Source organism: Beta vulgaris, chromosome 9 (assembly GCF_026745355.1).
Source record: "Beta vulgaris subsp. vulgaris cultivar EL10 chromosome 9, EL10.2, whole genome shotgun sequence".
Taxonomy (NCBI): Eukaryota; Viridiplantae; Streptophyta; class Magnoliopsida; order Caryophyllales; family Amaranthaceae; genus Beta; species Beta vulgaris.
Window position 1 is genome coordinate 14,443,024 of NC_079210.1, and position 61,231 is coordinate 14,504,254.

Below are 61,231 nucleotides of genomic sequence, written 5' to 3' on the forward strand. Positions count from 1 at the left end.
AAAATCCTAGGGAGGAACCACCCTTGGGTTATCCTAGAACAAACGTTATGATGGGAGCCAAAGACCCTACGGCCTTTCAGACCGTATCAAGGAGTATCCCTCTCCAAGATGCCAATGAAGGGAACAAGAATTAGAGGAGAGAAGCAGGCCCAAGGTCAGGCTATGAGTCAGGCTATAGTCGTGTTGATCCTGGACCTTCTTTTGTTCCTTTGGCTCCTAATATCGTCCCTTTGACCACGTCAATGGGAACCGTTCCACCCACTAGAACAACCTTTGGTTCAGGGGCAAATGGTTATGCAACTAGAGGAGCATTCCCCACTAATGGCGATTTTAAAACTGCAACTAATGGATCTGTTCCTCAAAGTACATTTCCTGCTGCTCGGGAACCACCACAACCCACATACATTCCACAAACTAAGAATCAGAGTTATCCACATCAGGCTTACTCATGCCAAATGCATCCCCCTCAGAGTAATCGCTGGGGGCAAGGGTCATATGCACAAGGTAATGCCTATGGGGGGACCTCAGGCAATAGGAACACAAAACTCTAGTAATACTGGAGGTTTCCAGCCTGGAGTTGGACATAACCAGAATCCTTTAGGAGAAACCCCACATCCTGCTTATTAATAGGATAACTGTCATCTGAATGGTCAAGATCAAAACTTCCATATGGGTCAGGTTCATCATGAACCTCTCCTTAGACAAGTGGAGGAGATGATTCAAAGGGCCATGGGGCATAATGCTAGTTTTCTTAGGAGAGGGACTTGTAATCCTTATCTTGAATGGATTGATAGGATGTACCCTAATAAGTGCCAAAATGGTCACATTTAGGCACTTATTTCTTCCTTATTTTGGCCATTTTGTGTGTTTTCGATATCATTTCACTAGCCTTTTGGTTAGTTTTCCACTTTGTTTAGGTTTTGTAGAGTTTAGTTGGTTTTTAGTGGTTTTTGCTAGTTTTTAGCTTATTTTCTCTCCTTTTCTATTCTAATGCTCTCAATTACAAGAACTCTTGATGTTTTCAAGTTGCCATGGTGTGTATGTGCTAATGTTGAGCCTTAATGTATGTTGGCTTGGTTATTTTTGCAAAAGGTTAAGTTTTTAGTGCTTAAACTTATACCCTAACATCTTCTTCGAGCCATATCTTTCTGCAAACTTTTAATTTGAAGGTTAGACTTTTTGAATTGGAAAGTAGACTCCAAGAGCTTTCCAACGGTATATTACATGCTGCATTCCGAACTACGAGCGAGAAGTTATGGCCGTTCGAAGTTGGAGCAAGTGAGCAGGGGAACTGGCCGCGCATGGAGACGCGTCCGCGCTTGACTGGCCGCGCGTGGGATGAAGAAAATTCCAGAACCAAGCTAATGGTGGGCGCGGCCGCGCACAGGGGTGGCGCGTCTGCACGTGTGACCGTGCGTGAGGGCGCGTCCGCGCACCCCTGGCCGCGCGTGGGCTTCACGATTTTCCAGTAGCGGCCTTCAGGTGGGCGCAGCCGCGCGTGGGCTGACCTGACCGCCAGGCCCGGCCCTGAGCCTTGTTTGGAGGGGCAATGGCCCAGGGCCCAAGCCTAAAAGGGGCCCAATCGTAGAAAAAAATTGGAAGAAAGAGAAATTAGTGCTACTGCTGTCAAACGCAATTACCCAGACAAAGAAACGCTTCTTCATAATTTATAAAAAAAAGGACGCTTCTTCATCTTCTTCACTATTTAGTTATTCTCTCTCCTTCCAAGACCCAAATTTAATCTCCATAATTTTCTCTAACCACCATTAAAATCATGGAAAATTTTCATATTTTTCAAAATATAGCTGTTAACCTCCTCTTAAATATAGCAACTGGATTTTTTTTTCTACAATTTAAAAAGGGAAAAATTGCATTTGTATAATGCATTACTCATAAATTTCGAAATTTTTTTCGGGAATTCTTCATCTCCTACCCACTATATGCCCAAAACAATTCAGTTAACAAAAATCTAATTTTTAATTCAACGATTTTCCTTTTTTTCTCCTTGAAATTCTTGCAAATTTCCCATATTAGTCAAAAATATGTTCTTCCCCATTTATAAACTTCAAATTGAAGAAGAAAAACTTGACTAAAATAGCTCGGTTTGTTAATGGAATATGCAGTCACAAGCAACAATACTTATGGGCTTGTAATTCTAATCTTCTTCTTTCCTGTATGCTAGCTTTTATCTATTATGCTGAACTTTATTTCCTAATAATTTGAGATTCAGATTTTTGGTGTTGGGATGATAGAAGAGATAAGCTTTTTTTTTAATTATAGTTTTTGGATTTCATAGTGAATTAGTGGCCTGGATTTTGTTGTAATGTTGTTGACAAAGGAGTTTCGTACAACTTGCCTAATTGTAAAGCTTATAAATAAAAAATTAAGCAATTGTAAGGACTTGTTTAGTTTTAGTTAGATTATCTTGATTTTGTGTAGTTCATGATTGTTCTATTGGATCAGTCTTATGGTTGTTGAATTTGCTAAATAAGTTCTTTCTCCATCTCCACCCTTTGAGATCACTAGATGCTATGTGTATAGTGACTGTAGTTTGATATCTCATATTCTATTTAGCATATCTAAAAAAAAAAATTGCTATCAGCATCTAATTTTTTTTGCCAGCATACATTTCATAGTTGTGTGCCCTCCATCTTACCATGGTTTTCTTTATTTCTTCCCTCATGCGATTGCAATGTTTTTTTTTTTCTTAATTTAATGAAAACTTTTCATTACAAAAATTTTTATTGAGTAATTTTTTTAATCTCTTATGCATTAAGGGCCCATTTTTTTAAATTTCGCCCTGGGCCCAATAATATTCAGGAACGGCCCTGCTGACCGCGCCCCTGGCTACGCGTGGCTGCTGACGTGGCACGCGTGGTTGCTGACGTGGCAGTTGGTTGAAGCTTGACTTGGCCTTTGACTAAGCTTTGACCATTGACTTTCTCTTGGAATTTTTGCACATGTTGCATTAGTAATGGCAACTTTGTAATTATTTTGTTTTTGTATTGAGGTGTATATATAGGATTTTAGAAGAGAGAAAAATAAGTAGTGAGTAGTTTTAGTTGTAATTTTCAGATTTAGATGTAGATTTTCTCCCTTTTCTTTCATCTTCTTTCTTAGTTCTTCCTAGTTTAGGAGAGATAAAGTAGAAGTTCTTGAATTCAGGTAGCTCTAGATTCTTCATTTCTCAACCATTTCTTTCAAGTCTTATATGCAATTCAATCAATTTTTCGAGGTAAATCCATTTCTAGTCTTTAATTTCACTTTTATGCATGTTTGCTTTGTGTTTTTAGTAGTTGAAATAATCTAGGTTTTTGTGGGTTTTCTTAAAACTTGTGATATTGATTTCTTTTGTTAGTAGTCTTAATCTCTAGTGTTTTGTGAGTAGATTCATGTTCGTTTGATAGATTTTCATCAAGCTTTATAGATTGTATCCAATACCCTATTATTGCAAATTTCTAGTTTGATTTTCATGGCTTCCCTAGTGTTTTCCTTTGCAATTTTTGTTGATTTCTTGTTTGTTACTATGATTTGTGAGTAGTTTTGTTGCGTGGAAAATTGGGGAGCCCAACTATAATATTTTGATGCCAAGATGATATCAAACCCTCTTTTCAATCATCATTTCCTCAACAATTTGTGATTTTTCTTTTCTTGCTTTGCTTTGGATTTGGTCACCCAAGGTATTGAGAGAGAGAGAGTTGCCTTGATCAACCTTGATAAGGGATTTGAGGGGTTGCTTGGGGTATTAGCTTGATCAATTTTGACTATTGCTTGTAAGAGCTTGAAGGGGACTTTGTTTTGAGCAAGTTTTGGGAGAGTTGGATGACTTGGGAGATGATTCCAACCAACTTTGTAATAGCCCTGTTTTTGAGAACGTTTTATTAATGATAATTATATTTATTAAGTTAATTATGTTTCGGAAATATTTATTTTATTTGTGATGTGAAATGTGAATTATATTGTCGTGTTCGTAAAATATATATTTATTTAATTTTATGGTGTTATTATTTTATATTTTCGAATTTTAAGTTTAAGTTGAGTGGTATTTGGCCCAAATAAAAAGTCAAAGTCGGTCTTGCAACCCCCTCATTTTGTCGGTTTAGTTAAATAAAACCCAACCCCAAAGAAAACCCCCAAACCCATTTCCTCTCTCTCCCGTAAGAACCCCATATCCCCTCCTACCCCGTGAAAAATCTCGAAACCCCAAAACCCAGACCACCGAATTCTGTCTCACCCGCATCTCGCTGCCTCGCCGTCGTTTTGAGTCCGCCGGAGCTGCGTCGAACAACTGCAACCTTGTGTTGCTGCTGTTCTTCCGTTTGCTCTCTTCACTGTTCGCATCTCCCCTGTGTCGTTCAATTGTCCTGCCGCAGACCCGAGGTTCGTCGCCCGCATCGCCACCCCGTCTGGCCGGAGCTTTCTCCTCTCCTTCCTCTTTTGTTCGTGGCCAGTGGTGTTACGCACCGCTGCTGCCGTGCCTTGCGGCCTCGCCGGAGCATCGAGCTCCCATGCCGTGCGTGTCTTCCCTGCTCTTGAAGCAGAGGTAAAGACTAGTTTATTCTCTATTTTTTCTCTTTCAATTCTGATTTTCTTATTTGTGAATTAAAGCCCAAGTTGTTGTTGTTATTGTTGTTGGTTGGTGTTGTCGTGTTGTTGGTTGTAGTTGTTATAGGTGGTTGTTCTTCTGTTCTTATTGTTGCTGCGTGTTGTTGGTTGTTATTGGGATTGTTGGTGGTGTTGTTGTGTTGTGGTAATGGTGGTGGTGGTGGAGTTGTTGTAGTTGTGCGGGTTGCTATTGTTGCTTTTGTTTGTTGTTGTTGTGGTGTTGACGTTGGATGGGTTATGTTTGATTTTAAGTTTATGAATCATAAAAATGGGTTTTATTAGGCGTTGTTCTGGAATTTAGTTCGATCAGTGTAGTAGGTTGTTTAAAGAAAGGTTAGTTAGATTAGTTTCTTTTATTGAGATTATATGAGAATGGTTAGTAATTAGTTTTATCGTTGTTATGGAGGTTAAGGATTATTATTAATTTCAAGAGAGTTGATGGAGTTGTGAAGTTCTCAAAGTTCTTATTGTCGGAGCTAAGGAATTGGAATGCGTTCAGGTAACTTTTATGTTCAGTAAAATTATTTACTCATGCCCATGTGTGTGTGGATCTCTATTCTAATTTTGATAAATAAGTTCGTACTATGGCCATAGATATGAATGTGATGATGAAATGTCATTGTTTGATAATGAATACTCAACTGTTTTGCTGGCTTAGTTTATGAACTGAAAATAGAAAGTGGGCAAGGTATGGGTGGAGGATGGTTACTTTTTGACCTGATATGGTCGGCTACGCTCCATAACGAACCTTGGGGGTAGTATTGCTGGGCTCCATAACGAACCTTGGAGGCAGCGTTTGTCCTTTTGTCCAAAGTCTGTACTTGCCACTGATTGTTTAAGAGAATGAGCTATGCCAGCGTTGTAACAAATTGAAAATGATTTGAGAAATAAAATGTTTATAACGGGCTGAAGTAAAGGTTACGAGTTTTCCACTCATTTTGGAATTTTGTTTGTTTTGTATTTCTTCTCTGAATTTGCAGGTTTGGTATCAAGAGCTCGAAAATGGAAGTGAAGCAAGATTATGATGTCGTCCTAGATTAAGGATTGAGCTTGTATCTAGTTTGTTGATTGGAGAATAGTTATTCATCGAAGTGGAGCAAGATCAAGGTGTCATAGTGGCTTAAGGATTAAGCTTGTATTTTAGATAGTTGGTTTTTATATTTCGTTGTATATAATATTTGGGAATTTTAGTTCAATTATTGGTGTATTTAAGGATATTTTTCCGCTGCAAATTTTATTAATTAAGATTTGGATTCTAGTAAGTGTGTTTCATTAGCAGCTCGGAAGAGCGGGCTGTTACAAACTTGCTAGGCTAAGATTGCAAAAACCTAAACATTGATGAGAGAGACCCTTTGATTGACATCCTATTCATTACATATAGTTAAGCATAACCAATCTTCCCAAGTGTTTGCATATTATTGTTTTCAAGGTTTAATTTCCCTAGTTTCAATTTAGTTTTCAAATTTTCAAATCTCATACTTTTTTACCCTCCAAACTTGGTTACAAAGCCTCAATTGATACACATAGCCTCTCTTGGGTTCGACCCTCTACTTATAAATTTCATTTGTGTGGTGACCTTTTGTGATATCAACGACCACATTAGGCTCCCATCATACCCGTTCCCTCAAGGATTCAAAGTTCCTGAGTTTTCTCCCTTATTTTCTGGCGATTGGGTCAGTAACTGCTGAAGAACATTTGGTCAGGTTCAACTGCCAATGTAGGGAAGTAGCAGATAGTGATTATTTAAAGCTTAGGTTGTTCTCTAGTTCTCTTACAGGGACTGCATTTTCCTGTTTTACTCATCTTCCAGCCAACTCAATTCAAACTTGGCAAGATCTGCAAGGGCAGTTTCTTCGCCATTTTACTAGAGTAGAAGCTGGAGTCTCCATTGGAGATTTGGCCAAGATTACGCAAGACAAGGGAGAACTTGTGGAAGATTATATCGCTAGGTTTAAGAGAGCCAAAATCAGATGTCATCTTAACTTGCCCGAGTCTGAATTTATTTCTATAGTCCAGAAAGGGTTGTCTTTTCCTCTTAGGAAGAAGTTTGAAGGATAAAATTTTCCTGATTTTGTGGCTCTGGCTAGCGCTGTGGTGGCGTATGAGTGATGTTTGGCTGAACAATCGAAAAGCAAACATAAGTACTATGCCAATTACACAAAAGAGAGTCAGGATTAGGATGATGATCAAATGGATGTGGCGATGGCAGAGATTGTCCAGGGCCCACCATTTAAATGCCCTCAGCTAGTTTGCAAAAAGTCCTCGCAAAAGAAGGACTTTAAATCTGATCAAAGAAGAGAGTACACGTTTGATATTAAAAATGTGATGAAATCTTTGATTGGCTTTTGAAGTTCAAGAAGATTAAACTAGTGGGAAGGCACAGAGAAAGGGATCCTAACGAAATAAAAGGAAAAGTTTACTGTAAATGGCATGATGCCTTCACGCATAAAACTAATGATTGTGTAATTTTCAGGAATAGAATATAGGATGAAATTGACAAAGGAAATATAAATTTTTCCTGAGAAGAGTGCAAATGCTTGTGAAATTGATTCTGATTTTCTTTTAGTATTAGAACAATATGAGATGGATTGCAATATGGTCGATATTGATACTAATGTTGTTTCTCGTATTAACAAGCAGGAACTCTCTAATGTAGTTATTGCTGTAAAATTATATGAGCGTGTTGTGAAGGAAGAAGTCTTAATTACTCCAGAATGTCAAGAGCAAGATTATGACAACCTCGACATGTGTAGATGGCATTCTAGTGCTGCACACCCAACTCATCAATGTAAGGCTTTCAAAGGATTCATCAATAAAAAGATGAGGAGTGATGGATTGATAATTTTAAAACAAGAATACCAAGCTCTGGATCTTGCCAATTTTCAACCTAGAGGAAAGAAAGCTGAAAGCGATGAGGTGTAGTCTGGTGTTGTCGCTTGCAATGCCAATCATAATGAAGATGTTGGTCAGAAGGCTCAAACATATATGGAGGCTGTTCAGAAATTCCCTCTGCAAACCAAAGTGTTGGAAGGCCTGAAGAAGTTGCGCTTCTCTATGTGCCCATCTTGTGCTGATATGCTCCATTATGAAATAGTAAGGACTGAAGTTATTCCTAATAACCCAAGTTGGGTGCCTAGACACTGGAAGCCTCAGTTTGGAGGAGGATTAAGGAGGGGACCAGTCATCCTTCCTCGAATGTCTCCTACTGTTTCAGTCTTGACTAGGTTGGGCAAACCCAAAGTAGTCCAATTGCCTAGTAAGATTGAGAAGGAGCCAAGCTTAGACCAAGGTGTCCGGGAGAAAGAAAATAAACAAAGGGGTAACGACTTAAACGAAGACAAGGAATAGAAAGATGATCTGGCTCTGGAAAAAGTCAAGAGGAGAGTCAGGAAGAAGGTTAGGCTAATCTGAGAAGCAGCTGCCAGCCAGCTACAAGCAAACATAGTTCATGTGGATGAAGAGGCTTTGAAAAAGGGAATGCTCAAAGTCGTCGCTGTTGAGGAGCCTCATTTGAAGGATGACAGTAATTGGAGAGAGAATTCAGCAGAGGAAACTCATAAAGATAAGTCTTCCATGGGCCTAATTCGGACAGAGAGGTCAAAAGGATATGTTCTTGATGCCCAGCCTCATTTGACTCCCACTCGGACAAAGAAGTTGCAGGAAGGGATTCCTACAGCCCAACCTCATTTGAGTGAGAGTCAGAGAGAGAAGTTGAAAGAAGATGTCCCAGAGACCCAGGCTCATTCGGGTGGAAAACAGGAAAATGGACTTTGTGAGGGAAATCTGTTGGTGGAGCCTCATTTGATTGTTGGAGTCCTTCAGAGAGAGACAATTCGGGGATCATCCAAGGATTTGCCGTTTGTCAATATTCAAAATCAACCCTTGGTTATAGAACTTATGGAGGACCCTATTAAAGAAGAATTGGAGAATCATGAGACAGAAAGCTTTGCAGAAGATGCTTTGATGACTGAGTAGGTATCCGATGTGGAGTTAGTAGACTATGGCTCAGAAGGTTTGGATTTGGAGGTGTCCAAGTCGGATCTTGATTTTCTGGCAAATTGTTCAGAAGGAGATGGTGAATCTGGCGCTTGTTGTGCAGTCACTTTCCCCCCAACGTTCAAAGCATGTGGGACCGTGCAGAAGGATACTTGATGTGCCGATGAAGTTGACCAAGCCGACGCTGCAGGTAAGACCTCTACTACTTCAGCTGAGTTGAATAAGTTGGATAAAGGATCTGGTCTGGCACCATCTGTGAAGACTGTTACTAAGGAGCAAGAACAGTTGGTTGTAGAACACTTAATCAAGGATTTTAGTGTGGATAACTCACATAGTAAGCCCCTTTATGTAATAGTTAACATAGATGACACTAGATTGGGTAAAGTGCTAATTGATACTGGCTCTACTATAAATCTTATGCCTTGGTCAGTTTTTAAGACATTGGGCAAGGGAAGGAAGGATTTATCTAGCGTCAGGATTAGCATAACTGCATTCAATGGCAAGTCTGAGAATACTGAAGGATTGACATGTATGCACATCCAAGTAGGTACTTCCAAGACTTGGTCAACTTTCTTTATAGTAAAAGGGGAGGGTAATTCTAATGCGATTCTCGGAAGAGAATGGCTTCACAAGACTTATGATATTCCTTCTACTTTGCATCAGAAAGTAATACTTTGGAATGGTAATGAATATGAGGTAGTCTGCGCGCTGATGTTGATGCTTATTTGATTGACACTAACCGAGAATTTCCCAGGATACTTATGAAGACCTTGCCTAATGACGAGGGGATTGCTCTCAAGCTTGAAAATCAACCGACGCCTAAAGTGAAAGTTGTATCAAGCGCAATCAGATATATTGAAGAGGCTGCTGAAGATGGTGAATTACAAAACACATTTGATGAACCTCATACAGTGAAGGATCTGGCGTTCATGGGTTTTTCCAATCCTGCAGATGTCCAGGGGGCATCTCTTGGGGGCAAACCTTAATGTCATCTCTAGAATTACATGGAATTAAGACTAGCTTGCTCGATTGTATGTAGATAAATTATACGTTTATCTAGATTTTCTTTAAGTAATGGAAGTCTGATAATTTATTTTGTTGTCTACTACACCAAGTTAGTTTCTTATTCCTGTATGAGTTACTCTCCAACATATAGTGAAATTATACAAGATCATGATGAAACATTTTCTCTTTCTTCGAATAAGGAGAAGGTGTTTAAGTCATGAATAATTTCATTCACGAAGTCCTGAAAAACGAAATCATATTACCAATGTAGTATGAAGGGATTCTAGAAAATAATAGGACTTGTTCCTTATACATCAATAACCAAGTGATTAAAGACAATACATGAAATTTTGGAGTTCTACAAAATACTATTACATCATCAAACAGTCTAATGAATATAATTAAGGCATCTCTTTTCCATTCTTAATCCTCTTCTGATCAGGGGTTATCTGCCTTCCTGGCTAATATGAACTTAGCACGATCCTCCAGAGCGCTAACAAGGATTTGACCCTTGGCGGCGAGCCCAATCTTGGTGCTATAGTTATCGAGGGGCTTTTCGGCTTGCTCTCCTATCTCTTGTAATTGTGTAGCATATTGATGGGCATCCTGTTGTTCTTGCTTGCACGTTTCCAGAGATTGAAGGCATTGTTGTTCCTCTTGTTCTATGTTTGCTATTTTAGCCAGAAGGGTCATGCTTTTCCTCTACCAGTTGATGAAGGCGTTTGGTAAGACACTTTTTTTCTTTAGCGCTTTGATCTATCTTAGCCCATAAGTGAGCCCCATGCTTGAAAGAGCTCATATTGTCCTTTCGAGAGGAGGAAAGGCCCTTTTGGGAAAGATCCTTCTTGGAAAGCACAATCTTGACGAAACCTTGGTAAGGTTTAAATAAGTCACCCCATGTGGGGGGATCAACCTTAGCAAGGGTTTCTATCAAATTTCTCAAGGAGAGCATGGCGAGGGCACGAGTTTTTGGGCTAGGATCGATCTTTGCTGCAGAACACTTACCAAGAACTTCATGAAGAACCTCTGAAGTCACTATTTGTGAAGGGTCTAGCACAAAGTGATCCAAGTAAGAAAAAACATGATGTTGATATTCGAAATCACAAAGTGTATAACCAAAATTACCTGGATTATGGCCGACCAATTGATAAGTTTCCTCCTCCATAAAGGGGCGGGTCTCCGATCATATGATGCTTAGGGCCTCAATTGCTTCCTTCTCTGCGCGTTTCTCTGGCGGCAAACTGATCTCCCCAACGACAAGTGTTTCTACAAGAGGATCTGCTTATGATGAGTCTGGTATAGTCCGATCTATAAGCTGATCTGTGGATGGACTGGATTACATTTCCACCGAACATGTCTGAAAAATGTCATGTTCAAAATGAGCCTCTACACTAAACCTTTGTGGTTGGGTGTTAGACGCTTGAGAGATCACTGGATCAGATTCAGGAGGAGCAGTAAGAGCTGTATCAGAGGAGTAGACATTAGAGGCAGCATGATAGGCTTGAAGGATTGTAGTGGGCACAATCTTTGAAGTTGAAGGTTCGGAGGAAGACACTGTATCAGAAGAATAGGGACTGGTGTCATTAAGAATGGAAGAAAGGCTATTTTGTCTTTTCTTCGGAGGATTGTTGGAAGCTTGGTCATCCTGGTTTGTTTTCTGGATATCAGGATTGGAGTTTGCTGCTCTGGTGGTAGGAGTATTTTCCACTTGTTCTTCCTCATCACTGCTGATTATTGTGGGGTCAATCAGAGAGGGCTTTTCAGGATCCTTCCTTTTCTGAGCAAGAAATGCTGAGACAGTAAACTATAGAGTCAGCTTAGTAACAAAGAAAGCTTGGTCAATGACAGACTTGGTAATATTTTACCTGAGATGGGCTGGCGGTCATCTTCATCAGAGTCTGGTTCACTTGACTTTAATGCAGACCGAGTTCGAGCTGAAGGGCTAGAAGTGATGATTATTCTATGCTTGTTCCCACGTTTCCTTTCTCCAGCACGGGTTGGATGCTCGAAGGCTTCTTGAAGACTGATGATTGGCAGATGAGGGATATAGTGATGATGCTTGCCATCGGTGATGTAGATTGATTGCGTATTGAATTTAAGAGCATTCAGTTCTCCTTCATGGATGGTAATCTCTGCTTGATCACCACTCTTTCTATTAAAAGAAGAAACAACTTTCTTCTTGTGTCCTTTGCCTTCTGCATGAACCCCGGCCAAATCTCCCTCTACGTATATACATACAAAATACCGTAGAGATAGACTTGAGCGTACTACCGCCACGTAAAATATGTAAGGCTTTCCAAAACATTTACCAAAATATTGTAGCGGAAATCTTTTTCTTTATTAATAATAATCAAAATATTCAATTGTTTCCAAAATACAAAATAATCTAATATTCTTGTTCAAAACCCTAGATCTAGGTGGAATCTCCCTTGTTCCCCAATGCACGTGCTGAATCCATAATCCTGCATATATTTTCACATCTATTTAGCATAAGGTAAATAGGGTGATACACCAAAACAATAAAGCACGGGTTAGCAAAATATGCCAAGTATGATATATATGTCATAGAAAAATACTTTCCATAATATTAAATATTCCATATCTCACCAATTAGGAAACTTTCCATAAATAAAATATTTTCCGATATAAAATCTTTCCAAAAATAGAATATTCCAAAAACCAATTTTCCATACCATATTCTCCAAAAATCAAAGTCATACAAAATATAGGAATAAAATATAATAATATATATACTTCCAAAATATTCATTACCAAATGATCAATCCTTCCAAAAATCCAATATTCACCTCCTAAGTGTGCACACCCCTCAAGCTAGTAACTCCCTTCCGTAGTCTATACTTGAGGAAAAGACTATATCTTCCAAAGATCATAGTCTCATCATCCAAGTCCGCATAGTGGGACCTCATATAATATAATAATTGATAATAATAATATTGAACGTAAAAGCTCCATCCAATATTTTTTAAAAATATATTTTCCATAAAATATAATCCATCAATAAAATATAATTTTCAATAAAACCATATTTATAATTTTCGAAAATCCTCTTTTAATAAAACATTATTTTCAAATTCAATAATAAATCATCAAATCATTAATTTCAAAAGAAAAACCCTTTTTATAAACAATTCAATTCTTTGCATACAAAATATTCAATCATATAATTAAATCATGCTTTCATACAAAACCATTCATAAAACATTAAAACATATTAAAACATTATTTTAACACATAAACGTACCTTGATTCGCTTAATCCAAACTTGCACACAAAATATTCACTTGTTCTTACAAGCAAATTCCTCCTACAATATAATATTATTCTAATCATTACATAAACCCTAAAACTTCACAAAATCACAATAAGACTCTTCTATATGTGCATGACCCCTTTTTTAATATCAAAAACTCATCTTTATGAATAAAATTCTTATTTTTATAATTTATTAAACTCTTGCGATAAAAAAATATTCAAAACTCAAAAGAATTAATTAAAACAATGTTAAAACTTATGTGATTGATTATTTAGACTCAAAACATTATTAAAACATAATTTTTCAGATTTATTACAAGCATAAAACATGTGATTAATAATTTATAAGTGTAGGAAATTAATTAAAACAAGAGAAAAGAGAGAGAAAAACCGAGCCAAGGAAGGAAGAAGGAAGCCGAGTGGTGGTGATGGTGGTGCGCCGGCGAGGGAGGGAGGCCGAGTGGTGGTGGCCGTGTGGTGGCAGCCACTCGGTTTGGTGGTCCGGCTAAAGAGAAGCCGAGCAAGAGGGAGAAAGAGGGAGAAAAGAAAAGAGAGGAAAAATTGTGAGGCTCATCAAATGAATTGAAGAGGTATTTATAGAGTGCGGTTGGGTTGGATTTTAGGACATAAGAATATTGTGTAAGAAATGGAGAATAAAATCTAAGAAAGATGTCATAAAAATATTAAGGAAAGGTGAATAGTGGTTTACTTGTAAAGCAAGCAAATGAAATTTAGGAGGATTAAAAGATGGATCATGAAAATATGGTTGGGCCTTGGTTTGTTGCCATGTTGGCCGTGTGGAAGGGTCACACGACCCAAATTCATTTTTTTTTCAAATAATAAATTACAACTTCCAATTTAAGAAAATTATTTTATAAAATACAGCTTTTATTTTGAAAATAGCTTTTGCCACCAAAATTCAAATATTTTTGGCTCCAAAATTATAAAACTTAAGTAAAATTACCAAAATACCTTTTTTCCATTAAAAATAAGTATAAAATACTTTAAAAATACATCTTGAAAATACGGGGTATTACAGTCTACCGCCCTTAAAAGAAGTTTCGTCCCGAAACTTAGCCATTTGTAAAACGATTTTGAACGTTGACCTTTGGATTCATGCACATCCTAGACACACACCAAGGACACCAAGCACTTAATTGACTCAAAATTTTCAAAAATTGACCAAAAAGACGAACGCGCGAAACTCTATCGCATATTCTACCCCCCTTTAAAAGAGTTACGCCCCCGTAACTCCTCCACTAACCTTAGACAAAAAGCTCTAAGTAACGTTTTCGCATATCATCCTCTGCTTCCCAAGTAGCTTCCTCGGTCTTGTGATTTGACCATAATACTTTCACTATTTTGACATCCTTATTCCTTATAATTCCCACCTTGCTATCAAGTATTTGGATTGGTCTTTCCTCGTAGGTCAAGTTATCGTCCATCTCAATCGTTTCGGGTTGCAAAACGTGAGAGGCATCTGGAACATATTTCTTAATTTGACTTACATGAAACACATTATGAACCCTTTCTAACTCATTGGGCAATTCTAACCTGAATGCCACTTTTCCAACCCTCTGGGTTATCTTATATGGTCCTATGTATTTGGGGATTAACTTCCCCTTCTTCCCAAACCTCATCACTCCTTTCATCGGAGATACCTTAAGTAACACACTTTCTCCTTCTTCATATTCCTCATCCCTTCTTTTCAAGTCTGCATAACTCTTTTGACGATCCTGAGCTGCCCTAAGTTTCTCCTGAATCAACTTCACTTGTTTCACCATTTCCTCAATCATCTCTGGTCCTAGGACTACCGTCTCACTTATATCATTCTAACACATAGGACTCCGACATTTCCTTCCGTATAACGCTTCAAACGGTGCCATACCAATACTTGCATGATAACTATTGTTGTAGGAAAATTCTATCAAGTCTAAATGGTCTTCCAAACTTCCTTAATACTCTAACACACAAGCTCTCAACATGTCTTCTAAGGTCTGAATAGTTCTCTCTGTTTGTCCGTCGGTGGCTGGGTGAAAGGCTGTACTCATAAACAACTCAATTCCCATGGCTTTCTGTAAACTCTTCCAAAAATTTGATAAGAACCTCGAGTCTCTATCTAAAACTATATCCCTAGGTACCATGGTACTTTACTACAAACTTCACATATGCTCTCCCTAGCTGGTCCATTGACCAAGTGCTTCTCATGGGTATGAACGTTGCGGTTTTAGTCAACCTATCTACTATCACCCAAATAGTGTCATTTCCTACTTTTGTCTTAGGTAGGGCTCCTACAAAGTCCATGGATATCGAATCCCACTTCCAACTTGGAACTTCTAAGGACTGCACTTTTCCTTGGGGTCTACGATGCTCAATTTTTACCTTCTGGCATGTTAAACACTTAGCTACAAACTCCGCCACTTCTCTCTTCATATTTGGCCACCAAAACACCTTCTTCATATCCTTGTACAACTTATCTCCTCCGGGGTGCATCGAATATGGTGAATTGTGCGCTTCTTCCATTAATCTCTTCTTAATGTCCTCCCGGTGTTAGGGTACGCACCATCTCCCTTTAAACCGAATACTACCTTCATCACTTATGGTAAAATCTAAGGTTTGACCCTCATCAATTTTCTTCTTGATACTCTTACGTTTTTCATCCTCAAGTTGACTTTCTCTGATCTCATCATAAATCATAGGTCTCACTATCAAGGCATTCAACACACTTGCTACTCCACCTGGTCCTACTACCTCTATGTCTAGCTTCTGAAATTATCTACACAACTGGTCTGGTAAAACAATCATACTCATCGAATGGCTAGTCTTCCTACTCAAGGCATCCGCTACAACATTTGCTTTCCCCTCATGGTACTGAACATCTAGATCATAATCGTTGATCAACTCTAACCATCTCCTTTGTCTCAAGTTCAACTCTGGTTGGGTAAATAGGTACTTCAAGCTCTTATGGTCGGTGTAAATCTTACAGGTTACCCCATACAAGTAATGTCTCCAAATCTTTAATGCAAACACTATGGCTGCTAGTTCTAGGTCATGGGTTGGGTAGTTAACTTCATGTGGTTTCAACTGTCTCGAGGCGTAAGCTATAACTCTTCGCATCTGCATTAAAACACATCCAAGCCCAAATTTTAATGCATCACTACAGACTTCATACTGCTCGTTCTCATCGGGCAAGGCTAGTACGGGTGCCGTCATTAACCTTTCTTTCAAGGTTTCGAAAGCCTCCTCGCACTCCTAGGTCCATGTGAACTTGCACTCCTTTTTCATCAAATTCGTCATTGGCCTAGAAATCCTCGAAAAATCTTTCACAAATCTCCGGTAATATCCTGCTAATCCCAAGAAACTTCTCACTTCTGTTACTCCATTGGGTGTCGACCACTCACTCACGGCCTTAATATTAGTTGGATCTACTGAAACTCCTTCTTTGGTTATCACATGTCCTAAAAAGGAAACTTTCTCTAACCAAAACTCACATTTTGACAACTTAGCATACAACCTGTGCTCTCTTAATAATGTCAAAACTTTCCTCAAATGATCCTCATGATCTTCCTTATTCCTCGAGTATATCAAAATATCATCAATAGACACGACTACAAACTTATCTAGATAAGGCTTAAAGATTCTGTGCATGAAGTCCATAAATACAGCTGGGGCATTAGTCAACCCAAACGGCATAACGGTGAACTCATAATGTCCATAACGTGTCCTAAAGGCACTCTTGGGTATGTCTTGGTCTGCAATCCTCAACTGGTGATATCCTGACCTCAAATCAATCTTCGAAAATACTTCGGCTCCCTTAAGTTGGTCGAATAGGTCATCGATTCTGGGTAGCGGGTACTTATTCTTGATCGTCATGTTGTTTAACGCTCGATAATCTATACACAACCTCAAAGTACCGTATTTCTTCTTGACAAATAGCACTGGTGCTCCCCATGGTGACGAACTAGGTCTTATGTATCCTTTTTCCAACAATTCATCCAACTGAGTTTTCAACTCCTTCATCTCTGCTGGGGCCATCCTATATGGGACTTTTGAAATTGGTTCGGTTCCGGATACTAGGTCAATCGTAAATTTTATGTCCCTTACTGGTGGCATTCCGGGTATTTCCTCCGGAAACACATCTGGAAATTCCTCTACAACGGGGATACATGTGTTACCCTCGTCTCTCTCATCCCTTAACTCTCGAACACTACACATGTACAATGGATCGCCTTTCTTAAGGCACTTTTGGAGTTGCAATGCGGAAACAATCCGAATTCCCGAGCTTTTGCCCTCTCTCCTATAGGTCACCCTTACTTCCGTCGGACCATACAAGGTCACTTTCTGCGCTGAACAATCTATCTGAGCCTTGTACTTTCCTAACCAATCCATTCCCAAAATAACGTCTAAGTCCTTTAAGTCAAACTCTATCAAATCTGAGGAAAATTCTATCCCCAAAATGGTAAGAGGTACACCTTTAAACACCTTAGAACCTTTTCTCACTTCCCCTGACGGAATAGAGACATCTAGAGAAACTGACTCTGGACTTTCTAATTTAAGACTTTCGACCACTTTACTTGAAATAAATGAGTGAGACGCGCCTGAATCAAACAAGACTGTCACAGAATGAGAACATATAAGGAAAGTGCCAATTACCACATCTTTAGAAGCTTCAGCTTCACGGCTGTTCATTACGAACACACGACCTTTGGGATTATTATTCACACTGCAACTAGATCCGAACTTAGGAGTCAATCCACTGGTGCTGAGGGTCTTGGTTGGGTTACTAGGTTCTTTCACTTTCCCTGCACTAATGTCATCCTTCTTCTTGTAACACTCGAACTCACGGTGCCCTAATTTGTGACAACACCGGCATGACACTAGATTCCCTTCACAATCCTTCCCTGGGTGATTCCCATCACATCTCTTACAAAAGAAATTCCAAGTTTTATTGTCTCCGCCCTTTTGATTCCCATTTCCCCTAGCATTATTTGGTTGAAACCCATTTCCCTTTCCAAAGTCACCCGTATTGTCTCTTCTGTCATTGAAATTTCCTATTAGCCTTGGCTTATTGTCTCCTCCCTGAAAAGGTCCGAAGCTTCTATTCTTATCCCCCGAATTTCCTAGCTCTCTACCCTTAATCTCATATATATGTGCCGCTCTTCCATAAACTTCGTCCAAAGTCCCAAAGTTAGCTCCTCCTAATTTCCCTTGAAGGCTTAAGGTTAACCCTTGCTTAAATCTCTGTGCCTTTAAGGCTTCGGTGGGTACTACCTCGGGTGCGAACCTCATTAGCTCAAGAAACTTTGCATAGTACTCTGCAACTGACAAATTCCCCATCCTAAGGTTGGTAAACTCCATACACTTTTGCTTCCTCAAATAGGCTGGGTAAAACTTAACTCTCAAAGCTTCCTTGAATTCGGTCCACCCAAAAGCGGGGTTACTCAACAACTCATCCTCCTTTTGGATCCACCATAAGTCTGCTTCCTCCCTTAAATAGTATGCGGCATTGCTTATCTTAAGGTTTGCGGGACAACCTATAGCATCGAAAAGCTTGTCGAATTCCCTAAGCCAATTCTCAAGGCTAGCTAGGTCCTCTTTACCTAGGTAGTTGGTTGGCTTAGCTGCGGCTAACCTCTTAAAGACTTCACAAAAGTTTTCCACTTCACTAGGCTTGGGGTTGATTGCCTTATTCAAGGAATTAGTCAACATTCTAAGAGCGATTTTGACTGGATCCTTAGTCAACTTTGGGCCTAATTCTGAAGCCATACCTGAATAATATAAAAGTACTTGAACTAAATAAGGAAATTACAAGACTTTCACCAATTGCACAAATGTAAAAGAAATATCACTTTTATTCATAAAAATTGATTCTTATACGGATTCTCATAACAAAACTTTAGCTACTACATGAAATCATAACTATTTTCAACAAGTTGACATTTATTACATCATATTGCATTCTAACACATTTCCTTAGATAAAATAAACTTGAACCATATAACTCTAGTCTTCGAATTCTTCTTTTTCGGGGTCATAAGTATCGTAGTCGATGTCATCCTCGAGTTTTTGGCAATAAAGGTTAAATTCTTCTTCACTCATAGGAGGTGGTGAATAAGAATAGTAAGGGTTTTGGCTTTTAGGAGAAGAAACATGATATTCTGGCGACTTAGTTCCTTCGGTGGACATGGTTGAGCCTTCTGACTTGGATTCCTCGTTCCTTTCTTTCATGCGAATTTCAATACATTAATCTCTCTCCTTTGACTTGCCCAAAGTTCAAGGTAATGGAGGTCATTCTTAAAGCTGTCTAAGGTTCCCAAATGTACTCCCTCATGGTAATGTTCCTCACGGTTGTAGGTATTATCACTACGAAAAATAGTGCGGTATTTAGAAACCAATGGGTCATACTTAACGGCTTCTGGCAAATGGGCCACACAAAGCAAAATAATACATGGTTCATTTTCAAACATTGGGCAATAACGATTCACCCACATCTTAGCTAACATAAGCATATTTTCCATAAAATGTTCCACAGGTTCATGAGGAGTCTTCACTAACATTTCCACACAATGATTGGCACGTACGAATTCATACATTTGAACAAATATATGCACTTATTAAACAAAACAATCCATCATACAATTTAATTCCATCCAATATTGCCACGTGGGCTACCATTCCAATAGTATATATCAGACTTAACAAATATCCGGGCCTTAAAGCCCAAAATGCTTAGTAACTAATGCACATAAGATTTTCGAAAACCGAAATTCCATTTTTCAAAAATTTTCCTTTTTGTATAAATATTTTGTAAGTGAGTACTAGATTGTAACTAGTGAAGATCAAATCATCGAGATCTCAGGTAGGAGGGGTGTAGCACAAATGGCCGACTTAAATACCCGTCCATGCCTAGATAGTTCTCAATATATTCAATCTTCGATGTTAGTCATCTTTCCTCAAATAAGAAAATAGACTTTTATTGAAAATAATATTTTCTTTCCAAAAATGCGAAACTCTATTCTGTATGCCCATCTTATGTCTACCCACTGATTTTATTATTTTCAAGATCGTTTTTATTACCTTAGGGGCCATTCGTTATCGTTTTTTATTTTCAGTTTACAGATTTTTTTGAAAACAAAAAACCAAAAACAGGAAACCAGAAAACGTGGTTTACACTTTTTTGTTGTCAGTTTTCAAAATTATCATGTTTCCAATAAGTCTAAGTTATTTTTTATCTTTTATATGTTGTATTTCACATGACTTTTAAAAACAAAAAACCAAAAAACAGAAAACCACAGCAATGTCGAACGAGCCCTAAACTGATACCACTTTGTAATACTCCAAATCTCCCTCTACGTATATACATACAAAATATCGTAGAGATGACTTGAGCGTACTACCGCCACGTAAAATACGTAAGGCTTTCCAAAACATTTACCAAAATATTGCAGCGGAAATCTTTTTCTTTATTAATAATAATCAAAATATTCAATTGTTTCCAAAATACAAAATAATCTAATATTCTTATTCAAAACCCTAGATCTAGGTGGAATCTCCCTTGTTCCCCAATGCACGTGCTGAATCCATAATCCTGCATATATTTTCACATCTATTTACCATAAGGTAAATAGGGTGAAACACCAAAACAATAAAGCACGGGTTAGCAAAATATGCCAAGTACGATTTATATGTCATAGAAAAATACTTTCCATAATATTAAATATTCCATATCTCACCAATTAGGAAACTTTCCATAAATAAAATATTTTCCGATATAAAATGTTTCCAAAAATAGAATATTCCAAAAACCAATTTTCCATACCATATTCTCCAAAAATCCAAGTCATACAAAATATAGGAATAAAATATAATAATATATATATATACTTCCAAAATATTCATTACCAAATGATCAATCCTTCCAAAAATCCAATATTCACCTCCTAAGTGTGCACACCCCTCAAGCTAGTAACTCCCTTCCGTAGTCTATACTTGAGGAAAAGACTAGATCTTCCAAAGATCATAGTCCTATCATCCAAGTCCACATAGTGGGACCTCATATAATATAATAATTGATAATAATAATATTGAGCGTAAAAGCTCCATCCAATATTTTTTTAAAATATATTTTCCATAAAAGATAATCCATCAATAAAATATAATTTTCAATAAAACCATATTCATAATTTTCGAAAATCCTCTTTTAATAAAACATTATTTTCAAATTCAATAATAAATCATCAAATCATTAATTTCAAAAGAAAAACCCTTTTTATAAACAATTCAATTCTTTGCATACAAAATATTCAATCATATAATTAAATCATGCTTTCATACAAAACCATTCATAAAACATTAAAACATATTAAAACATTATTTTAACACATAAACGTACCTTGATTCGCTTAATCCCAACTTCCACACAAAATATTCACTTGTTCTTACAAGCAAATTCCTCCTACAATATAATATTATTCTAATCAATACATAAACCCTAAAACTTCACAAAATCACAATAAGACTCTTCTATATGTGCATGACCCCTTTTTTAATATCAAAAACTCATCTTTATGAATAAAATTCTTATTTTTATAATTTATTAAACTCTTGCGATAAAATATTCAAAACTCAAAAGAATTAATTAAAACAATGTTAAAACTTATGTGATTGATTATTTAAACTCAAAACATTATTAAAACATAATTTTTTCAGATTTATTACAAGCACAAAACATGTGATTAATAATTTATAATTGTAGGAAATTAATTAAAACAAGAGAAAAGAGAGAGAAAAACCGAGCCAAGGAAGGAAGAAGAAAGCCGAGTGGTGGTGATGGTGGTGCGCCGGCGAGGGAGGGAGGCCGAGTGGTGGTGGCCGTGTGGTTGCAGCCACTCGGTTTGGTGGTTCGGCCAAAGAGAAGCCGAGCAAGAGGGAGAAAGAGGGAGAAAAGAAAAGAGAGGAAAAATTGTGAGGCTCATCAAATGAATTGAAGGGGTATTTATAGAGTGCGGTTGGGTTGGATTTTAGGACATAAGAATATTGTGTAAGGAAAGGTGAATAGTGGTTTTACTTGTAAGGCAAGCAAATGAAATTTAGGAGGATTAAAAGATGGATCATGAAAATATGGTTGGGCCTCGGTTTGTGGCCATGTTGGCCGTGTGGAAGGGTCACACGACTCAAATTCATTTTTTTTTCAAATAATAAATTACAACTTCCAATTTAAGAAAATTATTTTTATAAAATACGCCTTTTATTTTGAAAATAGCTTTTGCCACCAAAATTCAAATATTTTTGGCTCCAAAATAATAAAATTTAAGTAAAATTACCAAAATACCCTTTTTCCATTGAAAATACGGGGTATTACAATGACATATCTTCGAATGATGTCACACTGAAGGTGAAGTTATTGATGACTTTGTTTGTCGTGTTGCTCCATAATCCTTCATTGTACCACCATAAGTTGTAGCTTTCAGTGACCAACTTGCAAGCACTGAAAGAAGGCAAGGTGCTTGTCTTAAACTGAACGGTTGGGCTCTGCCATACGTCTTCTTCCTCAAACAGGAATCTAGCTTCCCAGTTGTGATTCCCTATGGTTAGTATTGGGATGGCTAGAGACTGACATAGGCCGAATTGTCTGGCGACAAGTTGGGGATTGTACAGTTCAAAACCAAAACGCTCGGGCTCAGCAGCAGGTATGTCCCTGGCAGTCAGGACTGAACACCAGAATTTCGAGTCTTGAGTGAAGGAGTTCTTTAAACCAATCTGTTGTAGCCAGTCTGGGGTAACATCATACACGCCTAAACCAAATGAATTGACTCTGTCCTTGTCACGTAAAGGGTGCCAGACACCAGGTAGGGGGTCTAGTTGCATAAGACATTTTATGGTCAAAGAGGGGTTCACCACCTTTTGATGATCATAGCAAGAGAAATACATCTCTGCAAATGAAAGGTAACTGGTTACCCGGGGTGTGTTTGCTATTTTGGTTTTGATGTCTTGTTGAAGTTAAGCGATGATTTCATTCTGGGTTAGTGCGAATCCAAGGTCAGTATATAAACTTCCCCAACAAGTCAGGAGCTAGAGTGGACCTCCTATTCGGTTAAGGTCATCCCCGTCTATGATTGTTTGCCTACATCTATATTGGCAACGATAAAGTTGTCCTAACATGATGGAGCCTAACACCATAAATGATGAATTGAAGGAAATATTTACGGCTAAGGGCAGAAAGAGGGCTGAAATACTACCAGATTTACACATCATAAAACGAGTAAGGGCGAAGAGAATATAAAGTACCTCCTCCTCCTCGGTTACTTTTTCTGAAGAGTTGGCAAAGTACGTGATAAGCGCGTTAAAGCCAATCTTACTCCGGTTGACCATTACTTTTTTTTAGGAGCGTGTGACATTTGGTGTACAAGTCCTCGGCGCCTTTGACCACAGTGAATGCTCTTAGTTCCTGCCCTTCATCGTTATACGGCGACATCCCAGTGAGGAAAGCAATGTCCGCCAAGGTAACTGTCATAAGTCTCTGGCGTAGGATAAAGCAGTTAAGGACAGGATCCCATAATGACTTCAGTGCATACAAGTGAGTGACCCATTGAAGGAGATTTTGCTAAAGGTGGCAAGCTTTAGGAAACTTAAGACCCTTTTCGTTTGCCATGTTGAGTGAAATTCCTTGAGGCGCTTGAACCAATCGTGGGCTTGCATGTCCTGAACCCAACCTTTAATCGGGTTCTGACTCAAGATCCATTGATGGGTTTGTGTGCCTCTACCATTCCCTTTTCCTTGTTGAACGTAAGCAATGTCATAATTCACTGCCGCTCGAAGACCATCTTTGCCAAAGAAATATTTAGAGAGTGTCGGAACCGTTTCCCACACGAATTTCTTCCTGTCTTCCTCAGTTTCAAAACGAAATGAAAATGCAGGACCAACGGAAGCGACACCCTTCTTTTTGGGAGTTTCTATCTGCCAATACAGGTCGGGACAAAACTAATCTTTGTGCTGCTCAATAAATTGGCACATGAAGACATGATCAATTGGGAGATCAGAATTTTTACACCAATTAAGTGCTTCCGGTGAGAATTCCATTTTCAGATAGGCGGGAAATTTGGCAAATTTGGGTGCAAAATTGAGAATAGCGAGTTTGAGAAGAAAATACTATTTGAATGGAAAGGATTTAGGGCATAGGATGGCGTTTTAATACTAATGCGTGTCGTTTCGACCAAGATGGTTGACCAATGGAATGACATTTAGAAAAGACGCTTTTACCCTCGATAAATAATCAAAATTTTGGGAGTAGAAGGTTAGCGAGCCTTATTAAATGCAGGCACTTTCCACTATAAAAAACGCTTAAGGCAGCTGAAGGACTTACTCTCATTGACGACTAAAGAGGAGTTACTTCTTGATCATTTTGTCCATTGTGATAAAATCTTTTTCAAACCCTCTTTCTTTGTTAATTCTTGTTGAATTAATCCTCTAAGCCGACGATGGACTTTCGTTTCAAAGTGATTAGTAAAGCCAAGTCTCAAGGGTTCAAAGGTCTAGTGTGGTCAAGAGTTGAGAGGGATCTCGCTTATTTTCCCTTTGAACTTAGAGAAAGGAAAAGAAAGGCACTAAGAGATGATGAGTTCCAGCGATTTCTCATCCACGTGAAGTTATTGGTCATCCTTACACAGAAGAGGAACACCGTGCAGACGAGAAGAAATTCCTTGGAGAAATAGAGCAAGAGCTTGAGGTGGAACCAAACAATGATCAAGGTGATCCAGAGGAGGACTCCGATGAAGGATTTGTAAGTAAGAAGCGACGTCGCCAGATGCGTATATCAAGAAAACCGGTTAAGAAAGGGAAGTGTGAGAGACAGATTGCCAGGGAGCAATGTGCTTTGGAAGGGGACTTGTCCGATGATGCTGACTCCGACAACTATATGAGAGAAAAGGATGATTAATAGGGGCGTTTTCCTTTCCTTTTGTCTCCTTTCTGTTTCTTTCTTTTCTTTTGTTCCTATGTTAATGCTCATGGTGGATTAGAACAATGTTTTGATGGTGTTACATTGATGAGCAATACATGTATGTACGATGCTAAAAATCCAAAAGTGATGATCTTCATTGCTATTTAGCTTATACATCTTTGGTGATAATTTTGTATCTTGGAATATTGGCTCTTAACAAGTAATATAATGTCGAAATATATTCTTGAGATTTAAGGGTCAATTTATAAATATTTCCATGATCATGATCAAAGTAATGGGAACTAAACATTTCTTCACCAAGAAATGTCCCATCAAATTATGGTAATTAATGACATTGGGTTTTTGAAAATAATATTCAAAATATTTTCATAAACCGGAAGTTTATTAAGGAAGCTTCGCAATTTATTACCAAGCGACATGGACGGTTTAGGAATAACCGCTAGTGACACGTCGTTTAACCTTTCATATTCCACTTTTTCTCTATAAAATGTTTCCGCATTATTCAGTTTTCCTCAATTCCCTTCTTTCTTTTCAAAATTCCTTAGAAAACCATGTTGTTCATCAGCCCATATAGAGAAGTGTCGGTGTTCAACATATCTAACCCAGGAATAGAAGGAGTGTGAGAGTTTTATGAACCTCTCAATCATAATGCTTGGACTCTCTAAAGTAGAGTGCTACAAGAGTATGGCACCCTTGCATATCCGGACGAGTGCGAGAATCATCAGTTAGCTTTTGATAGAACGTTTGAGTTTCTTAACTCGAAAAGGGAGGCATTCGTTCAAGGTCCTGCTCGGCGTTGGGGCGAAAATCCACCGATTCGAGAAGAGAAAGAAGGGGAGAGTAGGAGGAGTGTTCTGGGGACCTATCATAATTTGGACTTTCTTAAAGCCCATTTATTTCCGTATATGGAAAACAACAGCTATGCTTTGCAAGATTTGTCTCTGGTGTGCAAGGCATTCGTTGTTGGTGCTAGAGTCGTGTCAAGTGAGAGGGTTGCTTTCTTTCATCACCTGGTGAAAGTAAGGGCGGAATTTTATGAAGTATACTTGGCTCTAGGACTCGAGGGGTCTATTCAGACGGTCCAGTACAAGTGTTGCTGCCAATTATGGGACGAATACATCCAGCATAGGCAGTACGTGCATTGGAGATTAACAGCGCCCGACTACTTCGAAGGATACTTGGAGCGTTGTGACCTTAGACAAATTGTGTCTCAACTGCCAAGCGTTCCCATGGTCATTCTGCCCTGACTTAGCCATGAAATAATTATATATTGTATATAATTAGGCTTTCTTCTAAGTAGTCTTGAAGTGGCAAACGACCAAAATGCACTTCATATCGTCTAATTTAGTTAAAATTCAGAATTATTCTACATTCTTGTCGAAAAACATTGCTTAGCAATGTTACAAGTGTATTTCTGAATTCTTATTAATTAATGAAAATATTTTGCTTAAAGTAAATACGGCGCATTTCTCTTTATTTTTTGCATAATATAAGTACAAAATCATTAATTGATGAACAATGTTAAATGAAAAGACATCTCAATATCGATGCTAGCGTCACCACTAAATGACTGCTCAATAATGATGACTTTCGTGGGATAGTGGGTCAATTTATGACTTTGGTTCCCGAGTAATTTTCCAAATTAAAGGTAAATGTAATTCTCGGAAACCGTGTTAGTTTAATTGAACATTATCCCATTTTAAGTCATTTTTCATTTCTTTTGCAAACATAAGATGGCTACAAAATTATATTCATATGGATATAAAGTCACTCTTATATCAAAAGCATGAAAATGAACAAGCTTGAGTTTCTGGCGTTGAAGAATGTTAATTCGCAAGGACTCAAGTGATATCGCCCTTGCAAATTAAGGGGGCAATTTGTTACGGATCAAAAATATATAGTTTGACTTCGTTGACTTAATTAAGAAGTTTGACCAAGGGTAATCAACTAGTAATGAATAAGGTAGAAGGAGTAAACAGGCGATACATGGCGTTCTTGGTATAGCTTCAATCTAGCGACACAACGATAGCGTTAGAAGGGAATTATAGTAAGGATGGCCCATCAGGAGATACCCCAAAAGTAGGCCCACGAAGAATCAAGAGCCAACAGGACATGGGGGGAATTTACGAATATTTGAAATATGAAAGAAGCAGCAAGAAACCGTGAGGTGTAACTTCCACCCACGATCTCACCTTTGGAGGCCTATAAATAGATGCAGCGGCATAGTGGAAACAACAACAACAGTACAACAACACATCTCTTTTCTTCGCATTTAGTTCCTTTAGCCACACTTGGCTTAGTAGCCAAGTTAGTTTAGTTTAGCGTAGCCTATATTAGTCTAGCGTAGCGTAGTTAATCCAATTATGGATCACTAGGCTGTTCGTTTTTCATCCCAAATGTGTGAACATGGACGTAATCATCTTTCCTTGTAATACAATGGTAGTCTGATACTTATCCCTTTTTTAATGGAAGGTGTTTGTTTCTCTTTCATTTCTATTTGTTTTACGCTTTAGAGATATTCCACAACAAGTTATTTTCCTTATGTTCCATCTTCTTGATTAACTCTGATTGCTTAGGAGCCATTTTTACGTTAGCGAGGTTATCTATATAATCAGTAACCAGAGGGTTAGCCCCCTACTGAACTAAGAACAATATTGCGCGGTTGACTTGTTGGTGAAGTGCAAAATCACCTCAACAGTATTGAAAACGATGAATAGCATAAGTGACCTCACCTAAGCCCACAAGGCAAGAGCCTACTCACATCAACCCCCAAAAGCCAACCCAACTCAACCCCCCAAATCCCACACTCATCAGCCTTATTCATGAGTGTATGCGTGTTTTGCTTCATACCTAGCATCCCACTCACCTCTCCTCCTCCCACTTGTTGCTTTGCACCTCTTGGAAGCCCAAAGCTCCCATGGTTGCTTTGTATACTTGCCGCCCTTCTTCCTTTTTCTTTTTGTTCCATTTTTCACATGCGCATTGCTACCCTTCTCCTTTTTTTTGGTTGTTTCGTTTGGAGATGAGGTCGAAAGAACATGAAGAAACGAGTAAAGATGAAGATGAACATGGGCTCAGAGATCAAACGCCAAAAGGGAGATGAGCTTGATATTTTGTTTTTTAATTTAATTTGATCTTTTAATTTCATTCCGTTTTAGTTTGATTTGAAGTTTGAATTCTTCTTCTTCCATAGTTTGATTTTCATTTAATTTGTTTGTTTTAGTTTTTGCACATTTGAAAAAATTTCGATTTTGCAAAACAACGGTTTGAACTAGCTAGCTCAAATTTTCAATCTTGATTATTCGTTTTTAGTTTGATTCCGTTTTTAAATTTGGGGATTCGATTTTCTATTGGAATTCTTCATTTTAATTTAATTCGTTTACATACTTAATCAAGGTGTAAGATTACAAAGAATCAACAGGTTAAAGACAATGATTAAATTAGATTGATTGAATTTGCTATGCAGATTTTTCCTTTTTGTTTCAGTTTATTAGTTCGATTCTGTTAACTTTTTGTAGGATTTATATTGACCGAGGTTTGGACCTTATTGTTAAATGTGAGTATTGGGTCATATGCTTAGAAAGATCGAATAAACATTAACTAGTACACATGATCCACCTTGAATTTTGTTTGATTTGTTGTTTATTTAGTTGAAGGATTTGTGTTTATGCAATTTTCTGGTCAACATGTATGTTGTTGGTAAACAACTACGTAGTATGTGATTAGAGAAAGTGTGTGATTGTAATCTTTGCTTTTAGTAAACAACTAGTATTAAACCTGTGCGAAGTATTATATATCACTAGTTTGATCCCGTGCAAACAGTGGTGGAGACAGGGGTGGCTGGAGGGGGTAGCCGGCCCCACAAGGTGTATGTTATTCATGGATATGTAGTATATAATGGTAGAAAGTATGCATAAAAGTACTTGGTTGAGTTGGTTTTTATAGCAATACAGGGGATTAGACTTTGTAACCGGGGTTCAAAACTTTTTCATTGCAATTGGGATTTACATTTGTTGATTGTAGCCCCCTCATCTAACACTTTCTACCTCCGCCATTGCATGCAAATGCACGGGTAGATAATAAAATTATAATCTTCATTATTCATTTTGACATCAAAAATTTGTGTATGATTGATATTGGATTTTAATAATTCTTGATACTTGCGAAAAAATTGGATAAACGTCCAACCTAATTTTGATATTTTTATTATTTTTGGTTATGAATGAATTATATATGTATAATAAATATTGGATAAGTTCCCGATGACTTTAAATATATTTTTAGTCTTTAACATTTTGAACGAAATCTAATATGATATTTTTTATTTTATTATTTTTGTTTTTATTTTGAATTTTTAAATTTAATTTATTAGTTTATTAAAAGTGTTAATTTTGAATATTAAAGTTTGGATAAGGATGAAACTATAGTCTAATATTTTTATTATTTTCGTTTTAAATTTGTATTTTTATTATTTTCGTTTTTATTTTGAATTGTTTAAATTTAAGGGATTTTTCCTCATATACCCCTGAGTTTTAGCTTGATAACCCATATACCCTCGTGTTTTTAGAAACAGCTCATGTACCCCTAACTTTAGAGAAAACAGCTCATGTACCCCTAACTTTAGAGAAAACAACCTATATACCCTTAATGAGGCAAAAAAACCGTTAAATCCGTAACACCGTTAGGATTTATCTCATAATTCCTTCTTTAACTCATAATCTCTTCTCTTTCCTCCAATAATCTTCTACCTTCATCCTTCTCTCTCCTTCCTTCTTACCTCCACCATAGAGGTGATCAAAAGCGGGCTTGGGCCGGGCTCGGGCCGGGCCAAGACTTTAAAAATATTCCCGCAGGCCTAGGAATGCATGTCCAAGCCCGTTATTACGGGCTTGACATCCAACCCTTACCCGCCTTAAATTACGGGCCGGGCTAGTCCGCGGGCTAACGGGCCTAATTTTCGTGATAAAACATAATTAGTAAAGTTTTCTAATTTAACCAATAAAATATATTGAATATATTTTTGTCATTACCGGTTACAATTATTTGATAAAAATAGCACAAAATAACTTGCTAAACTATGACAAATTGACAATAGCAAGTCCACACATTATATTGTACATTTGTACTCCATCATACATTGGTATTAGTTCCTTATATACTCGTAGGGACTATAAACAAGTAAATAAGTAATAGTTACTTATATACTTTTTCAAGTTTATAAAATTATACCTCTAGTTATCCTTCATAGTAATTAGTAACTAACAAGCTAAATAATGGGATTAGGTAGTTTCAATAGTTTTCACTTTACAAAAATAAATAAAAATAATTATATAAAATTTTAATATAAATGGGTCGGGCGGGCCGGCCCGGATAAAAATTTTCTTGTCCATCCCCGCCCGTTTATAATAACGGGCCGGGCTTAGCCCGCCAAAAATTTTGATTTTTTTGAAAATGGTTGTCCAAGCCGCCCGCTTTTTTAGCAGGCCGGGCCGGGCCGGGCGGGCTTGGCGGGCTGTCCCTCCCATGAACAACTCTACTCCACCACCACCAGTCCACCACCACTGCAATCTCAAACTCATCCTTCTCTCTCCTTCCTCCTTCCTACCTCCACCACAGCCTCCATTGCAATCTCAAACTCAACCAATATTAACACCAAAAAAAACCCAAAAAATCCCTCTCCCAATCTCCCCCATCACAATTAACATACTAAGAACCCCAATATTTCTTCCCTCCTGTGACCAAATCACTAAAATTTCCCTAAAATTGAAGCAGCTAAAGCCACACAAATTCAAAACCCACAAATTCTAACACAAAATCAAAAACCACGAATTCGAACACACAAATTTTTAGGCTTCGTGTATTCTTCGTCAAAATCACGACTTCTTCTAATTCAAGAATCATAAAATTCACAGTTGAATTTGGCTTTTGTTATCAAATTCAAGGACATAATTGTGAAATTTAATTGGGGAAAATTAATTTTTAAAAAATAATTGTGAAATTTGTTGAATTTCAGACTTTAGAGCTATCAATTATAAGCTTGCAACTTCCATGATAATTTGTGTTACAAGATGGTTTTGATAAAATTGCAACCTTCCATTGCTTTATATTCACTCACAGTGCATTACATACTACAATCTCCTTTAAATTTGATGTTTCCTTTTTCTTCTGTATCTGTGCATCATTCTGATTAGTGTGATAGCAGAAGTTCTGATGAATGCATACAGAGAAGTTGATTATTGCGTGTCACCTCCTCGACTGCTCATCCTTTTTCTGAATTCTTTCCCAGTTTTACCCTTCCTCACTCTTATTCTAATTGTAATGGTTGCCTCAAATGCAATCTCTACTAGTATGTTTCTCCTTTCAATCTTCATTTTTTCTGGGTTTTTTATTTTGAAGTTTTAACTGAATTTACAAGAAATTACAAGGGATGAGAGAGAAGGAATTTCAGTGGAATTGAAGTTTTAGATGAAGATAAGGTTGAATTCTTGAAGATGATGTTTTATTTGGGATAATTAAGGAGGTATTAGGAGGAAAGAGAATGACTTAGGGTTTAATGTGTTAGATTAGGGGTTAATTAGATGAAATAGTAACGGTGTTAGGTTTTCCATCCATAGTAAGGGCATTTGGGTTATTTTCTCTGAAGTGAGGGGTATATGAGCTGTTTCTAAAAACACGAGCCTATATGGGTTATTAGCCTAAAATTCAGGGGTATATGGGGAAAAATCCTTAAGTTTAATTTATAAAAAGGGTTGTGTTTGAATAATAAAAATTTGATAAGTATGAATGTATAAACCGATTTTTTTAAAAAATTGTATCTTATTTTTGTTTAAAAAAACTCCAAAAAAAAAAACGTGGCGCTGATACACTCCAAAATGTATTCTGTAGTTGCCAAAATTAAAAGTATAGTTGTCAAATTATTTTTCACATTTTTCCCAACATATGTTCCCACTTATGTCCTTTTGTAGCTGCCCCACTTGTTGTCCTTTTTTGAGGCAAATAAATTATTTCATTAATAACAAGCCATATGACATCTACAACAGAGATCAGAAACAACAAATACAATGAAAATTGAACCTTATAATAATCTTAATTCAATAGAACTATATTAGCTTGCAAGATCTGACATTGAAAAATATCTTCGTCTCATGAATCTTTGTCTTCTACAGCCTTCTAATTCCCAAATGATTTGAACAATATTTGATTCTTGATTTGAACAATAGGGGGCCTTGTGATCTCTGATAGTTCTTGATTTGAACAATATTTGATTCAAAAAATTTTACCAAATGATTTGATGTCTGATTCAACGCCACACAAAATTGTCATCAACAAAGTAGATCTTTCGACGACAACAAAAAGAAAACAAACTCTAATTCCCAAAAAAGGGAAACAAACCCAAATTCCCACAAAAGAGAAACGAAAAAACTAATTCTCACCAAAGGGAAACTAAACCTGAATCCCACAATAGGGGAACTCTCAATTATTCAATAAAAGTAATAGACAAAAAAAGTATAAAGTAAAGGGGAAACTGGGGGCTTACTATGGAGTATTTCATCCATGGTAGGATTGGTAGCCCATTTTTGTACTCCGTAGTTTTTATTGTTTTTGGTTCGGAAGGGAGAAAGCCACGAGAGAGAAAAAGGAGAGATTTTTTTTCTATTATTATACACTTGTTGTCCTTTGATTGGCTTGAGTTTAGTTTTTTTTTTTGCTTTTGAAAATAAAAAATGTGAAAGGACAAAAATGCCCTAGCTATTTCCAAATAGCTGCTATTGATTTTTTACTTCCTCCTCTTCTAACTAAGGGTGAGCGGGATCGGGAACCCGATATATTTTGAGAAAACCGGACCCGGATCGATCTGGTTTCAAAATCTGGAACAAGAATCGGAACGAGTTGAACCGGTTCCCAGATTTTAGGACCCAGTCCAGAACCGTTGGGACCGGTTCCGCGATCGGGTACCCAGTTCATATAATTTGTTTTTGCAAATTAATTTTGAGCTTGTAAAAAGTAATCTTTAATAATCCCTTCAGCTTGAAACATACTTGCAATCTATTGGTGATAAAATCCACAAAGAAGGAAATAATTTTTGAGCTTGTAAAAAATAATCTTTAAAGGCCCATAAATCATTTTGTTTGCATCCTTAATAGTTCAGCAAATTAAAGAAGGAAATGGATTTTAATGTGAAGAAAAAGAGGAGAATTACCTCATATAACAGCTCCAAATACCGGGTACCAGATCCAGAACCAACCGGGTACTCAGAACCGATATCGCTCCCACCGGGTGCCGGATCCCAAATTTTTATTACTACGAACCATAACCAGTTATGACCGGATCCCCATTTTTAGACCCTGAACCACAATTACACCGGGTCCGAAACCGATGGATCTAGACCGGTTGAGGGTACCCGGATGCGTTGCTGACCGCTACTTCTAACCTCACTCAAATTATCTTCCATTCTCACTCGAAAATTTTCTTCTAACATCACAAAATCATTATGTCCAATTTTTGGCGCAACTTTATAATATTAGGTCAAAAAAACAAAAATAAGTGATGTTATTGTAGCTATAGCGGATTTACGTAGGGTCACGTGTGGTCACGTGACCAACTATTATTTTTTTTTTTAAAAAAAAAAATTCATTTGAAACACGAGAGAAAAAAACCCCAGATCCTTCGTCCCTTCCTCTTTCTCTCTCTTTCTCCTTCGCGAGGAAAAAACCTAAATCCTAATACCTAACAGCCGCAACTAGCAAGCCGCGCCGTCGCCGGAGTCCTTTCGCTTTACCGGTGAGTTTTCCGACGCACACGCACAGTAGCAGCGCCGCGACAAAAACCCTAACTAGTACACTGTAGTAGCAGCGCCGCGAGAATCAGAAAAACACGCACAGTAGCACTGTAGCAGCGCCGGACCGCCGGTGAGTTTTCCATGTTTAATTTGAAGTGTCACATAATCACCTTCTATTTTTTTTCTCCCCTTTTCCTGTAGATTACTGTCATCTTTTCCTTCTTTTTTGGTGTGAGTAGGCGGGCGGGTGGGTATGCGGTATGCCTGTCTCCTTCTAAAACTTGACTATTGTAGCTATACTTCGTATTTGATTACTCAAATATTTGACCATTCGAAATCCCTTTCTCTCCCTATATCACTCTGTTATCACTGTCGTGTTGCGCTGTTGCTATTGTTGCTGCTGTTGTTGTGTGGATGCTGCTCTTAATATCATTGTTAGGGTTTCGGTTTTCCTAAGGTATTATTCTTCTCTCTCCTCTTCGTCCCCCAATTTTAATTTTGTGTTGAATTCTTTATCTATTCTTAATTTTGTTCCATTTTTCAGTTTTGTTTCAATTATTTTGCTAATTTTGCTTGATTTTTGTCTGAATTTTGTTGGAATGTTGAGTTTTGTGGGATAATAGTCTTAATACTAATCCATGCATGTTTAACCTAGGAATTGAGATGGGTTTGTTAGATATTACAATTCATTTTATAAGTGTTATTGGTCATGCCATGTGATTGTTCATTTTTATTGTGTGTTTGATCATCAAATTTTGATGTCAACTGCATTGGTTCTGCTTGTTTATTGGAATTTGTTTGTTATTAATAAGTATGTTTTGGCGGTATCGCAGTGTGTCATCCTCGAGCACTGATAATTGCCAATTTTTAGCTGAGAATGGCGGATTCAAAGAGATCAAAGCTAACAGGAGAAGCCCTTGAGCAATTACAACAAGGGGTATCGCTTGTATTCTCACGTTGGTATATGCTTCGAATGTTGGTGGATCATGAGTGGGGAGATAGTTGTTCACGAGATATAGAAGCCTCTTTGTTCGCTTCTGTTGTCAATTTCTTTTGCCACCCCAAGAGCAATGGTAGAAAAGTTGTCTCTAACATAAAAACTATGGTTTTATTTTCATTTTATGTCTGATGGTGCCATCAAGGTCTTACAACCTTAGTTGTTAGGCTCACGTTTTTGTAGCTACAAATGAAGTATCTGCGTGGAACATGAGCAATGGATTTTTAGGGTCTAGTAACATACAAGTAGATTCCAACTAATTTGATAATTTGATACTTTTGGAAATAATTCTCCTATCTCTCTTTTGTAAAAAATACACAGTCCACAATTCCAAGAGTAACGCATCTAAAAAACGGAGGAAGCAAGTAAATTGTCTCGAACAACATTTCTTAAAACATAACAAAGTCATCTTCAGACACTAGGTCTTGTTTTTTAAAAGCTTTAATAGGATGTACTTATTCTTTCTTGTATAGTATACCATGGTGTCATTCTAATTCACATACACTTCTCCTTCTCAGAACCTCTATACATTGACGAGTTAGAAGATTTGCTGCTTGTTGCCATGGATAAGTTAGGACTAAATGATCCTTCCGAGGAAGTAGAGCAGGTTAATTCTCTTCTCAATTCAATTATGCAGAATTCTTCTTTGTTTTTTTCCCTAACCTATAACTATTCTTTACAATATTATTATAGGTGGCATTGAAATTAATGATTATGCATGAAGAATGCTTAGAAGGTAATTACCAATCAATTCAAAAGCTTATGGAGACAACTCAGGCAAAGCCAGTTCCCCATGTTCCCCATGTGCTACAGGTAATGTTTTGTGGATGAAAAAAATGAATCAAAGCTTTAAATCACACTACTTTGTTAGCTACCACTAGTGGGAAAATAAAGAAGGACTGCTCTAAAAATAGCCTGTAGGGCTGCGCTTTTTGACAGCAGTCCTTTTAAGAGCAGCCCTTCACTTTTCAAATAGGGATGCGCTAGTAAAGCGCAGCCCTTCACAACGAAGGGTTGCGTTTTTTACTAAAAAGCGCAGCCCTTCAAGCTTAGAAGGGCTGCGCTTTTTAGTAAAAAACGCAGCCCTTTTTGACCCAAAAAAAAAATAATTTTTTTTTTTTTTGCATTTTTATATAGAAAAATATTACGAAAAACAACATAAAATATTAAACATCAAATACAAACACAATTCATTATCCACCATCACCATTTGCGCAAAAATTGACATAAACATCGAAATAAAACAGAAAAATACAACAAAAAAAAAAAGTAATAACTGCAGCAAAATATTCAACAAAATCACCAAAATGAAAAATATCCCAAAAAACTACAAAAGAATTACAAAAAATTACATAGTAACTACACAAAAAAATTGAATACAAACCAAAAAACAGAAATTAATATCCTGAAAAGAAAAACCGAAAAAAATTACATCACAATTACAAAAAAACAAAATCAGAAATGAAAAATGTAACAAAAAATAAACGAAAATGAAAAAAATGAAGAAAAAATCCTAAAATTATAGATCTGAAATTGTTACAACGAACGACCGAAAATAGAAAAAAAAAGAAACGAAAATAGAACAAAAATGAAAAAAGATGAACGAAAATGAACAAAAATGCAAAAAAAAACTCCTAAAATTATAGATCTGAAGACCAACTCGAACGGCGAACGGTTGTTGTTGGTGTGAGGACACGAACGGCGAGAACGGTTGTTGTTGTTGTGAGGACTCGTCGGGGTTGAGCGGCGAACGGTTGTTGTTGTTGTGAGGACTCGTCGGGGTTGATTGGCGAACGGCGAAAGGAAGGAGTATTCCGGCGAATGGTTGTGATTTCTTGTTGTTGTTGCTGTGGATCCGACGAAGGTTGAGAGAGAAGAGGGAGGGTGAGAGAGAGGTGCGTATGAGAGAGAAGAGAGAGAAGAGGGAGGGTCAGAGAGAGAGGGGGCGTGTGAGAGAGAACAGAGAGAGAGGGGGGCGTGTGAAGAGGGGCCTAATTATTTTAAAAAAAAAAGCCCATAGAAGGGCTGCGCTTTTAAAAAAAGCGCAGCCCTTCACAAAACAGGGCTGCGCTTTTCTATTAAAACGCAGTCCTACTATAATGAAGGGCTGCGTTTTATTTAAAAGCGCAACCCTACTGTATAGAAGGGTTGCCTAATAAAGAAAGCGCAACCCTTCCTTTTTTTTCCCTTAGTGTACATGAACCAAAATGTATGTTGCAATAATTAGCGAAGCTCATCCTCCTCAGTATCCTTTGTTTAATATACTTCATAAATCTTTCCTGTCATGTTATGATCAATATGTATTTCTTGTCTCCTCCTATAATCACCATCTTATAGTCTTCTAATAAAGCTTAAGAATACTAACTTTGGGATGCTTTGCAACCAACCAATTTACACTTATCTATGCTACAATAAAAAATGCATATATCATGTAAACAAACAAACCATTAGCGATACATATCGGATGTAAACCTACTATTCATAATGGATCATATAGCATGGCGAAAATTTGAGAAAGGTGTATCACTATACAGTGAAAGGTTCCATAGCACAAGCCATACCTTTTAATAGGATTGAATCCATAGTAACACTACTACACGCCACCAATTTAGCAGTGACACCAATATCGCTTTAAGATTGAATCTAAAATGCGACATTTATGCACAATTTACTTATAAACTAGATTGATAATCATGCGATACATGGATGTGATTAGTATTTTTTTTAAGAGAGAATTCAATTCATATTGATATATATACAAAAAGAATATTTTTTAAATATATTTTAAATGAAACCTATTTAAAGTAAAAAAAATAAATGTATGAATGGTAAATTTTCAATTCAAAGATTTTTGGGAAATTCTAAGCTATACCCATGAGGTTTGACACTTTCCAAGCTGTAACCAAGCTTTTTGAAAGTTCTCACTTGTACCCATGAAGTTCGGTCATTTAATAAGGTATACCCCTCTAATTTTTGAAGCTAACCAAGGTTAACTTCAAATATATAAAAAAGAAAAAGAAAATAAAAACCCACCCACCACCCTCCTCCCTTACAAACCGCCACTACACCACCGTCCCATCACCATGGCCACCGCACCACCAGTCCAGCGCCACCGCCACAACACCACCGCCACAACCACTACACCACCAGCCCTACTCCACCGCCACTCCACCACCTCCTTCGCAAAACCCCATGAATTATAACCTCTAAATCAATTCAAAACCCTAAATCAATTCCAAAATTAACTTAGGGCTTTGATTCGTTTATAGTTGAATTGCAAAACCCCTAAATCAATTTTATTTTTCGTTTGATTTTGGTTCGAAAATTCAAAACCCAAAGATTTGGGTTTTTTCTTTTGATTTCGTTTTGGGGTTTTTATTTGTAGGTTTGCTAAGTGGGTGGTTCGCAAGGGAGGTTTCACAAGGTGGTGGGAGGAATGGTGGTTGGCGACTGCCAGTTCGCGGGATGGTGGGAGGATCGAGTGAGGGTTCGAGGGGTAAGGGTTTCTGTACGCGAGGGTTCGAGAGTGGGCTATCGAGGGTGGGTGGTTGGCGAGGGTGGTCGGAGGTGGTGGATGGTACGTCGCGGGTGCTGGGTGGTGGCGTGCTGTTAGGCGGCAACATTTGTGATGATGGGTGGTGGTGGTTGTGGGAGGAGTAGGGTGGGGTGGTGGTTTTTTTTTTTTTTTTTTTTGTTTTAAGTTAACTAAGGTTAATTATTTAACCAGGGGAGGGCATAGCTTGATTAATGACCAAACTTCATGGATACAGCTGAGAACTTTTAAAAAGCTTGGTTACAGCTTGGAAAGTGCCAAACCTCATGGGTATAGCTTAGAATTTCCCAAGATTTTTTATTGATTGATAAAGTTTACACTATATAAAGTACTTGACTTAAAGATAATAATATACATACTCAATTGTGTTTAATACTCCCTTCGTTTTTTATTGGATGTTCCATACTAATATGACATGGTGTTTAAGAGTTGATTGAGTAGGATAAAATAGATGAGTAAATAAGGTAAAAAAGTTTAGTTAGGTAAAAGAGTAAATGTGTGAATGAAATTTTTCGGGAAAACATAATTTTGGGTGAATAGATTGGGTAAAGTAATGAAAGTTGAATTTAGAAAGGAGTAATTCATTAATGTTAGAGTAAATAAAGTAGGTAAAAAGTAAAAAAGTTATTTTTAGATTGGTTTGGAACAACCAATTGAAAACATTCCAAAATAGAAAGTGGAAGAACTAAAAAAAACGAAGGGAGTATAATACTAGTTTTTAGCCTAGCGTTGCGTGGGTGAATTTTATTTGTTTAATTGTCATGTCTATAATGTATTGCAAGTTGTGTTTATAATAAAACTTTCATTGTACTATCATGTTGTTCGCTACCAAACTAGGTTGCACAGAGACGGGTACAAGGACGTTAAACGACAAATCTAAAAATTCCCAGGTACGGGGACGGCTTTGGGGACGACAATTTATTTTTTATTTTTTTTAGAAAAGAAAAATTAATGTAACAAAATAAAATAACAATAGAAATAATTTAGTCCAATGCATGGTTCGAAATTGCGGTTTCGGTCGCAATTGCGGGAACGGTCACGGTGATACGGTAACGGTATTAATGCGTTCATCGCCGACCTTGTCGCGATTGTCCCTCACGAATTTATTTTTTTAGACTTTTTAGCTTGTATTAGTTGACCTTGTATGATAGTTTTGTAATGGGAAGTTGGGGTTGTAGAATGATAGATTGCAGGCACGTGGTTAATCCTTTTATTATATTCATATTAATATTAATTAAAAAAAGAAAAAGAAAAACAAGAAAAAGATGTGGGGTTTGCTTAAGAAATAAAGTGTAGTGCACGTGGTTAATTCTTTTACCAAAAATAATATTCCAGCTGTCCTCCACTCATACCAATATCTCACTCCTTGAAAATTTAAAACCTAATTTACTCATCTTCAGCGGACTCTTCGAGTGCTCAAAGCAGACTTTCATGAGTAGTAACGGCTTATACAGGCGAACATCTTTAATTTTTTTGGTCGAAAATACCCTTGGGGACGGCGTTGAGTCTCACGCGCGTCCCCGAGACGTCCCCCAAATGGTCAAATCGTACCCTAAAAGTCAACGCGTACCGGGGACGGCTGCCCCCAGCCGTCCCGGTACCCGTTTTGTACCGGGGACGGGAAAGCCGTCCCCGTGCAACCTAGCTACCAAATGAGTTTAAATTATTCATTTGCTATGAATTAATCCACATATTATGTGTAACCATGCCCTTTTCCGTTAAAACATGCCTTTTAAAATACCAAGTTATATACGACATTACCTCTATAACAAAAAACTTGCAACAAGCTTTAGAATAGGAGTGAACCAATACAACATTAAATAAATCCAACTTTATTGATCACAATCTCAATGATTCTATACATCCCTTTATAAATACCATGAGCTTCAAATAGACTACGACTTAATAAAGACACAGGGTCACACAATCACATTCTATTGTTCAATGTTCAAAGTTTAAAGTTTGAATCATCAATGAGTAATTCAGTGTTTAAAACCAATCACAACTAAAAGAAATAGATCAATCTAAAGAACTTCGCCATCATTGAACTTCATATCGATGCAAGACCAAGAGATCTCTAGTAAAGATACTTCTTGCCACCACCATAGCTAGCTGTTGTTGTGGCCCTTATTGCTAAAGCCATTGCTCTTGTTGTCATAGTTCATCCTTGTAACTTTCTCTTGTTTGTAGCGCTTAGTGTAGCCCCCTTTGTCACCAACCCTCACACTAGAGCTAGCCTTGTGCCTGATTTTGCCGTGCTGCAATAATCACTACCAAAGGAGTCACTTGGAAGTCAGACGCAAGTAGATTCCACTCCGCTTGTTATGTTTGTTTCTCATAGTGGTCATCTCATAGTTTCCGGTGCTTGAACCACTTTGCTTCATGGTCACTTCATTTTCTTTTGGTACACATCAGGAAGAGACACAATAGTTTGTTTAGTTAGTCCGTTATCAGTTGTGACCCAAATTATAATAAAACAAATTTGCTTAAAACTAACATTTAGGCATAGCACCTAAGTAAAATATGTAAAGGCTAACTTAATTTTGATATCCTCTTAGATCAAGGTTTGATGTAGCTCATTGTTCTAAGATGAACTATCCAATAAAAGGATTATAAGTATATATGTCTAAAAGGAAGGTCATGCAAATATACTACTTCCTCCGTTTCTTGAAGGATACACCACTCTTGGTTTTTCGAAAATCGAGGCAAAATTTGGTAGAACTAATTAGGTGGGGAAAAGTTAAATGGTCCCCACAAAAAAAGAGAGTAAAGAGTATTGATGAGTATTTTAATTGAGTGTAAGTGGGAAAAGTTATGTGTTTACCACAAAAAAAGGAGAGATTAAAAAGAGATTTATGAGTATTTTAATGTGGTCCCCAATCCAAAAAAAGGAATAAAATCAAAGTGCTGCATCCTTTGTAAAATTTAATAATAAAGAAACTGGTTCATCCTTTAAGAAACAGAGGAAGTATTCATTAAGATAATTTGTCATATATTTGCCCAAGACCAATATTTATACTTTATGTGAGCCCATTGTGCTTGAAATGTCAATGTGATTCAAACCTAAAATCCTCTTATCACACTAATACTAATATACTATGTCAAAAGACTATCAATCAATCAATCAGAGCCTTATTCCCATAAGTGGGGTCGACTAACATGACTAACATGAACCAAGAGTGATTATTCCAGGAAGTCATCTGCATAAATTTTCCTCCTCCATTCCCTACGATAGATCTTCATTCTCTTGCAAATCCAACTGCTTCATATCCTTTTTAACTCCTTTCCGCCAAGTCATTTTTAGTCTCTCTCTACCTCGTTCAAAATCTCCCTGATCCCACTCTTCCACTCTTCATGTACACACTGGTCTACTTAACCATTCCTTATTTCGAAAAAGATGTACAAGATCAATGTTTTTACATAAAGATCAAAATTATGATCAATTCAATTTGTGGTCCTTGAACACAGACATCATGGTGTAATCAAACAATATTACTTAAATCTTGAAGGGAATGATGTGGGAAGATTTAATCCACTGCTCAACTTACTGAAATTGGGACTTAGGGTTTCATCAATAAGAGTGTAAATTACACATCAATAATTGTAGAATTAGCTAAGTTCATATGCATAAGAGGGAGCCCCAATTTTAGTAAAGTTTTTAACTATGAAGTTTGGCTGCATATAACAGAATACAAAAAGTTTGATGGCGGAGAAATTATGATATCTCAAATGCTCATAAGTCATAAACGAATAATTGAGAATGGCAACAACAAATCATAAACAACTAAAATGAACATTCAACCCAGAAAATCAGTAGTCATAGTGGTAATGACTTCTGCAAACATAAGCATACATGGTGCCTGATGAACCAAACATCAAGAGATTGAGATTATTTCAATGTTAGAACATTATCAACTAATTGAGATAATAAGGGCGTTTTTTAACACACACAAATAAAACTTCAACGTGAAAAATTGTTTGGGAGCAGGAGTATTGAAGTCTAGTAGTGTTTTTTTCCCCTCTAAGGGTTGCGCTGAACCTTCTGCTCATGACATAAGGGAATCAAGATCGTCTCCTGCTTGGTACCCTTCGCCTATACTAGGCTTGGATCTTCGACCCTAACCCGCTGGAAACTGTAGATGCGGTAAGGCTATGGTGGGTTAGTTTCTAAGGTGAGGCCGATAGGTGATTTTTTTGTATTTTAGGTTTAAATAATATCCTTGCTTATTGGTCTTCTAATTTTTCAGGCCATTTCAAGTTAATTTCGTGTTAGAAAATTTAACCCAAATCTATCTTGTTTAACTTTTAGGCCGTGTTCGAGTTGACAAATTGAACTTTTTATGTCAAAAACTTCAACCCTAACCAGATTTTTGTAGGTTGTATTCATGTGATGTCAGCTTTAGCAGGAATTGAGTTTTTTTTGTTTGAGACAATCAATCAACCAAAGCCTTAAATCACACTATTTCATTAGTTACACCAACCAATATGTATTATGCAATCATTAGCTAAGATCCTCCTCGATTTCCTTTGTTTTATACCTCCACTAAGTCCTTCCTGCCACATGATGGTTAGTATTTATCTTTTGTTTCCTCATAAAATCACCATTTATCACCATCTTGCGGTTGTCTTCTTACATGTTGAAACCGACATTAAAATTGGTTCTCAAATTCTTCTGACACAACTGAGGTCAGTACATAGCTAAAGGAAGTCTGTTTAGCTTGGTTATCTTACTCCATTTTGTCAAGCGAACCTCGTTTATACTACTAGAAAGATACTTCATTTGATGCACTATATTCACTAGCAGCTGCTGGAATTTTAGATCACACTCGAGAATCCATTAACTCTATTCCATACAAATCATTTTGCAAGGGGTTACTGAAGCAATTCATAAGATGAATGATATCCAATCATAAGAAAATTGAAACCATAGTAGACAATCGAAATATATGAGACCAAATCAGAGATGTAGAATACTCAGGGGATGATAAATAATTAAATGCTGGTTAAAGGTCTTCAGTTTTGATTGGTGTGCAGGCCAAACATGCAAAAGATTAGGTTATGATTTTTATTAAAAATGAATAAACAAAAGAGCTCGTGAGATTTTCAATTCTTCATTTTCAGAAGTTTGTGCAAAGTCAAACTTAATTTGTTGGAAAATTAAGAACAATCACTAGTGTAAGATAACAGGATAAAGCCAGATGTTGGAACGTCGCCTAGTAAATTGCCCAAATGAGTAACCCTTAATGCTAGAGTATGTTTAAAGAGTTCTCTATGCTCTATTTTACTATTTAATTATTTTTTTTCAAATCTTTGTAATTTATTTGTTGGGGGATTCCTAAATGAATAAGCTTGAGTTTTTATTAAACCTAAAAAGGTAAAAAGAGTTAATAAGAAACATTGACAGGCTTGTCGCGTACCTATCAAAAATACCCATTAATACTAACTATGCATCTAGTGGTAAGAATCCACGAAGAAGCAACAAGTATCGATTAATTGAGTACAAGCATCCAAACTAGTAAAAGATCCGTTGATTTGTGATTATATTAAGCTAAGACTAATAAGAACAATCAATTAAAGAGGATTAAACTATATGATTAAACAATCAACAGTATTTAGCAATAATTCGGCATCAACAATTCATAACAAGGCACAATCAAAACTGGGTCAAAGTTCTTTCGAATCGAATGAACCGTAGAACTACTCCTAACCGTATCTCTCGACCTAGGATAGTCTTGTTCTACCTATTGACGTAGATCTTGTGCTAAGTCTCAATCGCTAGATCTAGAGGCTCGTGACTAATCAAATTAAGCAATTAAGTCGGGCCCTATGAAATTGATTAACGTGAAGAACAATCTAATAAGAATTTGATTAATTGCCAAGTCAAGAATTGACTCAAACCAAATACATGGCAATCATATTGCTATAGATCCCCAATCGCCCTAGAAATTAAACTACTCAAGCATGATTGAAATAAACATAATAATAGCAATTGGGGAAAACATGATTAAAAGCATAAATAAAATAAAAGCAATAATAAAAGAGGATAAAAGAAGAATAATTACCAAAAGCACCAAAGGAATTGAAAAATGAATGCTTAACTTTATTGAATTGCAAATTGTATTGAAAAACTATAAAACTAGGGTTCTTGAGAGAAAACTAGAATTAAACTCTAAAAATTATTTGATGGAAATAAAAGATGATTACAAATTAGGAGATCTCTCTTTAAATACTGCTAAATTCCTCTAAGATAGATAAGCTTGCCGATTACAATTATATCCCTTAATTAAAAGCCAACTAAAAGTCGACTAAAAGATAGAAATCGGGCTCTGATCCAATCGGATCAGGTGTGATCCGATCGGATTGGTTCCACCCGGGACAGTTTCACTAGTCCGTCTTCCGAAGGCTAATCCGGAGCTCTGGTGGTCCAAATTAGGCATATGACCTATCAAATTGAAGCTCTCGAAGTCTAGTTTCCAATGCAGTTGGAATCGCACCAATCCGACATACGAAACATGACTTATGGCTAAAAGAGTGAGCATGTGTCAAAATCGATGCTCCGCAACGATCATTCCTTGTGTCGCTCCACTCCTAGCTCCTTGCTACTCCTCCTAAAGCTCCGTAGTGCTCGCAAATAAGTCCCAAAATCACTCCAAATCAATGGAAGCAACCTAAAACTCATTCAAACACTTAATGAACAACATTAGTAGCAAAGAGGGCTTCAAGAAGGCCAAAAACCATTCAATATAGCAAGAGAATGAGGGAAAAACCATATATCAATACAATACATCAAACATACATGCAAATGAAGCAATAGTATGTGGAAATATAGTGAGACCATGTTCTAAGTGTCTAGTTTCATATTGCTAAAACTTGTATCATGTCCTATGTTACGTGGACTCGGATAAAGTGTCAAATCAGACACGTGTGTCCCAGGCTCCAAGCATCGGACTAGCCCATTTTCTTGAAAAAGTAGTGTTTTTAGTTAAAATGAAGTGTCCAAGTGTCGGTGTCAGTGTCCGAGACGTGAGGTAAATGAAAGAGTCCAAGTAACATTGATCTTGTCATATTGCAGACTAGCATGAGTGCCAATGATCTGAAGAATGATGATGAAGAAAGTATGATGGTTGATTCACCAATAAATAATGAGGTTGCTTCAAAAGATATGGAGGTTGATGGATGGGTAACTGTTACCCGAAAGAAGAGCAAGGGTCAGAGACTCAGAGGGGAGTAGATTTAGTCCATGATGGGATGGTCGCTATGCTATGGTTATCGTATGGCACGTATGACGTTAACTTAATATATTGTTTTGTCTTTCTATAAATTGGTTAATTGGACTATGTAAAGTTTTTCGCTTTTCAAATGTCATCTTAGTGAAGCATTTATATACGATCTTTAGTTCAACTTTTGATTAGTGGTGAGAGCCACAACTTGCTCAAGCTAAAAGCAAGTGCTTGCAAAATTGAGAATTGATTCTCAATACATAGCAATTTTTTCTAACCAAGTTGGTTGGATTTGGCCATGTGTTGTGACTTCAGGCATTCTTAAATTTTTTAAGGGAAAACTTAAACTTGGTTCGTAACAAATGAATTGAGACCATGCCTGGATAGGGAGACTCGTCTTGTAAGGCTTGGACGAGGTTTGAGTTCAACACATAGTGGATGCACTCCCTAAAATAAAATGGTGTGAAATGACAGGCTTAGACATGATCCATTGACATCATGGTTTTGAAAAAAAAAAAAAAAACTCTCGAAGGGTGATAGCATATAGAAGTGCACATAAAGGCACGTAAGCACAGTAACATGTGGGTGTAACGAAAGTGCTTATAGTTCGCCATCTATACCATGTGGCCATGTGGGTGCCACAATTATTATAACGCTGTTGGTTTTGTTTGTCTTTGGGTGACTGAGAGAAAGACCTAAGTCAAGCACATCTATACCCAAGGGAGGTGTTTGTAGTCGAGCGTTCTCCGTTCACGAGAATCTCGAATGATAACTAGGTGAATGTCATGTTTTGTCTAGTCACCCCTGATAGTACCTGGACATAAAATATGTCCGTGTGAGGTGGGAAAGTCATGCCTAAGACATGCCATAAATAGATTTTAGCACGAACAAGAATAAGATTATATGTTACTAGTCTTAAAATTATTTTACCTAATTTGCCCGTTTACACTCTTAAATATCTTCCTTAAAAAGCGTGCAAAAACTAAAGTTGTCGTTAAAAAGAAACGGATGAAGTAGTTACTTTAGAGCTTTTTTAGTTTTCCATTCGATTTACTACTTATAACAACATTGCATTGTTTTAATTAGAATATGATTTCATGTGAAATGTATCTGATTAGGGCTATCTCTTGATTTCGAGCATAGTTTTGAACTTTAAAAAAGTGAATAACACTTGATAGGAATGCGTGTAGAAATAAGTCAATCAACCAACCAATCAAAGACTTAGAGTGTTATAATTAAGTGGGGCCGACAACATAAACCAAAAGTGATTATTTCAGATAATCATCCACACAAAAAATTCCTCTACCCCTACGACTGAGGACCTCATTCTCCTGCAAATCCATTGGTTTCATATATTATTTAACTACTCCTTCCAAACTCACGATTTTCCCTTAGCTTGTTATTGTCCGCAACATTAACTATTCTCTAAATAAGTTAGTTTTCGATTCTATCCCTTACAGAGTTTTCGCACACCCCCTCAAGATTTGCATCTTTGTCACCCTTACCTTCTAAATGTGCTCTTTCGTAGAATTTCCCCTTCAACTTTGGTCTTATAGCAGTGTTGTAGAATTTCTCTATCAAGTTTCAACTTTAAAAGGGATGTTTTGTTCACAAAAATTCTCGTGGTCACTCTTAATTTTATGTCATTCCCTTTTAATTTTGTAAGCCACATCTTGTTCTTTATTGTCATTCTTTTGAATGATTGGCCCAAGATATTTAAAACACTCACTCTTGGCCATATCCTTTCTGTCTAACTCTACCCTAGCATCATTTGTTCCCCCTTTGTGTCCCAAAATGGCATTCCAAACACTCGTCTAATTCCAACTTAGCTTAAACCATCCATATTGTAGGAAATAATAGTCTACTGTATATCAAACAAACGAATCAAGAACAATTGATAGCAAGAATAATTAGAACGAAATTACCAAATTGTTGTGTCGTAGTATAAACCACCACCTTAGAAGCAATTCCCGTCAATACTCAGTGTAGAGTCAATAACAAACATCCCACAAGGTATACACAACGCCCAAAGATTGTACATTCGAAATTGAGGTTTGAGTCCCTCAAGAATTGCTCCATACTCTTTCTGATATTTCTAACAATAATTAAAGATGGCAGCCTCACGAAAAACTCGTGACAAAAAGAAACGACCCGAATCACGAATCGGACCCGGGACCCGGGCGGGTCCGCAACAAATAAGAGGAGAAAAGAAGGAAACCAACCCAGACCCCGGCGGGTCTGCACCAGAACTGAAGACATGGACCCGGTTGGGTCCACCACCATCCCGCCGGGTCAACTACCATACTATGCCTAGTGGAAAACACACGGACCCGGTCGGTTCCATGACCCACCCGGTCGGGTCTTGAGCCAAACTCACTCGTTTGTTTTTCTTTTTCCTCGCACCCGGTCGGGTATCCGTCCACCCGATCAAGTCTTCCTTCCAACACACAAACTAACGAAAATGGCTTATCTAGAGGAGCTGTACTCCGACATATATTCTAATCTTTGTCTCCATTTCTCCAATTTGACATATATTCTAGGTTTTGTTTTGGCAGGAATAAATAACTAATATAAATTTAATAAATTTCTTCAATAAAGCTTTTTGGAAGTTTGTTTCATAAACAATTTACTTTATAAAAATCAAGTTAAAACACAAAAAATGCTTTGGAAAAGAACCTTCTCGTATTTTGTGACAGTTTGATTCCTATTTGTGAAAGCGAAGTTTGTTGTTTGTTTAACAAAATCAGTAGAATAAAGTGAAAATCATTTGAAAACTACATTGCAAATAAACACAATGAGCTCTGAAGTTTCGAGCCATGAGTTTACGTGATGACGTGTTACGAGGTGCTTTGGCCACTTTGGAGTTTCCTTGAACACTTTTTAAATACTTATCAGTTTGGCTTTGTTTCGAGGCAATAGTGATTGCTTAGGAAAACTTGAATGTAAGAAAGTTAGGGGCCATTTGGTTCAGAGGTAAGGAAAGGAAAGGAATCAACAAAGGGTTAGGAAAGGAAAGGAATGAGACTACCTTAATTGTGGGATTGTGCTTGGTAACATTTTATTTTTCATTCATGATTCACTCATATGCATCTCCTCTCTCCCTTTCTCTCTCCTCACCGCCTCTCTCTCCTCACCGCCTCCTCCATCAGTTCACTTCGCCACCTCCTCCACCGCTACACGTCGCCGCCTCACCCACCGGTACATGTCGACGCCCACTTTGTCGCGCCCCTTCTCTTCTCTCTCTCCTTTTGTGGTTTGGTTTTGTTGGTTAATTCTGTGGTGGGGTTAGGTGCTAGTTTTGTGGCCGGTTTTGGGGTTTTGGGGTGGGTTTCGTCGTTGGGGCAGGTGGTGAGGTGGTGGTTTTGTGGTTAGGGTTTTGTGGTGGTTTTGTGGCTGGTTTTGTTGTTCCTGGTGGGGATAGGTGGATCGTCCGAGGGCGGTTGGTATCGTGGTGAGGTCAATCTCGTCGTCGTGGTGGTTGTTTGGTCGGTAGCGGTTTCGTGGTGATTTTCGGGTGAGGTTTCGTGGTGGGTTTGGTTGATTTTGTGGCGGGGGTAGGTGGTTCGTGGTGGTTTTGTGGTGGGGTATTGGTATTGTGGTGGTTCGGGACAGTTTCGTTTGTTTGGGTGGTCAACGAAGTGGTGTTGGTGGTCTTCGTGGTCAACAAGATGGTGTGGCTAAGAGGGAAAGAAGGGAATTGGAATCCCAAGGGGGGTGGGGGGAATCATGAAACTGGTATTTTAGGTAATTGAAAAAAGAAAAGGGGGGAAAGGGAAAGATAAAAAAAAAAGTGTAAACAAATGACAGCTAAGGGAAATAAGAGGATTTATTACCTTTCCCTTTCTTGTTTCCTGATAAACAAACACACCCTTAGATGTTTGAAATGGATTGATAAGAGGTTTTTGAAACCTTTGAATATGATCCTAAAAGGTTCTTGGAACCATAGCCACTAGAAAATTGTTTTGATCTTTTTTCCTGAGTTAGAAATACGTTTTTGGAGTTTTTGAACTGAATAAAGCTGAATTTGACATTTAAAAATTAAAATTGATTTTAGAAGTTTAAAAGAAGCTTATTCTCTGTAAGCTCTCTCTCTCCTCACTAAAATCACCAAAATCTCGCAAAGGGTATTATAATTATATGCATTTTTAGGTCGACAAAGTGGAGATGCATAGGGAGCAGGGCCCTGCACACCAAGCAACAGTTGCACTGCGCACATGCGGAGGGGGTACAAGGCGTACAACCCCTACTTGTGCATGTAGATTTTGCCAAAGCTTATAAACACAAGTCCCATAGTATATAGATTTGTGCGATCGATTCTCATCCTTTCCCCTGTGGCTCTCTTAGCACAAAAAAATAGTATATAAATTTGTTATAGATATGCGCATAATTGTTTTATATTTATATAACTAGTTTAGAACTCGTGCGATGCACAATATTTTAAAATTTAATTTACTTTTTTTTGTGTTAAGAGAGCCACAAGGGCGGGGACGAGAATCGATCACAGGATCTCCTGGAATCGGGAAGGAAGCTTTAATCACTTGAGCTATCCCTTAGTCTCAAATTTAATTTATTTATAGATATTTACAAAAAATATTTCAAAATTAAGAAATATCATTGCATATAAAACATACCTTCTAAAAAAAAATACACAAATTGAAGAGTAAAATACAATATGTTGGGTGATGATGTTTATGTTATTTTTTTTTTTGACATCTGTGTTTATGTTGTTTATGGAGTATATAAATTGATATAAAAAAATATTAAGCGAAGGTTGTATTTGTTACACAAAATTCGGTTTTTTTAAAGAGGTTTATTTTGTATTTTTTAATTTAATATTTAGTTTCATTAATTTTTATATGTAGATCTACGTAAAATGCATTTATATGGTAGTCTCTACTTTCTCTGGAAGGTTTTTTAATTTAATTTTGTAGTGTATTTAAATTTAAGATTTTTTTTTTATGTCGATCTATGTGAAATACAATTATGTTACCCCGTATTTAGTTGGTTACTTGAAATTCGATTTTTTAGGTTAGCTTATCTAGTAGATATGAGGTTTATCTAATGTAGATTATTTAATTTAATTTTGTAATGTAATTAAATATAAATTTCAATTGTTTATTTAATTTTTTTTTTACGTGAACTGAAATTATATTAGAGGTTTATAGGAGGTTTTTAAATTTTTATTTAGATTTACATGAAATGCAATTATCATGTAGTTTCTTCTTTAATGCAATGTAGCAATGTATTTAAATTTAAAACTTAATACTCCATAGTTAATTTAATTTAAGTTTTTAATATAGGTATTTTTTATTTTATTTTAAGTGTTTTATTTAATTTAATGTATAGCTGACATCATATGTACGACGTGAGCTTGACACGTAGGAAGTAAAATGTCATCATTGAATCATCTTAATTATGTTTTAGTAACTACTTATAGATAGATGTGATGTATTTAATTAAATTTTTTTGGTGCAATATTTAAATTTAAACTAGTTTCCTGGCCCGGGCGTTGCCCCGGGTCCATAGAGGTCGTTATGTTAATGATGTATTGGTTGTCTACTCATGTATTTCTTGTAGTCTTGTACTCGCGTATCTTTATGCATAGTTACAAACTGTGATTGGATGCAAAATTGTGTATTCTTAATTGAGCTAAGAACCCACCTTAATTCAGATAGTAGGCTAAGTGAAGTAGTCCAATAAGTTTCATTAGATTGGTGTTTGTAAGTAGACACATTTTAAAAATTAAAAAATAATAATTAATGAATGAATATGAAATTCGAAATTGCTCAACTTCTTCTAAATGCACACGAAAATTGCTATTGTACTTTTAAACAGAGGGGTGGAGTACTTCCAATTTTGCATATGCCTGGTTTTTTTAGCAAATGAGTCCTACTCAATCAAATGGGTGATATAATTTATTTGAGCAAATGAGTCCCACCCAAATGGGTGATGCAAATTTTAGTCGGGAAAAGAAGCGAACGATAAGTAACGGGATGAAAAATTCGGATTGTCATCGTTTAGTCTTACTACTTGTGCTTCGTTATTTTGCACTTGAGCTTTCCTCGCCATCTTCATCCCGAGATTGGTAGCACACTCAAAATCAAAAATAGAATATTGTGGCACGTGGTATTGAATTATGACAAGAGGGAGTACTCCTACATGTGAATCTTGCAACTTGGAATGTGAACAACACTTTAGCAATATACACTTATAAAAGTGATATACAACATATCAATAGAAGTTGGTTGAGTCGGTAAAGTATATTCATAACAACTTAGGGGTCAAGAGATCAAATCTCATTGATAACTTTTTGTATAAACATTATATGCAGATGTGTTCACTAATGACATGACGCACAAATGGCACAAATTGCAGACATGGCGTAATTCTGCTGAACGATTTGAAGTCCACATGACACACCACGATGAGTAAAAGCAACACATGGCACACTTCCGTACATTAGAACGCCTTTTAATAATATTTGTAGATTTTAATACTCCATAGTTTATTTTATTTAATTAAGTTTTTTTTAAATTAATGAGTTTATGACATCATCCATGCAATGTGAGGTTGACACGTGGACAGGATGGTGTCATCATTGCATCAACGTCATTCAAACTGTTTTAGTATATACTATTTTAGTTCCCGTGCGATGCACAGTTTTATTAAATTTATTTTCTAAGATCATTCTATAATTAAAATTCGTTAAATAATTATTATAATGATGATGATAGATAAAAGTTGTTAAAGAATTTAACTAATTTATAATTTTTTAATTAAGTGACAGTGTTTTAATTTAAACTTGGATTAAAAAAAGTTGAATGAAAACTTAATTTTTTACTTTCCGTAGGTTTTTTTCAATTTTATTTTGTAATGTATTTAAATTTAAAGTTTAATAGTTTATTTGAATTTTGTATGTAGTTTCGCGTGAAATGCAATATCTTGTTTAATTTGTTATGTTAAATTTGATTAGCTTATTTAGGGTTTCTTATCTAGTTTGTTTGTATGAAGTTTATTTAGTGTATATTTTTATGATTTACTCAAAAATTATGTGCCGGAAAAACCCTCATAAACCTCCTCACGAAAACCCTTCCAAAAACCCTCGTCAATGCAACCTCCTGTTTTATCCCTTGGCGTGTGGTGGTGCCAGCTCGCCGGTGGCCTTCACCTAACTTTTAAAGGTCGGCGGCGAGTGGGCCTTTGCCCTCTCCCTTCCGTTTTGTGCAGTTGATTCCATCGTCGTGCTATCAACGTGATTTTCCCTTTCAAGCAGCGCTATGGCTTTCTCTCTTTCCCATCCTTGCGCTCATCCTCGGGAGTTTGCTTTGGCTAGGGGTACGGTTGCTGTCGTCGTTGTTGTTGTTGGGGCCGGTCAACGTCGATGGTTTGACACTTTACGATCGGTTGCTATCGGATCGTGAGGGTTGTTTTAGTTTTTCCGTTTTTTTCTTTCTTTGGCTTCTAGGTAAATATTAATTTCCGCCCTTTGAGCTGTTTGGGTATTCATCATTTATTGACGTGTTGGGTTGTCGTCTCGTTTGCGAGAGATCGGTGGTGCACGAGTCGAAATTCCTGAGGTGGTGGCTGGGTTTGGTCTATTTCTGGATTTGGAATGGTTCTTGGACTCGGGTATTGCCCGAATCGCGACTTTTGTTTGGAGGGAGCAGTTTTACTGTTTTGTTTTCTCTCGTCGGCGTTGAGCGGCTGTTACGTGCGATAGTTTGTTTGGATACTACGTCTCTTGGGTGTTTAGTTTTTGTTTAATAAATTTGTCCCTTGCGGTGGTTTCTAGCTTTGTTTGTTTTTGTTTTTGTGTGCGTTATCCTCCTAGATCTTAACCATACTCGATCAATATAGCCACTAATTTAAAATACCGGATGTATAAAATCTAACTAGTATTTTTTTTTGGGTTTTTTTACATTTAAATATTAAATTAATTAGAAGTGGTAATAAGCTATAACTGAACTAAAAAAATGAAGATAGTTTGACCCATTCATATAATAAAATCAGATGAAGACAATATTACTTTAAGTTATAATATAAATTAATTTGATGGTTTTTAATTGATACTTAGATGTATAAAACGACATTGAAAGTCAACTAACAGTAACTGCATTAAATTTGTGTGATTCAGTTGGTCTTGTAAGAGACCGTCTACTTTTAATTTAAAAGTAGGCGCGGCTCAAGCCCAATATTAAGAAGAGAATAGATCATATTTCTTAATATAGTGACTACTTTAATCTATTTAGTGACCATTTTAATTTATTTAGTGATCAGTTTAATCTATTCATTAATAACATTCTTTAATCCATTTAGTGACTGATTTAATCCATTTAGTGACTAGCTTAATCCATTTTGTAAGACTGACGGACTATTTTTAATAATTGTTTGTTCTAATTCAAAATTTAGAAGGGAAATAAAAGAAGGAGAAGAGAATAGACGACTAGGATGGTGCAAGATACCTAAAAATAGTGTTAGGTTAGACAGAAATTGAATGGGCTTCTTAGGAGAACGTAGGTTTGCATTGTCTAATTTTATATTAAAATTAGACCGTCTATTATAATAATTTGTGTGATTTTATATGCACTATTATATATCTGTATAGTTGTTATACGATTTTAATAATTTACCATTAAATTGATAAGAAACTTGCAACTTATATGACATATCAGATCATATCAATTAAGAAAAATATACCGCATAATGATTGCACTCTTTATATGATTACTTTATTAGTTATCAATTGATTTCTATTTCAAGGTTGACGGGTTTTTACTTAATGCTTAGTTCTTGTGCAATGCTAAATTACTCAACCTATTGAAAAAAAAATCAACTTATATGATATATATGCATCTGTATAACGTTTTTTTAAATAAAAAAATAGGATAATAAAATAACAGTTGATTAATAATTGAGTAATTAGAAATGTGATAGCTCTCGTCAAAAATAGAGGAGGGACTTCAGTTAACCAGTCCAGTTATGGTTCGAACCAAACAGTTCAGTTGATAGTTTTTTCCCTTAGCTTGAATTGTTTCAGTTATAACCATTTGGGTAACAATTTCAAACCAACATGGTTGATTGACCTTTTCAGTTCAATTCAGTTCAGTTGTACGGTTCAAACGGTTCATCATGTTATTATCGATTTTCGGTTAAAAGGTTTTCCCCGAACTGTATTCAGTTGCATGCAATTTTGTATTTTGACTAATATAATGGTTTGGGGGTGAATAATGATAAGGATTGACCAAGATTATATCAATCTTGGTGATCATATCAATCTTTGATATACTTACTGTAAATAATTCCATGATTGGTCAATCCTTATCAAATAATTAGCGTTGCTTCAAATAAAGCATATGTTTTCGGTTCAAATGGACCATTGCGTGACTATCAATTTCAATTCAAAAAAAGATTGGGTTGAATTGTTGAAATCATTTCGTACCGTGACCATAACAATTTGAGGTAGTAAATGTTCCGGATGAATTCGGATTTGTACTAAATAACATTGTAAAGAATTAATTATAATAAACTAATTAATTAGTTTGTTATGGCATATATTGTTATTACTAGCATAGTGGTATTTGATGTTTTTGCATAGTGGTGTCATATGACAATCTAATTTATACCTTTTGACATGGTTAGTATACTCTTCAGACAAGGTAAGATATTTGAATGATTGTATATGCATGGAACTATGATTATAATGAAAATCGTGAGACATGGTTTTAGACACAAACTGACAATGTAATCTACACCTTGAGACATGGTTTATATGGTCTTAAGACAAGGTTGCGACCATATAAATATATTTAATCAGTGGAATGTTAAACCTTGTCTTGGTAAAGTTTTAAGATTGTGTCAAAGTGAGATAAAAGATTCTCAAAGTGAGATAACATTGTCAAGAAAGAAACAAATCCATGTTAATGTTAATATAATTTTTTATTAGCCCAAACCAAACATTAAAAACAATACATTGGTCTTCCTCAACATATTGCTTGCGGTCTAGAAAAACTTATCATGACATTTCATAAACATGTTATTCGATTGTGCATCGGAGTTATAAGGCGACAAAAATAGTGTGTTGCATTAACGAGTGGTTGTCAGGTGAGTTGGTGGAGTGGTAAACTACTGAAGTTGATAGTAGTGGTGGCACGGGGATGGTACACAACTAGTTATGATTTGTTTTGTGTTAAAGCTTCACACTAACATTTTATCACAAATTATCCCACATCGAATAGAAGTAAAGTAGAAAGGGTCGGTTACATTATAAAACAACCATTTACCTTTAATTTCTCTTTCATGATTCTATGTCCTTTGCTACTTTACTTGTATTGGACTTGAATCATGGGCTGAGTATAAATTCTTCTGTTTTTTTTTGTTTTTTATGAAATACGGGAATTTTATTAATTAGGAATTGTATCTATTTCCGCCAAAGTAGTAACACTCTACGGAAAAGTACCTAAGTACACATGCTCATTACAATCGTTTGTACATAATCTAGCAACAAAATGAGCAACAACATTTTCCGTTCTCCTAACAAGCGACCCATCAAAATAATTAAAATCTAAAGTAGTAACTTTGATATCATTAAATATAACATATATAGGTGAGAAACCACAAGAGCTAGCCTTAATGTTCCTGATAACTTGAGCAGCATCACACTCAAGTATTACTTTATGAAATTCATCCAAGTCTTCTAGCAACTACAAGTCCATATCTAGCAGCTTCCGCTTTGGCAATATCAACACTCGTTGGCTCGATCTTCTTTACAGCAATAGCCTTCAAAGCACCATCCTTGTCTCTAATTGCATTTCCTAATTGATGGACGGATTTTGCGGTCATTGAATTTCACAAAACCGATCCAAGCAAATACAATTTATAATCCTAGTTACAAACTATACAAGCTAGTATAGTTGGTAAGAAGGGTCGAATCCCAAGAGAGGCAAATGAAAATCAATTGAGTTTAGTCTACTAAGTTTGGAGGTCAAACAAATTTGAGAAGGAAATTAGCTAAAAACTAGTAGTAAAGCTAGGAAAAAAAAGTTTGAAATCAACAAGTGCAAAAACACCTTGGAATGTAGGTTTGCCCAACTATATGTAGAGTAATAACACCAAGCCTCATCCCAAGATCAATTATTCAATAAATCGTTTGTACACAACCCTACTGAAAACACTATGTCTGGCCTACTAGCTGTCTAGATAGTAATAACATTAAGCCTCATCCCAAGATCAATTATTCAATAAATCAACAAGTGCAAAAACACCTAGGAATGTAGGTTAGAGTGAAATTGTAACTAATATAAAGAAGAGAAAATGAAAAGAGATTGAAGACGTCGAGAATTGGAGGAAGATATGACACTTGACAATTTAGTATGATAAAGCAAAAAAGAAGAAATTGGAGGCAAAGAGGGATGTCATGTGTCAAATGTATGTTCGGGTAGGAGTTTTAATATATCTAGTATAGATATAGATTCTACATCATTTAACTCCCTTGTGTTGTATGAGTATGACCCATCAAAAGACCAACTATCACATCAAACCAATTCAACGACCTCAAACTTTCGATTGTTGCACTATCATGATCACAACTGCAACAATCAATCTTCAATTCCTCAATAATAATTAAAATAAAGGCAACACTGCAAACAGTACGACCTTCCCTGAACCGAGCAATGGCCAGAGACTTCCGCACTCGGTACGACCTTCATTTAGTAACGATTAATGAGTAAGGGGCATTCTATGCAAATTTAAAACCCCAAAAGGGAAAGGAAAGAGACTTATTTCTCATAGAAATGCCAAATTCACTTTGATCAGTGGAAGTATAAAGATCCCAAGTTTCAGTCACATTCAAATTTAATCATTAAAACAAAAATTACACAGTACATAAATTGAATTACATATGTGGTAGACAAATCAACGTAAACCCTCCCCTGATATTAAAATAAACAAACTTGATTTAATCGGTTATACTTCCTCCGTTCTTTCTTTTTTACTTGCATCCTTTTCCTATTTAGGAAGGTGCAAAAATACTTGCATCCTTTCATTTTATAGTAAATGGTCCCACCAAAAATTACAACCATATCCTTATAAATATAATAAAATAATGTAAATCTCACTTGCATGTGAGTCCACTTTCAAACTTTCTTCCTTAATCAATATTTTCTCTTTTTTCTTTATTATATAATATTCATCTTTTGGGGTCTACTCTCCTATTTCTCTCTCTTCCTTAATTCTTGTGCACCACTAACTGGATGCGAATAAAAAAAACCAGAGGAAGTAAGATACATAAAATATGTGGCAAATATTTAACAAATGAAAACAGAAAATATCAACAAAAAAGAATAAAATATAATAAATCATCAAAAAAAAAAAATTCAATCAAAACTAAAATGAATTCAAAGAGAGAAAAGCAGAATTTAGATAAGAAGAATAACAAACAAATTGAAACAAATAAAAAACACAATACAAAAAATGGAAAATTTCTAAACAATCTTGGAGATTGATTTAAGAAAATCAATCCAGTGACATTGTTGTATGTAGTTCCGTTATTATGTGCAACTTTTGGGTTAATGAAGTAGCAAATATTTTGACCCCAAAAGTTGCACATAATTACGGAACCACATACAACAATGCCACTGGATTGATTTCTTAAATCAATATCTAAGATTGTTTAGAAATTCCCCACAAAAAAGTAGTGTGAAATTGAAGAATTCAATGTTTCCTTACTTAATTGAATAGACTTCAATGTTTTCTGACTTAATTGCATTGAAAACTTGATAAAAAGTATGACATTCAAATTGTAATTCCTACTAATGTTAAACAATAGTGCTTAGTTGCTTACTAGAAATTTCCTTTCTATGAAATGTAGAATAATGTGACCAACATGCAATTTAACAATTTCCTGTGAATTTGAGAAATTTTATTGTTACAATAAGAGTATAATTTCTTATAATACACAAAAAGGAACATGAAACAAGCGAAGATGGAAGAAACATACAGTTTTCAATAGAGAATTTGTTGTCAATGAAAAGAGTAACTGCACTGTTCAAATGTACTATTTATGTTTTTATTTTTAAAACCATAAGTACCTGTTCAATTATAACCTTTTTTTAGTTTTTTATGTTACAATAAGAGTATAATTTCTTCCGTAAAAAAAAAAAGAGAGTATAATTTCTTATAATACACAAAAAGGAACATGAACCAAGCGATGATGGAAGAAACATACCGTTTTTATTAGAGAATTTGTTGCCAATGAAAAGAGTAACTGCACTGTTCAAATGTACTATTTAGTTTTTTTTTTTATAAAAAAAACGTAAGTACCTGTTCAATTATAACCTTTTTTTGGTTTTTTATTTATACAATTATGTGAAACTATTTGTGTTTTTTTCTATTTATTTGTACATTTATGAGAGAGTTTTTTCGTGTGGTTTATATTGTTTTTTTGATTTAAAAAAATATGAGTTTTTTTTTCTGTTTTTTTTTTTTAATGTAAACCAATAGGGGATGCCAAATGTCAGAACTTGGAGTAAAAACCAAGTTATAAAAGATATATAGATATAGATTTGATTAGAAAAATAACAAAAAGTACAAATCCACGAAATTCATCCATAATCAATCCAGTTCAATCCTAAACAATGCTAATTATTATTTTCTATTTGAGGAGTGAGGAGTTCCAAGTGAGGTGGGATTTGTAGAAACAGCTTGAAATGGTGGTAGAGAAGAATTGATGCAGGAGCATTTCTAGCACTTGCATACAAGAGTATCTCCTTAAACCTTGGCTCAATTGATGTACATGGAGGACTCTTCATGGGAATGACTACTAAGGTAGTAGCATGTTTGCTAACTAACCAAGGTAGTGGATAGGCGTGTGTTTCTAACATGTCTATGAGGATCCTAATTCTATTAGGATTCATATCTTTAATTGCTTTCCTAATTAAAGTTGAAGTAGGAATCATGGTTTTGCCTACGTTCTTAAAACGATGGATTTTACATGATTCAAGGAGTCTAAGGAGTCTAGGAATTAGGGAATTGTCCTAATCCTACTAGGTTTATGTTTTTAGCAAGTAGTATAAATACAAAGCTATGTAGTTCGAATTCTTTACAGATTTATAATAGAATTTCGTGAGCTTTGTGCTTTTGTGTTAAACATTGATTGTTTACAAACCCTCTTGAGTGTTGGTGGCTTAGCCTTTATGCATTCAAAACCCTTAGTGTTTATTCTTTGTGGTGACATAGTCTTTATCATTGAATAGCCTAAGATCTATCCTGGTTACTTTGGTTCGAATTACTTGTTTGAGTTTCTTATTATTTGATTGTTTTACTTAGCTTCCGCACAAGTATTTGATTCTTGAAGAATAAATACATCATATGGTATCAAGAGCATAGGTGACATCCATTGAAGGGGTCCGAATTTTTTTAGATCTTCAAGAAACCCTTAAAGATCCAATCTTTATTTCAAGATTTCTGATTTTTCATAAAGTTTCATCAAAGTACCAACATATTATTAGTGATTGGTGAAAGAAAAACATCCAAGATCCACAAAAACAACCAAGAACATACATCACACCCATATTGAAGTTTTGAGGCGGTTCCTAGAGGACGAACCCAAAGGGGGTCCAAGCCAAGTTCTGTTTGGCAACCATGGACAACAATACAGGAGGTGATGAAGGGAGAGTCCCTAGGGGACTTAGCTTGGAGCAAGCACAGAATATACGAAGGGATAGGCAGCTTGAAGACCTAACCACTCGTATGGATGAACTCATGCGTATGATGCAACAAGGATTGCATGGAAACCGACGCAACACTTCTCCTAGTCCTGTTAGGAGTGTGCATACTAGCCACCATGGAGATAGTTCTGATGAGGAGATTCATCATCCACGCCATAGACAACCACCAAGGGATGATGATAGAGGTTTAAGGCTTGATCTCCCAGATTTTGATGGTGCTATGAAGCCAGAGAAGTTCCTTGAATGGCTACAAAGGTTAGAGAGAGTCTTTGATTACAAGGACTATGATGACAATAAGAGGTTTAAGGTAGCTATCCTAAAACTTACAGGTTATGCTAGCCTATGGTATGAGAATCTAAGGAACAAGAGGAGAAAAGATGGAAAACCTAGTTTACACTCATGGGAGAAACTAAAGACTAGGATGAAGAAAAGGTTCCTTCCTTCTGATTTTACTCAAGATATGTTTAGAAAACTCCAAGTTTTACAACAACATACTCTAAGTGTGGAGGAATATGTGGCTGAATTTGAGAAAATCAATAGTTATGTGATGTAGATGAGAAGGCTGAGCATAAGATTGCTCGTTTTATTGCTGGATTGGATAAAAGAATAGCTAAGAAGGTGGATCTACAACCTTATTGGAGCTTTGAAGAGGTGGTACAAGTGGCTTTGAGGGCTGAAAAGTATGTCAAGGCTAAGAAAGCTCCAACCTTTAAACCTTTTGTGAAGCAAGGAGATAAACCCTATAATGGCGCCAAGAAGGATGAAGGTAATACTTCTAATTCTAAGTTTGATAAGTTCAAAGGAGACAAAGGTAAGGCTTCTACACCCCTACCAACTGATGAGAGGCGCATATGCTTCAAGTGTAAAGGTTATGGACACATCTTGAAAGATTGTCCAAATAATAGGGTGATGACTTTAAGGGACATCCAAGAGATAGAGGATGAATATGCTAAGGGCAACTTTGAAGAAGAGGGGAAAGAAGAAAAGGAGCATGAGGATGAGGCCACATATGAAGCTGATTCAGAAGAAGAACCAGTGAATGAGGGCCAACAATTGATAGTGAGGCGCATGCTCCATACTCAACCAGCCCCTTTGGAGCACACTCAAAGGGACAAAATCTT

The 61,231-nt window shown here is 36.5% G+C and overlaps 2 protein-coding genes and 1 pseudogene across 3 annotated transcripts; 2 read left to right on the forward strand and 1 right to left on the reverse strand.

The window, feature by feature from the left end:
* Positions 1 to 10, forward strand: part of LOC125493760 (uncharacterized) — a 2,263-nt pseudogene extending 2,253 nt beyond the window's left edge.
* A 16,121-nt stretch (positions 11 to 16,131) lies between these two features.
* LOC125493759 (uncharacterized) lies at positions 16,132 to 18,645 on the reverse strand. Its single transcript, XM_048637272.1, has one exon. It carries the CDS (start codon positions 18,643 to 18,645, stop codon positions 16,132 to 16,134), a length of 2,514 nt encoding a protein of 837 aa, XP_048493229.1.
* A 14,819-nt stretch (positions 18,646 to 33,464) lies between these two features.
* LOC104883316 (pre-rRNA-processing protein TSR2) lies at positions 33,465 to 45,568 on the forward strand. Of its 2 annotated transcripts, none has more exons than XM_048636184.2 (5): positions 33,465 to 33,747; positions 34,451 to 34,690; positions 35,133 to 35,221; positions 35,308 to 35,427; positions 45,240 to 45,568. In XM_048636184.2, the coding sequence occupies exons 2-5, from the start codon at positions 34,495 to 34,497 to the stop codon at positions 45,396 to 45,398; spliced, it is 564 nt and encodes a 187-aa protein (XP_048492141.1). In that variant the 5' UTR covers positions 33,465 to 33,747; positions 34,451 to 34,494; the 3' UTR covers positions 45,399 to 45,568. The 2 variants fall into 2 exon arrangements, with proteins under 2 accessions (XP_048492141.1, XP_010666114.2); XM_010667812.4 differs by lacking the exon at positions 33,465 to 33,747 and adding an exon at positions 33,869 to 34,074.
* The last annotated feature ends 15,663 nt before the right edge of the window (positions 45,569 to 61,231 follow it).

Excerpts from the sequence above, each read along its gene's own strand:
- LOC104883316 (XM_048636184.2), top strand. The coding sequence starts at position 34,495 with ATGGCGGATTCAAAGAGATCAAAGCTAACAGGAGAAGCCCTTGAGCAA. Across the intron at positions 34,691-35,132 it reads TTGCCACCCCAAGAGCAATG|AACCTCTATACATTGACGAG; the intron begins GTAGAAAAGTTG and ends TCTCCTTCTCAG. Across the intron at positions 35,222-35,307 it reads CTTCCGAGGAAGTAGAGCAG|GTGGCATTGAAATTAATGAT; the intron begins GTTAATTCTCTT and ends ATATTATTATAG.
- LOC125493759 (XM_048637272.1), bottom strand. The coding sequence starts at position 18,645 with ATGGCTTCAGAATTAGGCCCAAAGTTGACTAAGGATCCAGTCAAAATC.